This window comes from Fistularia commersonii, chromosome 30 (genome assembly GCF_037954325.1).
Source record: "Fistularia commersonii isolate RoL2024-O1a breed Wild chromosome 30, RoL_Fcom_v1.0, whole genome shotgun sequence".
NCBI classification, from domain to species: domain Eukaryota; kingdom Metazoa; phylum Chordata; class Actinopteri; order Syngnathiformes; family Fistulariidae; genus Fistularia; species Fistularia commersonii.
In genome coordinates this window covers 10780939-10853027 of record NC_141313.1, presented here as the reverse complement: position 1 = coordinate 10853027, position 72089 = coordinate 10780939, and positions in this window count along the sequence as shown.

Here is a 72089-nt window from a genome sequence, read left to right as displayed (position 1 = left end):
AGCACCAGCACACCTCTCCTCCATTCCTCAGGAATCTTCTCAATCTAAATCTAAAGTCTCCCAGATTGTCCATCAATGAAAAGAAATCAAATCTGCTTCGAAACAAGTCTTAATTAATGCTTTTAATACCATCACTGGATTCTCATTCCCCTCATTCCAAATCCCTAATTTTTCAGAGTCAGCGGAATGGCTAATTTGCTAGAGCCAGACAAAAATTCAACATAGCCGAGTCACTCTTGTTATCCTTTGAATACTTCAAGCTAAAAGTAAACAAAAGGAAATCAAATTTAACCCTCGGACCAAGAAATCAACCCTTCAAGCATCCCAGGACATTCAACAAAAAAATCGGGCAACATTTCAGGGTGCAAACAAAACAAACAATCTCCTGTCACACCAGACTCAAAATGTGCCCAATATTTGTTTGGGGCTATGGCTCCACGCACTATACTCCACTGGAGGTCACCTGCCTGTTTTTGGATGGGGCTGGATTTAGTTGTGATAGGGGTTGAAGGTTAAACACCATGAGATGTCTTTTTTTATCTGAAGCTTGAAACTCTTCCAAGCTTGGGGTTCGAGGGTCAGTAGCAGGCCATCTTTGTCCTCCCACTCCCCTACTGTGGCGGGAAGGTCAGTGAGGGGAACCTATAGTTGAGCATTTCAAGTAGGGTGGAAGGGCATTGCAGGTTTCCATGGTAACTCTGGCAACCAACTTAACCGCTCACTTGCCGCATTGAAAGAGGGAGTTAGCTGCAAAAGATAAGCCAGCTTTGAAAGACCAGCCCTGCCGACCCTTGAGGGTCATTGTCAACCCACCTAAATTCTAAAGGATGTGAGTCGAGTCTGATAACAAATCCTTGGCTGCATCAAAAACAGCTATCCGTACAGCCCTACCTGTCCAACCTTTTTCGGAAGCAGCGTTGCAGTGATCAGCCGGTTGGGTCTGCACGTGAACAGGATCCTCCTTGCTGTATGCAACCTGAAACCTGGTGCCTTACCGAAAATATGACTGAAGCCTTGGTTTCCCTCCATAATCGGAAGATACAGCACTGCTGCTCAGGGCCAGTATTTTCTGGACCAAAAGAAGTCCAAGATAAGCCTCTGGATCTCCTATCCGAAGCATACTGGCGGTGTTAGTGCAATAAGCTTGCGCAAAGAGTCAAGGCAATGAGGCTGTTGATGACCAGCACCTTTCCCCAAAACCACAGCCGAGGCAGTAGCCGCCTCCTCTTTTACAGCCGTGCACTTCCTTGGTCTTTTACTCCAACTTGGTTTCTTCCCCGCAAGGCCTCAGTCCCTGGACACAACCCTGGCACCTTAATGCTGTCTCTCTCCCAGCTGAGGCCAGCAGGTATGTTGGACCATGTCTGGCCTCTCCGAGTGTTCAGAAACACCTTCGGGAGCTCACCTGCTCCTTCTGTTTCCAAGGGGTAACATCCCGCTCCACGTCGGGAACAGGGCACACTCTGCCCTCTTTGTCCTTATTGATGGGCAAAGAACTCCCACCTCCCGGCTCAAACAGAAAAAAAAAATCACTCAATGGGTCACTAATGTAAACAAAACCAGTACAGGTGAGTAAAAAAGTGGCCCTAAAAAGCGCTTTCAATCTCCTCCTCCCCCTTGCACAGCTGAACCAGAAGAAAGAAAGTCATAAAGAAAGGAAGAATGTCAGAAAGAGAAGTTAACGGAACATAAAGGTCTGAAAATGAATCAACAATCATACACAAGCCATTTTGTAAAAATGAATGGTTTATTTTGTTTCCAGTCCTGCCGGAAACAGAAAAAGACCACAAGTGAAGGACTTCTTGTCGTTTTTAAAGTTCCAACCAAGTAGGAGGGGGACAGCGAACATGCATCCATCTCCCGGGCTGTCAGCTCTACTCTTACCGGTGACACGTATCTGCATCTCCCTCAGCGCACCCTTCCATCTGGGGATCTGTGCAGCTAATCTCTGGTTGGACCGGCCATAAACATCAGCCCGAGGAGCGATTCTGGTCTCATCTTTGGACATCTGTCTGTTCCCGCAGACCCGGTGAGATATTTGTGCAGAAATACTGCCGAGAGAGCGAGACGCCGAGCCGAGCCAAGAGCTGAGCCGAGCCGAAGCCGCCTGCCAGGAGATCAAGGCAGGGTGTAAAATTGCTCTGAAACATTTGGACTGAACATGAACAGGAGTGATATCGCCCATGGCGAATCATTTACTGCCACCCCCAGCTCCTACCCACTCATCTGTCCCTTATCATTCCCCTCTGCTGAGGCTGTCCTCTGTTGTTCTGGAGAGTAAAAAGAAAACACTCCCTGGGGCCTATCAACATGCATTTCATGTGGTTCCATCAGCCCCTTTTAACTCCTTATAATTAGCAGGCGCCATGTGAATGGTTTTGATAATGCTCTATTGAAGTAAAGAATAATAAAAATGTTAGCAGATGGAAACGCTTCTTTATGCTTTCATACCAAATGCTGGATGGATTCCCTTTTAAAGTTGTGATCGGTAGTTCTCCGCCATCGAGAGGGTATCATTCATAGAACTTTGAAAATAAACAAATGAAAGAGATTATCTGCTGGATTAGAGAGAGATGGACTTGGCTTAGTCGGACTTCTTACGAAGGCAGGTCGGAGCTGACCTACCGCCAGGAGAATGAAATCGCCGCAACCGCGGAATGACAAAGTACATCTTGGTTGTTATTTCGGTACAAAGGTCATCTTCACGACGTCAACGCAATTCAGAAACATGGATCACTTCTGCTCAGATGTACAGTATAGAGCTTTGTATGAAGCAAATCAACCCCCACAAACGACGTTGAAACTGCTCTGATAATCATATTTAGATCATTTTTATACAAGAATCCAACAAACACAAAGTACCTGGGCTGTTTCTGTGCATTTTTTTTAAGTACAGGGTTGTTTTCCTCAAGATGACGGTGGCCAAACAATTTCGTTGACGTCCCTTTTCTTCACGACGAATATGAGATAAACATGGTTCTTTGGTGCCTCATAAATGACGAGGCGTGTGCGATTTTCGCTGACGAGACCAGAATGGACGTGAATGTTAACAGATAATCCGTCAGGTGTTCAAGATGCATCCAACGGGGGGCTTCAGAATCAGAAAAAAACATTTGTCGTCCCCAAGGGGCAACTGGGGGTCACATGGGGAAGCGAAATCAAATTGTCAACATCAATAAATATATGGGTGAATCTATACATAATGTAGGTCTAATAAATAACTGTGGAGAATTGTGCAAATTTTACCCTTGGTGGTCAGAAACCAGCAGAAGATTCATGGACGTATTTTAAATATAATCCAGCAGAAATAGAATTAATTCACTGTAAAGGGAAACTGTGGCCACAAAGTAGGGTGAAAGAATCCCGCCAACCTCCAGCGGCAACTGCAGGCTCTCCACACCCGGGATTCCTCCAAGGTAGGTTACAAGTCCTGCTAACATTTCCTACGCATACAGTGTTTCTCTAACATTAGCTCGGGTCAATGTCATAGTTTCCCCTTGCTCTGGTGCAAATGGGTCGCTAGCTCGCTTCAGCCTAAAGTTAGCTTGGCTACGCTAATGTCCAAAGGCTTAAGTACAGAGTGGTTTCATAAACTACAGGACTGTCTCAGAAAATTAGAATATTGTGATTAAGTTCTTTATCTTCTGTAATGCAATTAAAAAACACAAAAATGACTTTTTCATGATATTCTAATATTTTGAGGATTTTTGAGTTTTCTTAAGATGTAAGCCATAATCAGCAATATTAAAATAATAAAAGGATTGCAATATTTCAGTTTATTTGTAATGAATCCAGAATGTGTGACATTTTTGTTTTTGTAATTGCATTACAAAGGATAAGAACTCTATCACAACATTCTAATTTTCTGAGACAGTCCTGTATGTATTTTCATTTAGATTTTTGGTTATTAAGACCATTCTGTTTTCTTAACAGGGTAGTATTTGACTATTTTTATTGTATTCAAACATTTTTATGATATGCCTACATTTGATTGTTTTTTATTCACCTCTAACCCTTCTCAGGGAAGCCTACCAACCTGTGTTGTTACAGGTTGGAACACAGATGGAGTAATTGTATCCCTTCTTTGCTTTTCTTCAGTGACCAAAACTCCTGGAGAAAAACCTGGTATCCAAAGAAGAACAGGGCACAGTCCTCTGTCCCAGCAGCAGCTTCGCACAGGTTTCTAATATAAGTCAGATTTTGCTGGAGTTGTACAACTGATGTTTTTTCAACTCAATTTTTACAATTCTCTACATTTTTCTGTGCAGAAAAATGTTTTTCTTGTAGAGAAAAACTAAATGATATGATGTAGAGTCTACAGCAAGGACAGGTACTGTCCAAAACTCTGGTTCTAACCTCATTGTATCAATAAAGACATGACAGGAGCCCATCGTTTAGTAAGGATAGGCTTCTGAAGGCAGAACGAATATGGAATTTGCTCCATCTTGTAAGTGTCCCATACTTTTTGGATCCATGTATTATATGTCGGGGGATCCGGTTTTAACCACCTGATAGTTATAGCTTTTCAAGCTACTGTGAACAATATGTTTAGGAGGTACTTTTCATCCTTTCTGTCTATAGCAGGGGTGTCAAACTCATTTCTCATCGCGGGCCACATACGGCCTAGGTAGATGTCAAGTGGGCCAGACCATTAAAATGATAGCATACTTAGCAATAAATAGCCAAAATATCATGTCTTTCCTCTGTTTTGGTGTAAAGAAGTACAAGGACATTAGGAACATCTCGGAATTTGATGAACAAACCTTTTAAAAAACATATAATGAAAATCCTCATATTTCCTGTAATTCACTATCATCATTCACATGTTTGCACCGTAACTGATCCCACTGATCGTACAAAGGCACAAAACTTTAACAAGTAATTGGTATTGAAAAATATAGTAATGCACTTTAAGATTAAATGAGACTTATAAAGAAAAGGATTTTTATACCATTTACACATGTGCATATAAAATCTAAATTGAATCCCTGCCTACACCCTCCAAACTAAAGAGAGTGCTATTAAACGTGTAAGGAGGAAAGTATTCATCTGTCCTGTAAATGTGTAAACTTCATACATGAAACATGCATACACATACAATACATACTGAAAATGTATGGAGTTGCATGAACAGAATTCCCCCATACTCCTTTGTAGTGAAGCTGGTGACTAACATTAAATTGCACATTTTCGCTGGCAATTAGGTAGCCGGCTTTTACCGCTGCTTCACTGATTTCTCGGCTATGGGTGAAAGTGGACGCTGTTTCCTCAGACCCGCCAGCAATTCGTTGATCTTATCTCTTCTAAGTTGTCCTTGCAAGCTGGCATATTTTTCGCTCTGATGAGTTTCATTGCGATGCCGAATATCATATTCCTTAAATACCGAAACCTGTTGCAAACACACCGGCACAAAGGTTTCCCGTGGCCTCCGTAAATGAATAGGACGTAGTCAATTCTTCTTTGAAAATTCTATACTCTTTATCTACTTTTCTTTATTTTGACAACGACGTTTTGGCTAATGAGGGAGTTGCGAGGAGGTAGAGAACAGGGTGGAAACAACGTCGTAACAAGCAGCAGATGGCGCATTGATAACATCTGCTGATTGGCCTTATCAGTGATGTGGCTTGTCTTCTGCTCTGACCAAAATTGCGTAAAATTCTTGAATTGCATTTAATTGAAAAAAATAAATACTTGTCTTTTATGCATTTTTTCACTTTCAAATTATCCTGCGGGTCTGATCGAACCTCCTTGTGGGCCGATTCTGGCCCGTGGGCCGTATGTTTGGCATCCCTGGTCTATACCCATAGGGGTTGCTGCTAATAATGCTGTTGTAGAGCTTTGTGGAATGTCTTCTTTGCGGGCATCAAAAGCCCCATCCCAAAATAAACTTAGTTTGGGGCAAAGCCAAAATATATGTGTATTGTTGGCAATATCCTTACCGCAATTCCTCCAGCAAGAACTATGTGACGGCCCCATCTTAGCTATTATTTCCGGTGCTCTGAAAACCTAATAATTACTTTCCACTTGAATGCTCTCCAGGAGTTTGAATTTGTGGTCCGGTGAGCCTCAATAGACGTCTCTTCCCAGGTGTCCATTGGTATGTCAATGTTCATTTCTGCCTCCCATCTCTGTCTTATCTGTCGGGACTTATGTATATTCGTAGATGAACATATATAATATAGCGTACCGATTATCTTCTATTCCCTATTGCTTATTATTGCTATTAGGAACCTTTCTATAGAAGTGGGTCTTCTGAGTTTTTCCCACTCCTTGGGCGTTGTCAGGAAAGATCTTCAATGTAGATATCAAAAAAAGTCTGTCTTCAGAGATTAAATTCCTTTGTCAGCTGTTCAAATGTTTTAAGATTGTCGTCCTTGATCGGTTGATGCAAATAGAATAGACCATATTCTGACCATTTTCTAAGACCAGTATCTAAATTGTTAGAGGTGAAGGTCTTCATAAGTCCTATATTTGTCAGGGATGAAAGTAGTTTTGGTAGTTGATAGGCTGGCTGTTATTTTATTCCAAATTTTCAGCGTGGTTTTCTCAATGTTAAGCCATCGTGTGGATGGATCTTTCTGAATCCATGCAATCATCAGCTTCATTTGTGCAGCCTAGAAAAAGAAAATTTTACAATCATTCTCGTGAGATGGAGGTCTCAAACTCCCAAACCTGAAATATCAACTCTAATTCTAGGGCGCTGATTTTGCCAGATAAATTTTGATAATAAGTTATTGACGTGATCACACGTCGGTTTAGCAATTTCCACTTGTAACATCGGAAAGAAATAAAGCAATCTGGGCCAAACATTCATACTTTCGAGTTGATCCAGTAAGGAGAGTGGGAGCAGGGACCATCTTTCAAGATCACTAGTAATATGCTGGATTATTTTATTGTAGTTACAATATAGAGGTTATGTAGCGATGGGGGAATACAGATGCCTACATATTGAATGCCTTCTTTGGGCCATCTAAATCTACTCTGTAGCTCAAATGTTTCTGAGATCATTTACATCTATAGCCTCTGTTTTATCTACATTTACCTCATATCCAGAATAGTACCCATATTACCCGAGATATGAGCTCCTTTTTATTTGGGATTGTTGAGCTGGGTACTGTTGAATATAGTGAAACATCATCTGCGTACAGCAAAACTTTGTGTTCTCCTTGATTTGTCATAATTCCTTTTCTATTGTTGTTGTCTCTAATAGCTCGGCCAGCGGCTAAATACTGATAGCAAACAGCAGGGGTGATGAGGAGCAGCTTTGTCTGGATCCCTGTTGTAGCGTAAATCTCTCCGATATGTATCCATTAACCTTAACGGCTGCTTGTGGGAATAAATAAAGTGTTTGAACCCAATTTCTGAAATTTGGACCAAATCTAAATCGTTTTAGAGTTTGAAAAAAAATAATGCCATGATTCCCGATCAAATGTTTTTTTTGTGCATCCATAGATACAGTTATCGACTCTGATATCATATCTTTTGATGAGATATTACATTTAATAGGCATCGTAAATTATCTGCATAAGACCCTCCAGTGATAAAGCCTGTTAGATTAGGATGTATGATTCCGGTAGTTATCTTATTTATCCTCCCAGCTAGAATTGCAGTTAGTATACTCAAATCTTTGTTTAGTAATGATATTGGCCCATAAGACTGGCATTCAGTGGCGTAAAGACCCAACTGAATCCTGAATCCTATTATTCATAGAGCGTCTTTACCCTTCATGAATTACAACTATCGTTGCTTCAGTCCAAGATGGTGCCATAGTTTTAGAAGGCATCTGTATGCATTTAGTAACAAAGGAGCTAGTAGGTCTTTGAAGGTTTTATAAAATTCATTGACCTATCCATCTGGACCTGGACTTTTGTTATTAGTGAGTGATGAAGTAACTTTCTTAATATCCCAATTTGCTTATCTTTGTCAGTTCAGTTAGTTTTATGCTTTTTAAGTACTCCCGGAGTTCTGCATCAACACTATATGTGTCTGCATTCTTAGACGATAATTTGTAAAACCCTGCAAACGCCTCGACTATTTCGTTTGGTTTTGTGGTAATATTTACTCGTGATTTTATTTTCTTTCTGATGTTGGAGGAATGTTGCCTTCTCAGTCTGAATGCGAACAGTTTGCTTGCCCTGTTTCCATATTCACAATAGTCAGGAAATCTTCCCTCAGTTTTATCCAATAGTAAGCTGTTTAGTTGTCTACGAGTTGTATTTAAATAATTTGTCACTTTAATTGTTGCAGATTGTTTATGTTCTAACTCTTTTTATTTTTATTCTATTATATGATTTAGCATAGTCCCACAGTATCAGGGGATTGATTTCTGATGAGGTATTAGTATCTCGATCCTTTTTTAATTCTTCTGTGAAGAATGAGATCAATTCTTGATCATCAAGAAGAGATTAATCAAGCCTCCATTGTTTAGTTGTTGGTCTTTGTGCCATTTCCCATTTCAAAATACAGATGCATGATCAGAAATAGTGATCTGTTTTCCTATTATCTGTCATCCTATATAGATTGGCCTTTGGAGTAAAGAAATAATCTATTGTAGAATATGATGCATGCTGGCTTGAGCAAAAGGTAAAATCCCTTTCTCTTGGGAATGTACTTCTCCATATGTCTACTGTGCCGGTTTTTGGAGTTTTGTATTTAAGCTTTTTACTGGATTCCCGGTAAAGGGGCTTTAGAGGGTGGCTGTCTATCCATTTGCTGGCACATTACACAGTTAAAATCTCCCCCATCCACAGGAAGCCAGTACAGTACGTCAGTACTGTGTTGAAGAGTGTCTTAAAAAATCCAGGCTCATCTTCATTGGGCGCGTAGACATTTATTATAGATATAGATATATCTCAGATATCTCTATCTCTATCATTATGCAACAAGGTTTTTGTGAAATGAATTTATCTATGTATAAGTATGGAGACACCTTTCCTTCTCCCAGAGCGGAGAGAGGAATAGTATACTTTGTCTGCCCATGATTTTAATTTTTAGTGTTCCGCATCAGATAGTTGAGTTTCTTGAAGGAATGCTATCTGGCAGTTAACTTGTCTCAACTGGGGTGATATTTTCTTTTTTTTTATTGGGTTATGAAATCTCTTAACATTGTAGCTTGCGACTTTTAATGTATTCACCAGTCAGGGTTTAGCTATACTTTAATTGTCCAATACTGAGAATATGGGAGGAGAGGCAGGATGGGAAGGCAGATACAGTATATCAGATTTTTTATGTCCTATTTTGAAGATTTTTGGGAGTGGGACCAGACCGGGCAGTGTGGAGTGAACTAATACAATTGTTACCTCTATATCAGCGATTTTTAGCTTTGACAAAAAAAATAAAAATGTACCCAACAATTGAAAATAATCTCGATGTTCTCATGTTTAACACAGGATCCCCGGGGAACAATCAAAAAAATACACAAAACCAACTAATACTATCATAAACAGACATTACCAACAGTATTTGGGACCCAGTCCCAACAAGTGGCAAAAGTGCACAGCCGAGATTGAAATTAACTTTGCTTAAGTGTGATGAGACAGAGATAGAAATGAGATAAAAAGAAAGTAGTCACCATTCAAGCTCCTGCAAAACCATCTTATGAAGTTTCTATCAAATAAAACAGCCCTTTACAGTCACGTAGCTTCTCGTAAGTTCACAAAACTTAACTTAGAAAGACAATTATATCTCCTCTCATAGTTTACAATAGAAATTAGGGTAACAGATAAGTGGGGTGTCGTAACCTATCTGGCTTAAGGAATATATCGGATTAGCTTATGTTAATCGTGGAAAATAGTTTGATCCTTCTACCGTGATTTCACATACGAACCTGGATTGAAACATGACAAATATACGAGAGCATAATAAGATAACTTATAATACAAAAGTCCCATTCATGATTATTACCAGTTCTTTCTATTTCTTATCTTCACCCTGATAGGAGACCCAGAGTCTCGCTGGGTAGAGGAGCCTATAGTAGATATCCTTCCGACCTCGTAGTGGTTTTCATCCATCTGTCAGGCTACACTGGCGGTGCAGTCGGGAAATATAGCAATCTTTTGTCCACCTCTGGTCGACCTCTGCCCGGATAACTTTCGCGTTATCTGCGACATCAAATCTTGTTTCTTGCAGTTCTGTTTTAAGTGCCCTGAAGTCCTCCAACAGTGCACTTTTCAGTTTGTCTCTTTTAATTTAAGAGATCTCCCCTCTCAAGAAGGATAAGATCTCCGCTTTGATATCTTCAGTTTCCATACCTAAGCTTTCGGTCTCGTTTGGAGGAGCTGGTTCGAAACGTCGGGTGCGGCGCTACACTGCTTCGCTATTCTCGCGGCCCCTTTAGCTTTACATTTATATTTATGTTGTTGGAGCTTTCCCGCCATTCAAATCAACACTATACTCGAGTCAAGTATTTGGCCGGTTTTCATATATGTAGCTGTTTTATGAAATAAATATTACTGGCTCTGCGGGAGCTCTGTAAAGTGCAAACTACTCCATGTCCCGCTCAACAGCACTTCCTATGATGTCCGAATTTATGTACATCTTAATTCCACTGGCAGAGAAGGCCCCGCTGAGCATGTGTTCCTCATCCATGGATCATATTTTGGCCTTTTTTCTATTCTCTGTACTTTAGTAAATTCTCAGAAATAAAGTAGCGGTTGCCAAAGTAAGAATGTTTAGGTTTGGAGTAATGATTCCACTGTTACCACTTCAGATCAGAAGGTATTTGAGCATTCCTTTACTGTTGTAATTATTGGTGAAAATAACCGATCGACAAGTCTGCTGAGCTTATAGATCTGCTGTTTTCACAACTTTTGTGTGACACACTTGTGTGGTGAAGTACGACATCACTTCATCAAAGAAAAGTTCATTTATGAAAATAAAAGGGTTTCTGCCCCACGGCAATCTCCCATTCTAATTGACCAAAATTAATTTGTTCAAAGAATTTCCCTTTTTTTTTTAAAGTAAAACCGACTTAAATGAGACTAAAACCTTTAAACTTTTTCTTGACGTGAACTGGACTAAAATGATCACATATAGAAATGACTATAAATAGGACTAAAACTAATGAGCGTTTTAGTCTAAAAGACCGGCTGCCGAAAACAACACTGCGCATCGCGATGAGGAACATCGAGATGAAGGGCTGAGGCGGCGCCAAGAACTTACAGGTGCAATCAGAGATAGAGATTAAGCTCGAAATTAAGGATTTATCAATTTAACCATTTGATTCATAATATAAACCACTGCATCTTCACCCTTTCCATCTCTAGAAAAAAAAGCAGTAGGATAATTCGCATATAGACACAAACGCTGATTCACGGGTTCACATCTCAATGTGTTTGTCTTATTTACCTTCATTTTCTCGCTATGCTATCTCTCGGGGATTATTCACAACGTTTGTCACACCGGCCTTGAGAATGAAAATTTCAGATTTTTCGGGATTTGAACATTATTTGAAGGATTTGAACATCCTTGTCTTTGGAATCACTTCTTCTTCTTTTCCTTTCTGCTTTTCCCTTCAGGGGTCTCTACAGCAAATCAACCTTCTCCATCGAACCCTATTCTCTGTATCCTCCTCTCTCACACCAACTACCTTCATATCCTCTCTCACTACATCCATAAATCTTTTCTATGGTCTTCCTCTAGACCAGGGGTCTCAAACTCGCGGCCTGCGGACCAATTGCGGCCCGCTTAACAATATTTTGTGGCCCCCTGCCTGAAATCACATCTTTGTGTTAGTGCACCCGTGCGTTTTTTTCTCACATGTATCTGGGGGTTTCTTACAGTGGGTTTCAAAAAAAAAAAAAAAAAAAAAACGGCAAGGAAAAAATGAAAAAGTTACTTTGCAATGTATTTTTGCTTCAAATATGAAAACAATTTTTTTTAAAATGAAAAAACGTCTAGTGACATTGTTAAAAAGATGTTTTTTTATTTCTATAAAAAACACAAAAATGGGCAAAATTAAAAAGATTGAATTAATTACCAAAATAGCCATCATTAGCCTTGTAAACATAATACCTCCTCTTATACATACTACCAATCAATTTTGTAATAAATTCTAGTAGCAAATTTTTCCACAGTAGGATTTTCTCTTTTAACGCAACACTATTATTTTTATCATTTATTATTTTATTTTTTTGGAATTTCATCGATTGTTTTTTAATATTCATTTTCAATATTTATTTATCATGTATTTTTTAGAGGAACAGTTCATTACATATAAAGATTTTTATCATTTACCCGTTTACCTTCTTTATATTATGTTAGGTTATATATGTTATATATGTTAGGTGTCTGAAACAACATGTTACTCACACTTTCCCAGGCTATTTGAATGACAATATTCTTACATTTATAATCATTTGAAGAACCGTAATGCTTTATTATTGATGGTCTGAGTTTCAACTGATGGACATGTGCTGATGTCCGGCTAGCTTTAATTTATCAAAATAGGTCAGGAATATTCTGCCACGGATTCATATTACTTTTACACTTATTACCATTGTTCTGTTATCTAAAAAAAAAAGAAAACACATGGAGCCTTTTACCATCATTGCACTCTTTCTGTGATCACTGTATTTTGGTGCATTTTGTCCCTCTTTCTCTATTTTTGCTGTAAACTACTCTGTGGGACGCAAGTGTAGACATAGAGACGTGAGACTTTCATTTGGGTCAGTTGTTGTCATTAACCAATCTACATTTCACACATTTCATGTCAAGATGAACCAAGACAGGGAATCAAAGACGATGAAAAATAATAATTCCACTCCCTTTTCTGATCATAACCACTGCGCCCCTGTCGCTAGCTTATTCAGCGAGCAGATTTGAGCAAGTGAACATCTTCAAACATCTGGGGTGTTTTTTTTTTCAATTTACCCCACTTCCTGCTTTTAACGGTGGGTGTTATCGTCACATCGTAGAACCTTCAATATCACATCTCTGTTCGGAAGCAGGTCCGCCGCACGCGCTCCCATCTGCATGTGAACTGCAGGGATGTGCTCTATATTCTGAAGGTGAGAAGCGAGGTAAGTCAAACGAATTGAATACAATTCTCTTCTACAATTTGGAAAGTGCTGCTGGCTGCTTGCATGGCTGATTTCCCCCGGCATACTGGAGGACTCACAGCTTCAGACAATGTTCAATTATGGTTTGAAAGAAAACTCATAAAAGATGCAACGGGAGAAAAAAAGGGACGCAAACAATTCGAGAGTCTGCTGTGAAATTCTGTTCGGGTTTCTTGACAAATGGCTGCAGGATTGCGCCAGCAGACAGGACACGGACTGACAACAATGTGGCTTATTTTTTTTTATGAATAAACTCCAATCAAATAGTCACCACTTCTGAAAGAGCACTCACAGCTCTGCCCCCCAGAAAGTAAAATGGTAAACCGAATTTATACGCATTTTTATCTCACTTATGTGGTCTGTCAACCACTCAAAGCACTTTATGACAAACTCAATACTGCGTGTGCATGCAAACACACACACAGACACACACACACACTCATTGCATCCATCCATGGAGAGGCATCATTTAGAGGCTCAGTGCTTTGCTCAAGAACACTTCATTATTTCTATGAACCTGCACATTTTTGATGTCTTGTCTCTCGATCCATCGCAGCCTCCTGACTAACAGGTCAAAGAGCGAGACTGATCAACACCTGTATTAAATGTAAGGAAACATAGGTGAGTGATCTCAGCTGGAAGCACTTTGAAAACAACAAGTATTCTTTCCACATAGCTCTTTAACCTCAAAGACATGAGCAACTGGTTATTGTTCCAAAAAGGGGGGCACCATCTGTTCATTTGCCCGTTCAGAACCATATTAAATAGCAAAGACAGCGCTACAATTATCCCGACTATATATATATGTATAATTTGTTATCATTTTTGTTTCTAGATTCCAAGCGAGGAGGAGGTGTGTCTCTGCGTGATCCACTCATAAGAAATGTATTTCCTCCAGCAGCTGCTCAGGCAGGATCCACCCTGACAGCAATTATTGTAGGTTTGAGAACCCAAAGTCACTTCAAAAGAGGAAACTATTAGAAATGTCCCTCTACTGCACACTTGTGTAAACGTTTGAATTTCTGTTCTTGTGGACAGTTCCTATGTGAGCTAACTCCTAATATCACAGGCTACATGTCTACGAGTGCCTGTTGGCTCAATGTCAGGAATCAACACAACATTCCTGGATGGTGTTAGTTTGTAAGCCAAACACCAGGGCGGCCTCTAAAAGGGGTGCTTGAAACTCCACAAGTGGAGTGCCTGTAGGAAGCTAATTTTTCGCTCTTCATAATGCTCATCACTCCTGACCGAACTCCGAAGCGGCAGCAGCATTCAAGAGTGGAGTAAGTGATTTATCTTTTTTCCAGCTCTTATCACCGCTCCCCCACAGCAAACCATTTGCATGGCCGCTTCGCTATGACCTGGTGTTCTCAATGAAAGCACCTGCACGCACAGGCCTGACCCGAGTTAAAACGTACCCGTCACTAAATTGGGCAGCTGGGCTCTGATGGGGACTTCTCTGTGTTCTCAACCAACCCCCTGCAAGTCCCCTAGATGCAGGTTAGAGCAGAATAGAAAGCAAACAAATGAATTATTTCTTATTTCTTCTTTTTTGTACTTTGATGGAATGCACTTTACATACAAATGTATTACTATTATTAGTAACTTCATTATAAACTCACAATATCTTTACAAATGCATCCACTGCATCCACAGCACTTTGTCGCAGAGCCTCTGAACATATTGCTTTGAGGGCCTCGACCAGTTAGCATTCATTAACACGGCCTTTTCATCCTGACATTCTGGAAAGGTCTGTTGTCACCTCTCCGACAGAAAGCTCCTGGACTGCAGAGGAGCTGAATACCTGTTCAGAAAAACAAACCATTTACCAGGTTGCCATGTTTTTCCCTGCAGATTGTCATCATGCAAGGAACCAAGATAAGATGTTCCTTACCTGATACAGGTTGTAACATCATTAAGATTAAAATTATGTGGAGTTTTTCATCCATTTCCAATCCTGTTATTCCGTTTGCCTGTATTTAGTCCAGCGAGAGACCTGGTTCACCCTGAATGGTGGCGAGCTGACCACGGGTTGGGATCTCATTAAAACCAAAATCCACCCAGGAAGGCGAACTATCAGCTGCCGGGTGTAAATCCAGAACCCGACACGTGCTCTGCCCTTCAGATGAATGGGTAAAACTGAGATGACTGTTTGTTTACATGCATGAGATTCCAGTCATTGTGAGGTACATTTCAAAAAGAAGGCCTTGGAATCAGAGCTGATGTAACAGCAGAGTGGTGCCATGCAACGAGCAAAATGTGTGAGTTCAAGTTTTTGCTTGTTGGTCTTTAGTCAATTTCCCTATGCCTCGCCTTATCAAAGGACCACAGAAAAAGCTGGATTTGACACACTGTGATGCAGCCTGAGATTTCTGTGGCCGTGCTTGGTTGTGATGCGGCACCGCACTATATCCATTGACAGCACATTATCACACTTTGTCACTGATACCATTCATTTGCTCGGGCCCAACTCCAGTCATGTTTCTGAAGGTTGGCGTGACAGTAGGTTTGTTTTTGTCCTCGGGCCATGCAGATAGACAAACATTTGTCCAGTGCCAAATGGGCAGGCTATTTTACATTGCAGAGAAACAGCAGCCTTTATTGCTCCCTCTTAGATTACCTAGAGACCTAGAAAAAGCGTATGACAGGGTGCCTGGAGAGGAGCTCTGGTATTGTATGAGGGAATCTGGAGTGGCAGAGAAGTATGTAAGACTGGTGCAGGACATGTATGCTAGCTGTGAGACAGTGGTGCAGTGTGCTGTCAGGGTAACATAGAAGCTCAAGGTGGAGGAGGGACTTCATCAGGGATCAGCTCTGAGCCCCTCTTTGTTTGCAGTGGTGATGGACAGGCTGACAGATGAGGTTAGACAGGAATCTCCATGGACCATGATGGTTGCAGATGACATTGTGATCTGTAGTGAGAGCAGAGAACAGGTTGAGGAAAATCTAGAGAGGTGGAGGTATGCTCTGGAAAGGAGAGGAATGAAAGTTAGTTGTTGGAATGGGTGGAGAAAAGTGTCAGGGGTGCTATATGATCGAAGACTATCAGCCAGAATGATGGAAAAGTGTACAAGACAGTGATGAGACCAATGATGCTGTATGGCCTAGAAACAGTTACAATGAAGAAAAGACAGAAGGGAGAGATGGAGGTCGCAGAGATGAAGATGTTGAGGTTCTCTTTGGGAGTGACCAGGATGGATAGGATCAGGAATGAGTCCATCAGAGGGACAGCACATGTTAGATGTTTTGGGGAGAAGGTCAGAGAAGCCAGACTGAGATGGTTGGGTCATGTAAAGAGGAGGGATAGTGAATATATTGGCAGACGGATGCTGGAATTGGAACTACCAGGCAGGAGGTCTAGAGGAAGACCAAAGAGAAGATTTATGACATCGCAAGAGAGGATATGAAGGTAGTTGGTGTGAGAGAGGAGGATACAGAGAATAGGGTTAGATGGAGAAGGTTGATTCGCTGTGGCGACCCCTGAAGGGAAAAGCCAAAAGGAGAAGAAGAGAGTTTACTCTGAGTGAAAGTTCACTCCAATCAGCTCCATGTCCAGCTTCAGCGCACATACGGCTGATGACCACGATGATCCTGGGAATGGAAAGAGTGCTGTGACTCAGAGGTATTAAGAAAAAATGCCAATTCTAACTCCATTGCAACCAAACAAATATTCTTCTTCTTCTTCTTTTCCTTTGGGCTTTTCCCTTCAGGGGTCTCCACAGAGAATCCACTTTTTCCATCTAACCTGATTCTCTGTATCCTCCTTTCTCACACCAGCAAACTTCACATCCTCTCTCACTATGTCCATAAGTCTTCTAACCAAACAATTATATATCATGGTTCAAATCCAGATTTTGTAGAGATCCACTACCTAACTCAGCAGTCACAGGATATATAGATACATTTATGTGTGTGTGTGTGTGTGTGTGTGTGTGTGTGTGTGTGTGTACTGTATACAATTACACACACACACACACACAAGTATATGAGTAGCAGATTAGCATGGTTGTGGGTCTCCATGTTCTCATCGTGTAAGTGTGGGCTTCATCTGTGTTCCCTAGTTTTCTCCCACAGTACGGAAACAACATGTAAAGTATCGCATATTTTTTCCGGTCTAATTGGAGGAGACCCCTAAGGAAATTCAAGAGTTGGAGTGAGATGTTACTGCTTTGCAGAAAGTACAGACATCCAGACGTGCTGATTGTAACATGTTCCAGCACTGAGAACCTCTTCATAGAGTACTCAAGGGCTATCTTTGATGCCTGGCAGAGGAAAAAATGGCTTAACTGATCCCTGAGTCCCAAAGCTGCCCCACAGCGACATCATAACATCATATTTCAATGAAATCGACTTTTAATATGTCATGCTTTCATTGTTTGTATTTTTCATCATTGTTGAGACGCATTTTGTAATAACAGTGCATTTTGTAATAAACGTCCAAAATGTAATAACGTTTTGATTTCATTTTGTAATAAACTGCCCCAACGCATTTTATAATAAATTTTGCCGCATTGTGTGATAAGTTATTACATTTTGAGCAGATTATTACAAAATGCACTTGCAACTTTTTTATTCTCTATGAAATGTAATAACGTGGAATTTATAGAATATTCTCTATTAATGCAACCTTTGAATGGTGTACTGATAGTAATTGCTAAGTACTGCTACTAGGCTAATACAGTGATACTAATAATAGGCCTAGCTTTTACAAATACTTTAAAGTAAAATAAAATACAAATAACAAATAAACTATGCTTTAGAATTGTTATTACATAATGCACCATGTTATTACATTTCCTCGAGAATAAAAAAGTTGCAAGTGCATTTTGTAATAATCTTCTCAATATGCTATAACTTATTACATAATGCGGCAAAATTTATCACAAAATGCGTTGGGGCAGTTTATTACAAAATGCGGCAGTTTATTACAAAATGCGGCTTTATTACAAAATGAAATGAAAAAGTTATTACATTTTGGACGTTTATTACAAAATGCACCGTTATTACAAAATGCTCTGTTATTACAAAATGCAGCTCAACAATCCTGCAGCAGGAGGCCAATCCCAGGCCAAGAGGTGGGGTCAACCCTGTACTGGTCACCAGTCAGTCACACACGAAGGAAAAACAGGCTGCCGTTCACTCCCTTAGTGTTCAGTTTGCCTACTGTTTGCTGTTGACTGTGTGAGGAAGTGGGAAAACTTCCAGAAGAAAAGTCCCATTTGGAATTGGACCAGAATCTTATTAGAGTGAAGCAGGAGAGCTCATTGTGTCATCTTGCAAGCTTGATGATAATGAATGACACGGCTAGTTAAAGAAACAGAAATCTAGCGAAAAAAAAACGTGAGACCGTGAATTTCAATAAGATTTAGCTGAGAAACAATGTGTTTAAAGAAGCCTTCAGAATGATATTATGGAATATAATGCACAGGATGGAGTCTCTGAGCAGAGGAGGCAATGTTTCAGTTTAAACACTGGGGGGACATAATCTGTCATTGTGATTATTTCTGTCCTGTTTTTCAGCATGTGACTTAATGCTGCACACAACCATGGTGAATCGAAAGAAAGCTGACGTAATGATTTGTCATGTTCCAAGCGCTAACCTTGATCAAAAAGAGCTCAAATGTAATAGGCCCAAAGAAAAGTTAATAACTTAAACGAAAGGCTGTTCTTTCCAAGGACAGATATGACAGGCCAGGAGGCAAGAGATACAAATTCATAACTGCGATTGAGTTCGGGTCTAGAGTTTGACGATAAGGTTAAACCCAAACGGCGACGCCGCTGCTCCATGGCTGCTCCCATGGAGGAGAGTATTGTCGTTGAGTTCCCCAAATTCAGTGTCTCCCCCGAATACACACTGGACGAGAAACGTCCAATTGAACAGAGAGGACTTGCTGTGTATCAACCAATGCATTCACCACCGCGGTAAATGAAGTCTCCTGGCAATAAACATCTAACTCTGAGGAAGAATAGTTGCTGCCAAATGGCTTCTCTCTCTCCAATAATTTACTGTCACATCTCCAAGACTGGTCCACACATTTCAAAGAAGTTTGTAAACGTGAAAACATCACACAATTTGACATTAGACATCTGAAAACTGAACCTGTGCTGTGCTGAAAGTTTTTGTTTATATATTTGACAAATTTCCTCTAAAGAATTTTGTCTGTCACTTGATTCATGTCCAATTGAAGTTTATCTGCAGAAGTTTATCTTTGTTGGAAAAGGGATTTTAATTTGAAATTTGTCTGGTGATGACTTCACATGATGTTTGGTCACCTCCTTGTTTGTTCGTCCTGATGCTGCTGAGAAGGATGGTGGACAAGCTAGCACGCTTTAAGGAATCCATCGCCTGCAAAGCATTGTTGAGACAATGCTGCGAGCCCCCTATTTTGATGCTGGAGATAGTCAAAGGTCATGAATATATAGTGAAGTTGTTAAAAATCGTAATTTAAGACTGTAATTGCTGCTGTTTGAGGGGGACAAATAAATGTGAATTTGTTTGTAGAAAATGACTGAATGTAGGTATCATTTATTTTCACTATCATGCCATCTCATGATAACATTCATCTTCCTGAGGCTTTGGTCTAACTTGGTGTTGGTTCTGTGTTTGGACACCCTGCACCAGACACTGCAGAAGCCGTGAACTCAAAAGTTTGATTTTCCTGTTTAGAAGATATTCAGCTGTAGTGTCTTCATTGCGCCTCCCATTTTTGGGCCTATTTTGTTTAAGCTTAGACAGCAGTCTTCACCGACCATGATGTTCGCAGATGACATTGTGATCTGTATTGAGAGCAAGGAACAGGCGGCGGATCATCTGAAGAGATGGAGGTATGAACTGGAAAGGAGAGGGATGAAAGTTAGCTGCTGCGAGACAGAAGACATACGCAAAGGAGACGGACCTGAGAGGGACAGTGAGGCTCCACGGAGTGGAGGTGAAGAAGGTGGAGGACTTACTGTACTGAGGGTTAAAAAACCAGAGCAACAGAGTGGGTGGAGAAGAGGTGAAGAAAGGTTTGCAAGCAGATTGAAACTGCGAGAGAAAAACCGTCATTGCCAAAAGTAGTAAACTAGTAGCGCACTTGCAAAGTGAGCACATCACTTTGCAAGTGCGTGCGCATCCATGTGTTTGTAGGCAGTGTGTCCTCGACTACAGCATCCATGGGGAGTCTTTACTCTTCTAATTACTTCAGTCCCCTGAGTGTGTGTGCTAATTAACTCTAAAATATACATCACAGTTTCCCAACATCTCTTTAATTAAAAGTTGATGAGAGTTTTTCAGCAATTAAATGACAGAAATGCTACACGTGTCTTTATGTTCCAAGAGAAAGTGCAGCCCTGTCTCTCTAGCTAAACATGAAAAGGAACCGTTTTGAGAGGAAAAATAAAAATTAGATAAATAAACAAAGAATTACAAGTTTAAGTGCAGGGTCAGGGTTTCAGCTGTCAGATGTGCATTCGTGATATTCTTATGGGAAAACCTCACGCTGAGCTTTTCAAAAATAAAAATTATCAGGGAAGAAGTATCCAGAAAGCTTTAATTTAGGCCTGTTGACCATGAGGTCAGAGCTCCATCCATCAATTCCAGCTCAGGCCGGCACACACTCTGCTATGAAATGCTGACATGTGGCAGTTTAATGCTGCAAATCATGTTGTCCCTCTGAAATGTACGTTGTATGACCTTTCTGGTCACCTGAAATTGGCCTTTCTGTGGGGAGTCTCCAGGTCATCCCCATGTCTGTGTAGGGCTCCTCCAGTTTCTCCAGGTTCTTCCAACAGTCCAAATGTCAAAATGAAAGTCAGGTTACACAGCAACAACATCAGATTGTCAACAAAACAATTATGATTCATGTCAGATAATGATGTTCATATGCCAGGTCTGAAAGTTGTGCATAAGAAAGACCTTTATTGTCACATTCAGTGATACATACAAACACAACAGCAGTGAAATAACCCATCATGGATGAACCATGATTAGCAGGCAGGGGGTTCAGCGCCTTACTCAACAACACTTCAACAGGCTAGGTGAAACGGATAATTGAACCACTAATCTTCGGCACATAGGACAACCGCTCTCTGAGCTCCTGTGCCCTAAAAATCAGCCTGAATTGGAAGAGGTTTGGATTACAGGGCAGGATGAGGCTTAACTACATTGGAATTCAGTTTCAGCTCTCTGCTGGTAAAAAATAAATAAGTTAATAGGAATAATGGAGCAGTTCCTAAACCAGACATTAGTTTTACATTACATTTACATTACAGTCATTTGGCAGATGCTTTTATCCAAAGTGACTTACAAGAAGTGCAATTCAGTCGCTGAAGATCCGAAGTACCAGTAGTCAGAAGTCAGACGTGACCATTTACATACATACATTCATTTCATACTTTTTTTTTTTTTGGTGGGGGGGGTTGAGGGCTAAGTGTGATTAGCAGGGTACTACTTGGTGAAGAGGTATGTTTTCAGCTCACGGCGAAAGAAGGGCAGCCACCCTGCTGTCCTGACATTTTTCGGGAGCTCGTTCCGCCACTGAGGAGCCAAGACCGAGAAGAGCCGAGACCGGTTCGATCGGCAGCCGGGGGCTCTGAGCGATGGGGTGGACGGTCACCCAGAGGTGGCAGATCGGAGGGGACGGATGGCTTGACCATATCCTGGAGATAAGACGGGGGTGTCCCATTCACTGCCTGGTAGGCGAGCAGCAGGGACTTGAACTTGATGCGGGTGGCTACAGGGAGCCAGAGTAGGGACATGAGAAGGGGAGTTGTGTGGCAGAACTTGGGACGGTTGAACACCAGGCGGGCTGCCGCTGTCTGAATAAGCTCCAGAGGCCAGATGGTCACCGCTGGGGCACTGGCAGAGGGAGTTGCGGTTGTCCAGACGAGAGATGACTAGATTCTGGATGAATATCAGCGCTGTATTCTCTGTTAGGAATCTACGGATCTTCCTGATGTAGGAAGATGGGATGTGACCCCAAAGTCATTAGGCCATTGAAAGGGACGGTATGGCGACAGCCAGCCCAAAGCCAAAGCTGTGCTGCCAAACCCGGTATGCAGGACAGATCATAGGCCTTGATGCTTACGGTTTCCATTAGCGGTTCATTTGTGCTCCTCATTATTTTGATAGTTTGTTTTCAGAGGGCCTTCTATCACATTCAGTCAGAGCTGAGTTGGATAGATTGTAGTCTATGAAATTAAATGTCAATGAATTTCTTTCCCCTTATCTGTCACGGCAAAACTTTTTTCACTATGATGCAGTTTTTAATATACCGGTAATCTCTTAACTCCATCTCAATCCATTTACACCAAGTTGCTAGTTTCTGTAAATGCTGAGAGATACAAAATGGCAGGGCTAGAAATGCATATCTGGTTGAAAACACATAATTCACAGATGATAATCAGCCAGTTGGTAGCGAGATATTTTGCATACGGGCATCCAAGTGGCATCGACCAATTGCGCTGGTAATGTGTGCTGTAACTCAAAATCAACCCACATCCCTTGTTTCTAACCTTGTTTGTGGACCACAGCCCTGGTCTGACACATCCCACTCCCATCAACCTGTCGGGCACGCAGTAGGTCTGGTCCTGATTGATGACCTGCCCCATGGCTTCTCACCTACTTCTTAAAGGCTTTGTAGAGGATTATATGGTTGGTGCAGAAGACAAACACAGGCGGCGCTTTTCTTTTTTTTCTTTCCATTTTCCTTTCCTGTGACTACATTAACACCCCACTCGTCCATGCAGAACTATCAAGACAACCGAAGGCTGCTGTTCCCCTCAGTGAGCCCAATCTCTGGAATCTATCACTCTTATCTCTTCGCCTCTTACCACTGTAACGTTGATGTATGTTATTTGATTGGCTCAGGTCTACACGGTCTGGCCCATCCAAGAAAAAAACAACCACTTCAATTTCCCCAGCATGACTTGCAGTCGTTGCCTCTATTCATTTAACCGCAGGCTATCGCCTAAATTGTACAGGGGCTTCACCCCCTGTTGAGAAAAAAAATATCTCAGCAGGAGTGACAACGTTCATTCATTAACTACAGACAAAAACAATCACATCTAGGAACCACAGCACAATTTGAGTTTGTTTTCAAGTATCACGTCGCTGTGTGTCAACTTTTAATCTGCAGCTTTGTCTTCCCCAAAGTACCTAGATAAGAGTCCATTAGAGGTGGAGGGTGTTTGGAGATGGAGGTCACAGAAAGGCAGAAAAGCCATATTGATATATTCATTAGAACCACAATTTGGAAGGAATGTTTCCTGAATCGAAACCCAATAAAACATCACTAAATGTTTCTTTTAACAGCTTCCCACAATGAACAAATGGGAAAGCCTTACTGATAGCTTTCAGCTAAAACCGCTAGCTTAAATCACTTTGTCGACACTCACCGGTATCTTCCCTCCTCTGAATAACTACCAAACAGCCAAACATTACCTCAAACTCACAGGTGACTGACTTCTTATTTTATGATACATTGTTTGCTTGCTGAGATGTGACTATAACCTGTGAATTATGTGAACCCAGAGAAACCACTTTGCTAACTGGTTCAGTTCTCACCCTAAGGGTACTCCCAAACTGTTCCTAACAGGGTCCATACTTTGAATATGTAGAACTGACATTTTAGTCCAATAAGAGAATATTTTCTAAATCTAATTCTACCTGACGCTATTAAAAGGCAGTTTTAGTAGAGGCAAAATATATACCAACTTAGTTGGCACACTCCTGAAATACCACTTTGTCCATTTTGAAGACCTTCCCTGAGCTTAAGCCACAAACATGGGTCAACCCAAAGTAATCCTCTTGTTCTTACGACAACTTCAGCCACGAACATGTAATCTCACTATTTTATCAGACCGTAAGTCACAGTCACTCTTCAGTTATTTTCCTCTCAAGTGATGCTCTTTCTTTTCAGAACTAGCATTCTCTGAGGGGCTATTGGAACTAAAAAACATGTCAAATCAACAGTAACCGGTGCGCCCACAGTGCCAGTACCTCGGAGAGGTCAAGAACTCAGCTTTGGTGAGGAAAGCTCCACCTGTTTTTGGCTAGTCTGCAACCTGTTTTACATCAGCCTCCCTGGACACACTCTCACCCACACATTCCACACCCTCATTCATGATCGATGGGACTCCACTGCACAGGACAATGATTTCACACTGTATCAGTACAATGCACAGGCAATACGGGATCACACCCAACTTTTGCCTCCGACCAGTCCTCAAGCTGAGCTGGAGTGCATGAAGGAGAGCGTTTCAATACCCAGCATCATTTATCATCGCAGGGAATTCAAATCAACCTGAAATTACTTAGAGGTCCATGGAGTATTTCTTTCTCATAGATTCCCGCCTCATATATACAAGGGAGTTCAGGAGAACGTCGGGACACACTATCACTGCTGTGTGGTCATTCATCATAAGTATATTTTTCTCCCCATCTGAATTTTTCATACGAGAAAATGTCTGAAATGCCAATGTATTAGTGCAGATGACCAGTTGCAAATACAATTTGCAGAATTACAGATTTAGACATCACTTATCCCGAAGATTGAGAGTCAACAGTAACCAAACAACAACCTACAGTGTAATGTAGGTTGTTGTTTTTTTTTTCATATTCCAGGCGTTTGTCGTTTTCATATTCACGTCAAACTAGGAAGACAAGTGAAGAGGGTGATGTGAATCCAACAGTTTCCCATTTTTTTGTTTTTGTTTTTTTTCTTTACAGATGAACAGATGTATCTACTTACCTTCAGTAGATTGCCAGTAGGCAGGCTCAGACCTGGAAAATAATGTCATCAGTTAAATGCTATTCCATCGACTAGCCTGGCCATGTTATGTTTTTAGTCCCAGAACAGGGTCCTGCAAAGTTCTGTTTTCTCTTATAGAAAACCAAGGCTTTGATGCTCTAAAATGAGCCTCAGGATAAAAACAAATTTCTACCGAGTCACCATGGTTTGTCAGGCATTCAGTGTCTTTGGGTTGCTACTCATGTTTTCAAAGGTTTTAACCTGTTTACGCCACAGCTTGCTGTTTTGTCATGAATGGAATATCAATGCTATTCAAGGATAACAATCTTCTTTTTTTTTGGAACCAAACATTAACGTCCCCATGGGGATTAAATAAGGATAATTTATTGTTCTTATCATTTAAACAAATGCCTTGATATCGGATAAAACATACAAAAGATAGATTGACAATATGTCAATGTGAAATCATCTACAGCAGGTTTCAAACTTGTCACGGCGGGTAACTTGTGAAGTATTTTTCTCCCCAAGTACCACCATTATGACCAGACCTTAGTGCTGTAGCGATATTGCATGTTCACATTTTCAAGAGGCCGGTACACGTCAATCCTAGATTGCCAAGAAATCTGTAACTAATTTCCTGATTTACTAATTTGCACTGAACATTGGTCAAATTGAAATCAACTCAGTGCTTTAGCTGGCAAGTTCTGGTTAATGATAAGAGGAATGTTGGCAAAGCACTTTTCATATTAAGACAAGTATCACAAAATTGAGAAGACATTTAAGTGTATATGAGCTGTATCAAATAAAATGCAAAACGCGTTTTGCTTGGGGATCAAATGCACCGTCCAGTCTCAATATATTGTAGCAGCCGGGGTTCAGCACAGCAACAATCAGAGTCAAGGATAAATATCTCTTTAGAAGATGACTTTAAATTAACAGAAAACAAACTGTGGAAACCCAGGTGGTGTCTCAGTGCTAACCGTTAGCCAGAGGGTACGCTCCCCCGCTATGGTAACTAACAGCGCAGGTTTGTGTCACATATCGAACACATTTTGCAATCATTCAACCATGGAGCTCTCTGAAATAGAACTAAGAGAAGCTCCCAACAGCCATCATCATTATCATTCGCAAAGGATTCTGGGGTTCTGCTGGCCCATTGTTGGAAAGCTCCTGTTTTTGATGCAAATTATCGCATTGATTATAGTTCCCTTGTTGACAAACAGAAAAAGGTCTTGAGCAGGGGTGTCAACACAAATACACAGTGGGCCAAAATTCAAAATTGGGAGAAAGTCGTAGGCCAACATTGATATTTATTGAAAAAAATCTTCCTCCAGATATAACAATGAACCTTTTCATATGGACCCAAACAAGTTTTGCTTAAAAACTAAATATGGAACAAGTTTAGCTTAATACTGTACAATATATAACTTCATATTGCGCTCATGCAAAATCCTGTTTTCTGGCTTAGTAGCAGGGTGCCAGTATTAGCATAAGGTTGCTATGACTACTGTCAATGGAGTAGAGGGCGTTTCTAGGTCCTGCTACGATTTTTGTGCCAAACCACCAGCAGAAAATTTGGGGATTTGTAGAATTAGTGGTACATGCACTGTAGACTATCCTGGCGTGCCAGCTCTAATAGTCATACGGTATGGCTTAGCGGGCCATGTATAATTACAGTGCGGGCCAAATTTGGCCCGCGGGCCAGAGTTTGACACATTTGGTCAAACTCTGTGACACAGTCAGTCACACAGTATTTTGCAGACTACCTTACAGTACATATTATTCAGTGAGTGACAGGGAATAAAATCTACTTTGCGAATACAGGTATTGCAAAAACATACAAAAGATAACACATAAAACATTGAAATATGATGTTATTATTGTGTGCTTCACACCAGCTGGTCCTCCAGGGGATTTGGTCAATATATGCTGCTCCTATGGATCTTCCACTCACAGCCTTGACTTCTGAGCTGCTGAAGGTTTGCAATTGAATAGGATCACAGACATGTGCTGCACAAATAGTGAGTTGATGTGAAGATGCTGTGTTCATTTAAAGGCATGCATGAGACACAGTAGCGCAACTACCTTTTAATATCCACAGCTAACTATTTACACATAGTTGTTTTCTTAAATGACTTGTTTTAAATTTTCAGGAAGCTGCTTTCACTGACTGTAAGCAAGCCACTGCTCGAAGTGTAGCATCAAATATTATGAGCAGCCAAACTAAACCTTAGGGGATAATAGAAACTGGCAAGAGGAAATGCAAGTGGTAAATAAAAGCACATATCTATACTGCTGGATGTCCAGCCTATGAAAAACTTCCTCTGTTCGCATGCTTGAGCTAAAAGCAGAAACCCTGGATGCATACTTTGAATTGAGAGCAGGGTTGACTGCAAGGATGCTAGTCTGATGCTAGACTCACAGTTCACTAAGTATATTGAATAATAGTAATAATAATAATGATAATAATAATACTTTATTAATCCCCATGTGGATATTTGTTCTCTGCAATTTACCCATCATGCGTGAACCATGTGCAGTAGGCATGCTGTCCACCAGCGCAAGGGGAGCTGGTAATCGAACCAGGAATATTTTTTTCCAAAACAAAGAAGAGACGTTCTCCTTGAATAGCGTTGATATTCCATCCATCATCTCTTTAGTTCCAAAGACGATTGCTCTGCCTCCTGCGCCACGCCGCCCCCAGGACTCCTGGATGAGGGGCAGGACGACTTTGAGCAGATTGCCAGTATTTGCACTCTGCTGTCATTTCAAGGGCAGGACAGAAGATACAGAACTGTCTCTTTTTTTTCCATATAGTTTGAAATTGTGACAAGAGGGCTTTTTCAGGCTAGTCGTATGTGTCTTAAAATGGAAAGGCAGGGGGGCGGCGCGGCGCAGGAGGAAGAGCGTCTTTGGAACCGAACATTCCTGATTGGATTCCTGGCTCCTCCTAGTGTGTGGAAGTGTTGTTGAACAAGACACTGAACCCCAAACTGGTCCCCTAGCGCTGACGGTTGACTTCCTCTTGCTCATGGTTCATCCATGATGAGTTAATTGCAGAGAACGAATTTCCCCACGCAGGATTAATATATTATTTTATTATCATCATTAAAGAAAGAAATAATGGATGTAAGAGGCACCGATACAATGGCTTAGAGAAAAGGGGCTCTCACAAAGCCAGAACAATTTATTCCTGTAAAAAGTCTTTGGTTCGACATGTGTTCGAAATTGAAATACACCCGTGTTCATGTGACTGCTTAGAACTGAACCAAACTTACATTTTTTTTAATCGGAAAAACCTGTAAACGGTCAGGGCTCAATAAGAGCCTGCCAGGTCAGGTAGACATACTGTACGCTCTCTTACACGTTTCTGTCTGCAAGCAGTCATGCATGACTGGGCTGGAGGAATAGTATTACATATGGACTAAGAAACCTATATCCACACGTTTCATACCTGCATCATAACAGCATGTTATGTCACTCTCAGAGAGCAAAAAGAAAGCCCACATATAATGATAAAACTAAAGCATGGTGACAAAAAAATCATCATCAAAGCTACTTCAAAATTTAACTGATTCATAATTACAGCACAGCAGCAACATTAGAGGATGATGAAAATAAAAATAAATGTCAATTCCAGGAGGAGGGCTAAGAAAACACCATATGTATCAATTCCAAATAGTCAATATACAGCACAGAGATACCTTTTAATTTTAAAAGGTCTGAAAATTGTATTGTCAAACATTTGACAGAAAATAATATTTTCACATTATTCTCAGAAAGACAAAATGTAGAAGACTCAGTTTCATCCAGTTTCATCCAACAGCACATCAAATACAGGGTTAGCATTAGCCTTCTCTCGCCCAAGCAGACTAATAAGGTAAAATTGTCACTGAGGTCAAAGTGTTTCCAAACATTTACTAAGCACTTCTTTCGATCACAGACGTTGTCTGGAATGATGTTCGAGTTGCAAATCTTCTTCGAGGTGGATACAGGGATGTCCTATCCACCAAAATCTAGTGGCTTTGCAACAAATAGGCATACAACTGCAAATAGCCCTTGCACATTTGTGTCTGTTATCGTGCTGCTACCACAGCTTTCCATATACCTTCATTGCTGGTGTGAGGCCATCTAACAGTGTGAGGCCAAGTGCCCACCGAAGTATGAGCATATAATGTCGCCTCATGCTTGACCGTTGCAAGGCAACTGGCTGCAAATACACTTGTTGATCTTTAACTTTCAGTGAACATGTATTTTGCAGTTGCAAGGGACTCCAGTGACCAGCCTCATTTACAACCATTCATACGAGCCCTGGTATCTTGGACAGCACCGCCATCGGTACACTCGAGGGAATCCAGGTATTCAAACTGCCCCCATCTTATTGATATCCTGGCTGCCAATTGTGATGGTTCAATCTTTCAGCATTCCACACCCCATGTATTGATGATATTACAGAGACGGTTTTCAACGACATCTTAAAGATGTGACTGAGCAGTGGGGACTGATCAGTAGTTGGCGCACTCTTGCACCCTTAAATTTCCAAATGGGCAGTGTTGTGCTGCTAGTCTAGGCTTGGGGTACGGTAGTGCATCGTCCTTGACAATCAGGTCTGAGCACAGTGATCTAATCCTTTTAGATAACCTTCCGTCCATCATCAGCATCATTATATAGCAATTGCACAGAACTGACAATGACATCAGAGGTTCCACATTTAAAGGGAATGGATTGGATTTGGCCATTGTTCCCGACAGATATGCACATACAAAGACTTCACAGGTGTTTCTATTGCCATCATGACAGCTGCAGTCGCAACATCCTGCACAAGGGGCGGTACAGCTGTGGGGTCTGCACTGACCTTGCAGGGGAGGAGCTGTTTTGTCATATACGGCGGAGGCAGTAATAGGCTATATCTGTACCCAAGATAGTGAGAAAGAAAGGTGTGATGTCACAAGGAGGAAAAGAAAAGCTGTGATGTCACAGTTCTTTTACAATCCCCAGAAAGGTACCAAAACTAGCGTCATCAAGATGCATAAAAGGGACTAAAAAACACAATCTTTGTAACACCTGTTACTGATGTATGCTGGGAGTCATCACCTTTCAGGAAGGAAGTATGACGGAAACAAACACACCTGAGAAGGCATACATGACCAATTTGAAGGTAAATGCAGTGAAAAAGCTTATGACCATCAACTTGCTGTGCAGTAGGAATAGCGCGCTCAAGGCGAAGTTGCATGAGTTGGGGAAGAAGAATCCCAGTGACGCTACATGGCAAGAGGAGATTGCCAAACTCATGGTGACATTGAACTATGCGGTGCAGCGGCTGGAAGCACAGCGGCAGGAGGTCGAAAAAACCCTTCATGCTCAGAGGCTTGGGGAGCGCCAGGTTAGGGAGGTGTCCACTCAGCCCCGGAAGAACTGGTGCCTTCAGCTGGCCACGTTTGGCTACTATTACCAAGAGGAGGTGCCGGCTATACCAATCTATTCTAACCTCCCTCAGCAGGACCCTTCGTGGCGCTTGTGTGTTCACCATCCCTGCCGACAGGGAACCCCACCAGGTACTCTGGTAGCCCTAGCAAAAACATGTGATGAAGCGAAAGAGTAATTAATAAAGTGAAGATATTCAAGGCAGGGATTTAGAGATGAACAGTTGATCTTACTCAAGAGAGGCGATGATCACATGTGTATATCCCACAGAGGGCGTAGGCTGAGATATCCCATTTGCGCTAAAACAAAAATGTGAATGGCCATGTGTGCGGTTGAGTTGTGATGCTGTCAGAATGGAAAGAAAAGGCACCCGCACAAACAACTGCAGTGAGCCTAGAGAATGCCCATCTACCGGATATAAGAATTAGTACAAAGGTCAGACTAGTCTACAGTCTACAACAGAGCACTTTTATATTGGTTTACATTAAGATGTGTAGCATCACAATGCGTACTGTCAACCACAGTTTGCGGTGATTAAACCTAATAAAACCTAACTGAGCTATAAACAAATAGAGACCATTTTCTAGAACACCCTATACATTGTAAAGATTAGAAGTACCAAAATGAACAATGGCGTTTTTTTTTATGAAAGTTTTTTTTATAAAAGTGAACTGGTACCGAGGGAAAAAAAAATCAGGACCGTAGTTTAGTGTACAAAGTGATCGGGATTTTTTTTCATAGACAACGATAGTACCTCAAGCTGTACGCAAATCGTCAACTCTTACGTGCTATCATGTTCAACCCTTCGTGGGTCAGATTTGTGGGGGTTTCTGATGGTGGTTACTTCACTGCACGTATAGAAACCTGTGCTTCTTCCAGGGGGCACCGTGGCTCGAGGAATTAGAGAGGCCATCTTGGATCCAAACTGCCAAGTTTCAACTCTCCTGGCCTGCTGAAGCCTTCACCGCTCCCCTGGAGCTGCAGCTGCTCAGTGTTCATCCATGACAGTTCAATGCAGTAGTAGAATTGTACTGATGTTGTGAAAGTGACAAAAAAAACAAGGCTTTCTACTTCTTCTTGCTGACAGACAATTGGATGCTCTGCTCCACAGTTGATGATTTGAAACATGGCAGCTGTATGCAAAACAAGCAGAGAATATTTACCCTGCTAAGATGTAAAAAGACCACTCATTGACTTCATTGTATAGTGACGTGACTCGGCAACTCATTTGAAAGCAGAACCTGTTCAGAATTAAAATCATCTTTGATGTATTATGAGCTCAGCACCCAGGGAGGGAATGACTGATGATGACACCAAGTTGTGATTACAGTAATCTAAATAGTACATGCTCCTGAAGACGCTCACCTGACAGATCTTCAACAAAGCTACCCTGAGGCCAAATCATCGGCACTTGTATTTTACATTAAGAAAATGTTTCTGTGAAAACACACCATGATGCATCGGGGTGTAGAAGGTGAGAAGGGAAATATCCTCAAACAACTAAATGAGGTTTAGTTGCCATGATAAGACACACTCGACCTGGATGAATGAGACCCTTCAGACGCAAGTGAATTATCATCTCACCTGTTCGTTTTTACAACATACATCTTTTTATTATGTAAATATTAAGATATCTAACCAAATGTCTGTTGATAGTATGAGACAAGAATGTATCCGGGAGCTTCTGGAACTCTTAGGACTTGAAAAGATGATTTGGAATTTTGTCCAAAACCAGTCACATATTTGACTTTACTGAAATTGTAAGTCTGAGCCCGTGGTGCTTGTACATGACACCTGTCCAGGCATTTCAACCCATCCCTCGTGGCTACTTAGAGGTATTTGAACCTCGGTTTCATTAATGTAATTTCCCTGCCAAAAGATTAATACGAGATCATCTTAACTTTACCTCTTCAATTTGCTGATGTTATAACCTGCTTGGGTCGGAGAAGGCAAGAGGAGGAAAGTAACTTCTGGGGAAATTATGGAATATTAAATGTGGCAGACAGTGGACAGTGTTGCTGACACAAAGGAAGAGGAGGTGCGCGGGGCATCGGAGGAGGGGATAGTCTTCGTGAAAAGGGGAGATCAAGCTGGCCAGCCAGTGTTAAGACAATTATTTCCTGGGAACTCACCGAAGCCCACGTGGTGCCATTCATACTCAATAAAGATGTGTCGGGATCAACCGTTTCATCGAGATGTATTATCCCTAATAAGCGGCTACGTGTTTTGTATTTACAATGCCAAAGCAAATGGGAAAGGATGTGACTTCTTGAAGCGATGTTTCATATTTTCTCTTTGCAATTAATATTTCAGTTTGAAACACCGAGGGCTGATGTTGAAGAAAGTTACGCACAGCTTCAATCCAATGCAATTGTATATTTTAGGGTGTTTACTGACCCCTGATTATGAATACACACAGCCCTGTATGAGAAGAGAGGCTACTTTCTAGCAGATTCATAATCCTTCTGAGCACCAACAGTTCTCAACTTCATAGCCAAGATTTAATGGGAACTAAACCTTTGTGCAATTATCAAGAAAAATAACCATTCACCATTACCGGAAATCATTTGCATGAGCTGATCCCACTTCTAACATCACAGGTCTACATGTGTACACTATCAAAATTCAGTAGATGTTTACAGATCTTGTTCCAATAGGCCATTCTCATATTAGTGTCTGTAAAAGTTTTCCAAAGATTGTGTAATGAAGCAACAGAGCCCTCAATTGGGAATCAGTCATCATGCCTGCGGGGGGACTGTCTGTGTTGATTGCTTTAGCTTCAGGAAGCTGCGTTGTATTGATCTGCAACAAATTAGACAGATTTCAAGGTCAGTAAGAATGTAAACTGCTCTTTGAGCAGAGCTACTGTGACAATAACCTTGGCGCATGTTGAGATTATACCTACAGCAAAAAAAAAAGCTGTCATTTATTTTGGCGCATCAGAATCATTGGAATCACTCTTTAGAAATGTGTTTATGAGATCTTTTTTTCATTCATGTGAAATCATGCAATGAGGACAGTTTAACCCTTGTGCGATCTTAACATTGTGTTTACCCCCCTTGTCCTACGGGTCATTTTTGACCCGTAAGACAATCTTTGTACCCTAGTGGTGTACAGCCCACATGGAAACATAAACAAAAAAGAAGTATCACTTTTTCTAATTATGGGGTCTCTTTAGGAAAAGTCATAAAATTTCAAGTTGAAAAAAAAAAATAGGTGTTTTTTCGACAGCTAAACATGGTAGTGGGTCACTTTTGACCCGCAAGACAACACAAGGGTTAACAACATAATTGTGTGTATGGTTACATTGAGGTTTCATATGTGCAAATGGGAAAAGACATGCCTGAAGAATGGAGGGACAGTCTGTCGATTATTTAACTACTGCTTTGACGTCCTCGCTCTTTCCACACACCTGCTTTCAATCAACAGACTAAACTCACCTAAACCTGAACACAAATATCGCAGCAGTATCGAGACGTCTGCCTTGGACTCGCCCACTTTCCAGATTGTCATAGCCGTCTCTCTCCGTTCCCTGAAATATAAGACTTTCCAGCGTCTCTTCTGCCTGGTCTCCTGATTTCCCCTCGTCAGTTTGATCATTTGGCCTTTTGGCTCGCCGGGTAAGTCTCTGTTTAAAATTCTTCTTTCGGTTGCTCCCGTCAGGGGATCGCCGCAGTGAATCAGCTTCCTCCATCTAAACATATTATCTGTATCTTCTCTCACAGCAACTAACTTCATGTTTTCTTTCACTCAATCCATTTAAAAAAAACAATCTCTTTGGTCTTCCTCCAGGCCGATTGTCTGTCTGTTCCAACCACAGCGTCCTTCTACCAATACATTCACCACCAAATCCTCCCCGTCTGTTCTTTTATCCCTGAAACAGTTAACATGTGCCGTCCCCCCTTGGACCCATCTTTGTTCCAAACCGCCCAGCATTCCTGGTCTCGCCACTGTCCTGTAAGCTTTTCCTTTCATTCTGGCTGATTCACTCTTATTCTGCTCTTCTCCAACCTGCTTGCACTTGTTTCTCCAACCTCTCCCTTGCTCTGGACTGTCTGTTTTTATGGTCATTCCACTCTGGGAGACAAACAGAATCAGTTTCCAGATGCACGGTAGACGGCCGTGAAATGAGTGGGGTCTTTCGTGATGTGGACAGCCCTCCTCCTGAATCTGAATCGGCGGTGGAGCGCAACTCCCAACGATCCTTTGTGTTGCTTTAACCTCCTCCTCTGTTACACAGTGATGCTGAAGCATCTGTAAAAGGTGGCCAGGACTGAGCCGCCAGTCTATCCCTCCTCAGTCTCCCGAGGAAGTAGAGGCGCTGGTTAGCTTTCCTGACCGGGGAAGTGTGCTTACTCCAGATGAGGTGAACGTCCCAGTACATGTAGCTGGAGATCACTTCCACAGCTGCTCGACCAATGTGCAGGGGACGGGGTTGGTGGCTCCCTCTCCTGAAGTCCACAATCATAATCTTGGTTTGCCGAATGTCGATGCAGAGGTTTTTTTTTCTCTGCACCAGCTTTCCGGGTGCTCGGGCTCCCGTTTGTTGAAAAGTCTGAAGACAACAGTGCTGGTAGGAAGCATTAACTATGTGACAGTTGGAGTTTTGGGGGGAGCAGTCGTGTGTCAGCAGAGTGACAGGAGGGGTGTCTTTACACCTCCCTGAGGAGAGCTAGTGCTGAGGGTGATTGGGAGGGGACTATGTTGTGGATCAGCCTATGGTTTGTTAGTCGGGAAGTTTCAGAGGAAGAGTTTGACCTTAAGTACTTAAACCTCTCCACTCCCTGCAACCTTCTTGGTCACAAACCTATGTTCTGTCTTGCTGCAGCAAACCTTCATTCCTTCTTTCTGGGACAAATCTCCACCCGCTCCCTCCTCTCCCCACCGATTGCAAGGTCCTCTACAACCATCATGGTCCATTGAGATCCTTGTCTAACCATCTGTCACCCTACCCTTCAAAATTCCATCACAATGGCACCAAGAATGGGCTCAGAGCTGGCCCCTGATGTACCCCCATCTTTAACTTCTCCATCACCATACCTCACCACTGCGTAACCACGCATACGTGATCTGCACTAGTCTGTCATACTTCTATTACTCCAGAGCTCTTTGTACAGCGCCATCATCCCACAGTGGCGAAGCAATAGAGATTTACAAAGCCAACTCCCTCGGACCCTCTCTACCAACACACTTATGGCAAATATATACAAATACTTTCGGAAGGATCTTTATCTAGTTACTCTGCTTATAACCTCTGCTGAAGATAAGTTTGTTTCCAACCGAGTGATTACCAACTTTCAGTCTGCCCTTGGATGTAAATGGTGCCGCCCACTCTTGGAAGAAGCCCTATGCCTCTCACTGACTTCTCAGCCCGATCGAATTTATCGTCTGCGTTCTACCACTCGATGTTCTCCGGTCTTAATGGCAGACAACATGCCTGTTCCCTCCAAACATGTGTATCAGCCTCCCTACCTGCTTCAGTGAGATCAAAATGTCAACAAATATAAAATACCTCACTAATTCTAGCCAGGATTTCATCCTTTTAACACTGATTTCCAGTTCACTTGTAAATCTCTGACTGATCTCTTGACAAACGTATGTCCCAAACTCTGTTGCCTGCATTCGTACATCCACCACTTGGTAAAGCTCACATTACCTCTGCTATGTTTGCCATGACCTTTTGGTGCTCTGAGTACACACTCACCAGCTTAAAATCCCAAAATGCCCGACCTCCAACACCCTACACCGCCATTGTTGCATATGTTAGCAGATGCTAACTTACGCAAGACCACCAGGACTAAGTGTGGAAGCTGGGCGTTAGCTTTTGCAGCTACTGCACACTCCCTGTACTTCAATAATACATGATTATTATTGGAGAGGTCAGGGACAAAGACATTCAAGGCTTACTCTGCCCACCCTTGGTACCACAAGTTCTTTTAAAGCTCTCCTCTCCCATATACCCTTATACTATCTTGTGACTGTAATCCCCAGCACTTCCCATTTTCATTCTGCTGACTGTGACCTCCTCTGCCTGACTTTGCTGTGAAATGCAACCCTTCTCCATCACACAGTGCTGGTGGCCTTCTTCATTTCACTTTTATTTTTTCCCCTCTCCTCTCTGGCAGGGAGCTTATCTGAGAAGCTCAGCTGCCGGTCCACCGTCCGCAGAGAGCTCAGGACAACAACAACAAATGGCAAATAGAGCTAGACTTTGGCCTGGCCTTATCAATTTTAAGTACCGAGACTCTATCAACTATTTACCATAGCCTCAGCAAGAAAGGTTATTCTTCAGCCCTAATAAGCCATAACTACGATGCCTCTAAGTTTTTGTGACTTGAGAGGCTGAGGTTATAATGCACTACAGTTGAAAAATAAAATCCATGTTTTTCCAAAATGTCAAGTTTTTCTATAGAGCGAGAAATTAACCAATGCATTTTGGAAACTACAGTCCTGCCCTCTGCCAGATCCAATACGGCCCATAGTGCTGTTTGGATCGACGCTGTGTCAGGAGGTTAAAAATCACAGAACCGCATGGGGTCAAAACATTTCTCAGATGACCAAAGCAGAGTATGTGCAGTGAGTCCTATTTTTCCCCAGCATTCTCTCGGATTCATAGATCCCCTCCCCTTTTTGTCATTATCTGTTTCCAAAAGACTAAAAGGGCAGAAGGTGACATTTGCAGCTAAGGTTATCAAAGGCAAAAAAGGGCACACAACAAGGTCTGTGTATTGTCTGGGCTCGCTGAGCGTTGATTTCTGTAAAAATCTTAACCGGGTGGAATTTTCAAACATACTGATGCACTGTGTGCATCAAATATAATGTGACCTTGTGGTACAAGGGAAGCGTTAACCATGACCTGAAACATGATCTCCATCTAACTGGAGAATCTATCACAGACAATCCTTCAACTCCACAAGTCTAGAATTTTTCTCTTTATCTCTCAAACGAAGATGTCAGATTATGTTCCAATTTATGTGCTGAATTTTGAAATTACACCAGTATTCTATGGCACTAAGGCTCACTTTGGAAACCTTTCTGCTTCCTGGGAGGATATCTTAGCTGCAAAGGGGGTTAAAACAGATCTGTTCTTGCATTTAGTGTTGATAATGTCCTGTCACACCGAGACGGTTAATTCTTAAATACATTTTTAGAGTTATGATATTTAGAAGTCAGTCGTACAAAGGATTCAGCAGTGATGGCTGTATTACTCAAACACAGGCCAATGGCAATGGAAGGGTTCTTGTGCATTAAGATTTTGGTTGAACAGATATGACAGGGATTTTTCTTTCAACCACTCTCAATTTACATAAATAAAATACTGGTGATTTTGTTTGTAAACACCATGTGGTCTTATAGCACTTTACATTAGGTGTCTTTCACACACTGAGGGCGACAGAGCTACCATGCAAGGCACTAGCCAGGCCATCGGGGGGCAACTCAGGTGTAGCTGCATGACCAAGAACATGTTGGCATGCAGACAGCTAGCGATCAAACCACCTAAAATTTGGGTGGAGGAATAGCAGCTGAGCCATTTTTATAGCCTGAGACCTCTGCTGGCAGTTTTGAAGCAACAGAAAATGTATGCCGTTGTACACAAATCAGTAGGTGCAGCTTTAAATCAAACCTCAAGCCTGCTGAATGCAATTTTCCTGGTTGGATTCCCGGCTCCTCGTAGTGTGTCGAACTGTTGTTGAGCAAGACACTGAACTCCTAACTGGTCCGCAGGGTGCTGGTGGACAGCAGCCTGCTGCCCGTGGTTCATCCACGATGGGTCAATTGCAGAGAACGAATTTCCCCGCAAGGTCTATTCAGTGGGGCTGGACAAGAGGGTCCACTGGGTTGTTGAACCTCTGATGCAGGTGGAGCAGTGTGGTTTTCATACTGGTTGAGGAACAGTGGACCAGCTCTATACCTTCGGCAGGGTCCTCGATTAGGCTTGGGGGTTGGGATTTTGCCCAACCAGTCTACATGTGTTTTGTGAACCTGGAGAAGGCATTCTATCGGGCAATCCTGTGGGGGGTGCTCTGGGAGTATGGGGTATCGAACCCCGTCGTACGGGCTGTTCAGTCCCTGTATAATAGCGTCGGAGCTTCCCGGTTGTAAGTCGGACCCGTTTTAGGTGAGAGTCGGACTCCGCCGGTTCTTTTCATAACGTCTATGGACAGAATTTCTAGGCGCAGCCAGGGCGTCAAGGGGATCTGGTTTGGTGGCTGCAGAATCGAGTCTCTGTTTTTTGCAGATGATGTTGTTCTGTTGGGGAAGAGGTCCTGCCCCAAGTGGAGGAGTTCAAGTATCTCGGGATCTTGTTCACGAGTGAAGTAAGGATGGAGCAGGAGATTGATAGGCGGATCAGTGCATCGTTTGCAGAGATGCGGACTCTGTAGCGGTCCGTCGTGGTGAAGAGGAAGCTGAGCCAAAAGGCAAAGCTCTCAATTTACTGATCGATCTACGTTCCCACCCTCACGAGTTCCCACAAAAGAACAAGATTGCAGATACAAGTGGCCGAAATGAGTTTCCTCCTGAGGGGAGGAACCCTATCTCACCCTATCTCCCGAAGAGATAGGGTGAGAAGTTGGGTCATCCGGGGGGAGCTCGGAGTAGAGCATAGAGAGGAGTCAGATGAGTTGGCTCAGGCATCTGGTCAGGATGCCTCAGACACCTCCAGGAGGTGTTCCAGGCATGTACATCTGGGAGGAGACCACGGGGAAGACCCAGGACACGCTGGAGAGACTATACTTCAAGGGTGGCCTGGGAACGTCTTTGGGTCCTCCCAGAAGCGCTGTACCATGTGGGGGGGGGTCTGGGCTTCACCGCCCCGGCTGCTTCCCCCGCGACCCGACTCTGGATAAGCTGGAGAAGATGGATGGATGGATGAATTTCTCCACGAGGGATTAATAAAGGATCATTCTTATAATTAGCTCCTTCTGTCTCACTGGAGTGAAGATTGTCACCATCTTGATTGCCTCATGATAGCGACTGGTCACTGTTCCTGCAGGACTTCCTTTCAGATAATAACTTTCTCTACCTTCATCATTTACATTCTGCTATTGGAAACACAACAGTCTCCAGGAACTGAGATTTTCAGAAATGAATCTGTCACATATTGTACTTAAATTAGCAATTGTTAGCATTGCTATACCTGCAGTTGCTGACTTGTTTAAAAGGTCATAGCATTAAATACAGTTTGTTTCCTTTATATTGTGGTCTTTGTTACCATGTATGTCTACAACAGTCCCTCTTGTCCCATATTTCTGTATCAAGTTTTTTTTCCTTTCTAAAGGTCCCAAACAATACAAATTAGTTTTCAATAAGGCAATGTGATATAGCATATTGACAAAAGGAATGAGACTATGAATCGCATAACTTTATTTTCCATGCAGTTCAAAAGAGCTCTCCTGAGGTTTGGTTTTCTTTTGATGTTTTAGGCTGTGGAAAGACATTGCATCACTCAACTAGGAAAATGCTTGACTCTTTTAGTTTTGAATATGTTGCAAACCGATACTTTGCCCCTCCTTCTGGAAAATCCAACCAAGGATCTCAATTTCAAACGCAACATTTGCGAAAAGCCTGTTAAAACTAGAAGCTTGCTTTAAAGATGGCATTTCAACTTGGGTTTGTAAGTCAAGAGTTTATTGGTCAGAAGACAAAAGTGATTCTGAATCGAGGTTGTGTTCTTTATGTCCTCAGGAACACATAGAGGCAAAACTACAACTGAGAGGTAGTAAACAACTTTTTCAAACCCTGTTCTTGGTTAAACTATCAGATAGGATGTGTATACAAGTTGCGGACATGGGGAGGTGAAGGTTTACAAGCCCCCAGTGACTTTGTTTGAGAGGATTAAAACATGAATGTGGCATCAAGCCCGGTTTTTGGAAGGAGGAGGAAAACCTGCAGACTCTCAGCAACTTGGATACACAGAGAAATCAAAGCCTTTTAGAAGAAGGTTGCATGGGATACCACATAGATTTTTACTGAATATAATCTACTTCATGAGTGGTGCCACAAAACTCGGAGAGGGATGTTGGAAGATTGACGTAAACATTGACAATACATATGGTTGTCTGGAGACGGTATAAATTACTATTTGAAATCAAAGCAACAAGTCAGGATATAGCATAGGTTGCGGGGTGATGGATAACATAGTGAATGGAAAAGTTCTTCCCTAAATCCACCGGCAAATGATGGTGAGAATTGCCAGTGAAGGCTCTATGAGACAAAAGTACCGGTACACAGAATGACGGCCAGAAAATGAATGTTTTGGTTTTGTGATGACAATTCTACACTCGTATTCATGCACTTCCTCTTTGCCATTGACTCAATATTTGAACTTTTTCAGTCAGTGTGGCTTTGCTTTTTTTTTTTTTTTCCTACTTGGGCCTTCTTAAACAAGTCCAAACATTGCTATCTCTGAGGGGTGATTTAGCTCAACAAATCTTTGGCATTGCAGAAGCTTCTTCCCCTTCCAGTCACCGTGCCTACAGCTGTGGGCATAGTCACCTATGAGCTTCTGCCTCTGCTCCATTTTCCACTGATCCATACCTGACGAGGTCTTCCAACTTTCCTTGTGAAATGATTAGAATATGGATTCCTCGCTGTATTGTTCAAACATCGATGAACTTTGGACATCTTTCAAATCAGAGGCACATATCAGGATACTCAATCCTGGAACAATTGACTTCATCACTGCTTTAGCCTCACGGTGTCTCCTGTGCAGACCTTAAATTGAATGGATCAGGTCAGAGTATGTGCTTTCTTTGGACCCTTTTCTCCAATCATATTGAAAATCTTGAATTCTTTCCATATTGGCAGCCATACAGGCAAGTTCGTCAGCGGTTCAACCATATTGGAAAGAGAGCCAACGTTTGACTTGACAAATTGTTCATGCTTTCATAACTTTGTGAGGAATTGGACATTTTGAATGGAGTTGTGAACATTTATCTTCAACACTTGACTCCTCAGACATCCTCTGGTTGTTGTTTGCAACATTTCCTGATTGGAAACACTGGCATTCCACTCCTCTGGTTACTGTTACTTGCTCAACTGATTCTAACACTGTCATCAAATATTAAATTGAAACATCTTTTGTTCACATTGAGTTGTTCCGTCTATGGAGTTTGTGGTTTGTACGATTGAAGGCGCTCTATGTAATGGCTTTTTTGCAAGGGATTATAAATGCTCTACACACTGCCTTCAACTGAACCAGTCTCAGAAGTCGTAGTCTCTGAGACGAGATCTCTGCCATTTCCAGTGTGTGTGTGTGTGTGTGTGTGTGTGTGTGTGAGACAATCACACGAAGCTCGTTCACGACGCCTCTGTCTGAACATCTGGAGGAGACAACCAGCTTTCTGACAGTGGGTGTGTGTTGTAGCTGTGCACCCCCACAGCCACTCAAAGGTAATCCTGTTTTACCATTGCCACTCTTAGCATGATAAGTAACCCCGTGGCGCCACACTCGGACGCATAAGTGGAGTTTTCAGTTTTTAAATGCATCTAATCAGGAATACAGGGACACCAGTAAATATTTTTAATATGCATGCTGCATTGGCTTTTCTGACAACTGAGTTACACACCTCGATCTACACAAGAAATTCACATCCAAGCTGAATGCAAGTGGGAATATTCCTTCCCTCTCTAGCAGCTAACAAGATGACAGTCTCACTTTGTGTCGTGCACCTCCAACTGCAGACATCTTGCACAAAACTCACATCTACATTTTCAATCATGCATTCATCTGAAGCTGTCCCATCCATCTTTGTTGCTATTTCCATATATCATTTGATCAGCCAGAAATACATGAATACATATGAGCATGCACACTGTAGAAGCCATCCTGACAAACACAATGGCACACTTCTGTGATGTCACACTTGACTTGCGTTTTAGACTTTTTTTTATTAATATTCACTGCAGTTTGTAATTTTAATGAGACACCAACAACAAATAAAATTATCAATCACATGGCCATCATTCCCCAAGGGAGTATCCCGAGTGATCCATAAAGTTCTAACCTATCCTATATCGATGATGCCCTTGGATCTCATGACCTGCCATATCCTTTACCAACTTTCCCTCTATGTGAATCAATCTTATCGGCAGTCCCTTCATAGTCCATGAAGCAGGATGGGAGTGGACATTGACACGAGTTGATTTGCAGACATTTCTTGTGTCGTGGACAAATGCTTTCCAAGGACATGATTGTCTTTTCGATGCAAGTTGATTAACCAGTCAAGGTGATGAAAACTATGAAGCAAAAACAGTTAATTACTAACGTTCAGTTGTCACAATCAATTCAATTATGATATAACCCCCCCCTTTCTTTCTCTCAAGGATGCATCTCCATGCTTCCTGATAGTGATAAATACTTTCCAGATACCTGAAACCGGGTTTTCAGTGGGTTGAAATAATTCAGTGTGGTAGAAACTGGCATTGACTCAGTTGTTTAGTATTCACAGCAGCCACTCGTTCAACTGTGCTTGGCATCCAGGTTTCTTTGCAGCCTTTCAGGGATGCGAGCAACACTTCGTAGTTCATGTCTGCTCAGCATATCACAGCGAACAATCAGTCAAACTGCGTCGTTTGAGAAAATGTTTTTTTTTATCTAAACCTGCAATTTGCACTAATTTGCGTTCCATTTTGTGACAACTCGATCTGAGTCTCGGTTGCTTGTTGAGAGGCCATTTGTGAAGCTGTTGGAGAACACTGAGTGCACAATAAAACAGTCATTTCATGACAGCCGTGGTAAATCCTCATATTTGAACTGGTCGCTGATTACGGCACAAATTAGCTCCAGAACCCAGGCTTTTTGAATACATATTTTGTGTGTAGCAGAGGTGTCACGAATGTGAGGATTTGTCGCACAATAGTAGTTTTTCAGGAAAATCTGCAGAAATCAAAAATGTACTGTGATACCTAGAGACAGAATAACCACGATTGCAACATTTTCTCTTGGGTTCCCACCGCCAGTAAGAAACATCCCATCGGATTACGAATACTACTAATAATGAGACAGGTTTAGTGAACTGAATGACGTGCTGCCAAAAGATTCGATGTCTGTTTTGTAGATTTATTGCAAGGAAAAGATAAAGTCAAGAAGACGCTTCTGGTTTGACTATGCAACCAATTGCAGCTAACAATTCGTTCATTGCTACATGTGGCACAAAACTGGTGCCGCTCTGTTTCTAGGGGACTTTGTAATCGAATGTGGCTGGGAAATCCAAACCTGTTGCTGAATTTCTGTCACATGTCTTTGTGTGTCCTGTGCACCTCAGAGTGGATTTCTTGACTATGGCTGCCGACCAGCTCAGTGACCTGGATGTCCTCTCCCTTAGCTCAACGTGCACAGGAATTAGACCAGAGTGGTTTGGATGCAGTGGTTCAGGAAGGTAGTCCTGCCCTCCTCTGTGACGTTTCCAATGGCCGCCCTCGCCGTTCTAGTGCCCTGGCGCCGTCAAGTCTTCGATTCAATTCACTCCCTCTCGCACCCTGAAGTTCCGGTGTCCATGAAGTTCCCCGGTTCCACGTTTGTCAGGCCTGGCCTTCACTAGCGGTGCGCAGCTGCATGTGTGGCTTGCTGACCTGCTAAGGTTCACCAGCACAAGAGGACGCCCCTTGAACCATTTCCAATTCTGGCAAGGCGTTTCAAGCCTGTTTATGTAGACCTGGTGGTCCGTCTACCTTCTTTAATGATAAAATGAAGACAAAATCACACATTTTTGTGGGAAGGTAATCTACTGTAAAGAAATCGAAACAATTCGTCTTGCAGATGAATTAATGTTGCGGAAACTAAAATGACGGCCATAAGTTTGGTCTCAAACACTACTTAGATCTCCTTGTGAGGACACCTCGCTCTTCCTGGGCATAAAAATGTCACAACCGTTTAATAAATAGCAGGATCTCCTTAACCCGCCGAATATCTAAACTAAAGATGCATTTTTGCAGGCAATTTGAATTTTGAGAGTGATTCAATAATACATTTGCATATTTGGCTCAATTGAACAAACACAAAATTAACCACTATGTTGATAAATGACTAGACATGCAGAGCTCAGGAGTTCACTCAAACTCAATATTATTATACCTTTTCCACTTTCTACAGATTATCCATCCACCTTCCCCTGCTTATACGGAGTCGGGTTGCAGGGGCAGCAGCTGGAGCAGTGAGGCCCAGACCTCCCTCTCCCCCACCACATGGTCCACCTCCTCTGGGGGACCCCAAGATGTTCCCAGGCCAGCCTGGAGACCTAGTCTCTCCAGCATGTCCTGGGTCCATGGTCTCCTCCGAGATGGACATGACTGGAATACCTCCTGTTGGAGGCGTCCAGGAGGCATCCTGACCAGATGCCGCAACCACCTCATCTGGCTCCTCTCTAAAAAGCAGAGACTCGATCCTGCAGCCACCAAACCTAATCTCTTTGACGCCCCGGCTGCGCCTAGAAATTCTGTCCGCAAGAGTTATGAACAGAATCGGTGACAAAGGGCGGCCCTGGGGGAGTCCAACTCTCATCAGAAACGGGTCCGGCAATGCGGACCAAGCTCCGACTCGACTAATACAGGGAACGAACAGTCTGTATCACGGGGTTTGATACCCCATACTCCCGGAGCGACCCCCATAGGATTGCCCGCGGGACACGATCGAATGCCTTCTCCAGGTCAACAAAACACATATAGACTAGTTGGGCAAACTTCCATGCCTCCTTGAAGATCCTGCCAAGGGTATAGAGCTGGTCCACTGTTCCAAGACCAGGATGAAAACCACACTGCTCCTCTGGATCTGAGGTTCAACAGCCCGGGTGACCCTCTTCTCCAGCACTGCTGAATAGACCTTACCAGGGAGAGGGAGGAGTTGTAGTTGGAGCACACCCCTTTTTAAAAAGATTGATCACCACCCCGGTCTGCCAGTCTGGCGGCACTGTCCCTGACATCCACTCATCGCGGCAGAGGCATGTCAGCCAGGACAGCCCTAACGGCATCTAGAGCCTTGAGGAACTCAGGGGGCCCTGCTACTGAGGAGCTTTTCGACTGCTTCAGCAACTTCAACCCCGGAAATAGGTGTGTCTTCTCCAGAGTCCCTTGGCTGTGCTTCCTCCCTGGAAGGTGTTTCAACATTGTTGAGCAGGTCTCCGAAGTATTCCTGCCAGAGAGGTGGCATCCATGTTCCAAAAGCCAGCCCCTGCAGCTGAGGATCGGACCACCAAGGTCCCCCACTCCGGCTACCACCCGGTGACCCGCATCCAGCCAAGAGAAAACTGGGTCTTCTTCATGGAAGGTCTTCTGAGCCACATGTTGTCCGATCTTGTGTGCTTCTCACCAACAGCCATTCCCTTGGGATGGATGAGAAAAAGCAGAAAGAGAGATAATTCAACCGAGAACATTACGATCGGAAGAGAAACATTTGTTCACTTTTTTGCTTCACAGTGTCTTTTGTATTGTGCCGTGTTGCTGGCGAGACTGGGCGGCGGAACTCCAGGATCCTGTCAGAGTGATGTGCGACACTAACATGCACCGTTAGTTGTCGTAACGGGGATTCACCCTCAGCCTAACGGTTAGCGCTGAGAAAGACGCTCCTGGGTTTCCCTTGTTCATTGTCTGTGAACAAAAATCAGCTCATAATGAGCAAAATCATGAGAGCAAGCTATCCTTGACTCCTGTTGTGACTTTGCTAAGCCCCAGCTTACCACAATACATCAGGGTCATCATATGACCCCTGAGGTTCTCTTGTTTCAGCAATATTTCAGTCACGGGATGATTTTATCTTCAGTACTGTGTGCTATATACACTTTTGATTACATACTGCTATGTATATATTACATGGTAATATAAAATCAAGTACTAGAAGAACTCAATAGAGAGACCAAATGTAATGATATTTGTTGCGTTTAGGTTTGCAGCTTCTTTGTTTTACATGTGTTGGAAGGAATACACAAGTTTTATTGTTTGAATTGTCTTTTATTTTCTTCTTCACAGCTCCGGGAATCAACATCGGTTAGCCATGGGACATATACGATACAGAGTGAGGGAAAACTCCCGCCAGCACTGCTATACAAAAAAAAATAATTGACGTAAAAACTAACGGTGAATTAGCTGAACTGTCGCAAAAACTAAAACAAGTCCCAAACCTTTTTATAAAAAGTGTCATACATTTCCTGAGAGCAAATACAAATACAACATATCTTAATATGTACACGAAAATGTAAACTCAAATAAAAATAATGAGATCACCTATCTCAACAATATTATATTTAACTATGATCCTGTTCACTGATCAGATGTGAGGAAAACAAAAAGGACTTTTCCAATATTGAAAGACAATTCCGATGGGTGTTGCTGCCATGAGGATTCCTTCTAACCAAATTCAAACCACACGGAAAATGTTGAATTTTACCCAACAGGTTGGGAAACAATTGTTGCCCCTAGTTTATTATAGCGAGTAACGAATGTTGGGGTTTAAGTTGATGCTTGTTATCTGTGTGATTTTGGGGTTGCTGGGAATTTTGTGCGCAAGGCATTCCTGTTTTTTATTACCTGGAATCTGGCCGGAACAGTTGTATTTTAGGCTTGTGTGAGGCCAACAACAGCTTTTGCTTATTAAATGGGCATTTTACCATCAACTGGGTATTTTCTTGACTAAAACTCATATATATTTATAAATTTAGCTCTATTTTGTTATTCTTCTTTTCATCTCCTATTTTGAAGAAGGATGAACCGAACCACGAGATTGGTAAAATGCGTTAATTGTGTCTCTGGTGTCTGAATGTGGGATGAGAAGCTGGTTGTGTGAAGCACATCTGTAAACAGTAAAATCAAAATTCAAGTGACTGATAAGTTTAATTCCATCATCAGATGTGACATAAATAACTAGCTGGGTCTTTTAAAAGGTTCATCGCTGCATTCTGACTGGCACATGAAGATTAGGATTCACTTTTATTTACCTGGCTTTTGTGTGGGTTTTGGGGTTTTCATTCTTTAAAAAAAAAGTTAATTTTCATTCAATTTTATTCCAAGTTCAAAATTATATCAATATAACCCTCCTGAGAATTTTACTTCTTTCCGGTCATACTTTGCACAAACTGTGTGAAACAATTGATTTTCTGAGACTGGAAGGACAGATTTGAGCAAACAGCTCCCAGGTAATGATTTGTGGACAGGGGAAAAAAAAAAAAAAAAAAAAAAATTGAAAAAAAAAAAAATTTGAAAAACAAATAAATAAACTCCCTTCTACCCCTTGGAGGCTCAAACTTCTGTCCTGGTTGACTCATCTATAAAATAGATTCCTGTCATGGTACGTGTTATCCAGAGATTTGAAGGTCACATTATTTTAGACAGATTCTCGCGTGTGTCCTCTCCTTCATATAATTTCCCAACTGTGTGTGACATTGATTTTTTATTTTTTTTTCCAAGTCAATTAATCATGAGAAGAATGTTTTGTTTCGGAAGTGCATCACTAAATGTGACCTGGCTGATAGCAGGGAAAAGTAAGTTTGTAGAGTTAAATAGTGTCTGAGGTGGATGATATCACACTCATAGACTGTAAGAACTCCAAAACCTAGTAAGGAAAACCAACAGCTTATAGATATAGTTTGAAGTGTACGCTCAAATCAGCATTTCATACATGTTTCACAAACACATATACAGCATCGATATTAAAAATATATTTGCGCTTTCAGCATAGAACTGATACAACACAGGCTGATCATCGTTGATTGTGAATGTATATACATTTTAAGAAAGACAAAGGTCAAACAATAACCTGTGGAACTGCCTTTTATTTACTTTTAATGGAAAGACTCATCAACAACTTGCTAATCAGGTCGACCGTTCATCTTGTTCTTTGTGTATCCTATTAATACCTGGTAAAGACCAAGCCATCTGAAATACATTGGCCTATTGTTATGTTTCTTTTAAGGGCAAGTCTATAGGAGGCCACCTAAATCCAGTTTCCTCAGCATTTGGAGGTCAAAATGATTGATCAAGGTTCATATGATTGGAACTGCTGTGGCGCTGAGTGGGAATGATTTGGCTGAAAACCACCAAGCAGCTTCAACATTATCCTGCAGACACGGGGTCCTGACACTATTCTGATTCTGAGCAGGCATATATCAGGGTTGGACACAGGAAGTGAGGTCAGCTGAAAGGCCGCAGTAGGTTGCTGTGGTTTGTTAGGCTCCACACCTTACTTTATTTCTAGCGTTTTCTTCTCTTCTACTTTGCACAAAAAAATGCTCCAACTCAAAGACACTCCTGAATCCCAGTCAAGACTCCAACAGGTACAAAGAAGGAGACATTTTTGCTTGTGGCTTCTGATTGTAGCGCCTGTTCAAGACCTTTGTTTGGCAAGTAATTAATCAGCTTCTCTTGGATTCTCCACTTCTCTGGGAAAAACACCAAGGCTGACTTACATTGGACATGGATGTTTAGTTACCCATCCCATCTTCCGCCAAAAGGAGTATTACAATGAAAAAGATGGCAGACAAGCACAGCCTCTACAGTTCTTGCTGTTGTTATGTGGAGAATTACAACTGAACCCTGGTGCAGTGCCCAGCCACGTTGTGGAGCTGGACACGACTAGAAAGAATGTTGCTCCGGCGTGGAAGCACCAGAGGGACCAAGACGGCGGACACGTTCCAAACAGAGTCACTGCTTGTTGATTCTGCTCTTCTCGGGATGATTGCCGGACGGGAGGGATATTCATGCTCTGTCGGAGTGTCTGCGGCTACTTCTGCCTACGGTGGTGCTGGTATATGTTCTTCTTTTTTCAGTTATTTTGGAAAAATGTAAAAGACACCCATATCATTAATATATATCTATTAGACTGTGTCTTTAGTCGTCCCAGAATTGGGTCGCGCCTCCTGGGACGATCGAGTTGAGGAGGCTTGTTAGCTTAAGAGCGCTAGGTATGCTGAGATGGCAGCAGGTGTAGGCAAGGTTGCCGTGGTTTTGTGGCAGTCTGTCATTGCCTTTACTGAGCAGGGCATTTGCGGACGGAGCCTGAAACTTGCAGTCAGCAACATGTCACTGGCAGCACAATGAGCAAGTTAGTGGTTAAAGAGGAACCATGGTGGCTCGGGAGGTAGCTAAGGTACAGGACTGTAAAGTTCTTTATCTTCTGTGATGCAATTACAAAAACAAAAATGTCGTACATTCTCATTACAAATCAACTGAAATATTGCAAGCCTTTTATAATTTTAATATTGCTGATTATGGCTTACATCTTAAGAAAACTCAAAAATCCTATCTCAAAATGTTAGAATATCATGAAAAAGTAATTCTTGGTTTTTTTTTTATTGCATTTAATTGCATTCTAATTTTCTGAGACAGTCCTGTAGGTAGGTGCTGCGATGCAGCATGGAGGGGGATGTTTCCAGGTTGCTGAATTTCCCTCTAAGCCTTCTTGAGGTGTTTTGGGCCGAACTTAACAAAACATCGCTGAAAGAGGGCGCTCACTTGAAAACCTCAATAACATGCTTCAGACTGCTGCTGGTGACGGTATATTCTTTTTTGGGTTGTTAGCTTGCTGGTAAGTTTGCCTTTTATTTGCTGTAGTGCCTTGTTAGCTTCTTTTCAATCTGAATTTGGCTTCTAGATGTGGATTTTGGCACAAGGGAAAGTCAATGAGTGCATATACAAAAATTTTTGGAACAGTTGGTCATTTAGACGAATCAATGAATCAGGAACACTGACGCGCATCAGCATAAACATCTTCATCATAGATAATCTGACACCTCGGGATACCTGGAAGTTAATATTTACTGACGACTTTTCAATTTCACTGATGTCGGCGAGCGAGATACTCCTGAGAAGGAGCAAGACAGGAAAAGGGCCTCCAGCTCGCTGATGTCTTTATTTCTGGGAACACACAGCAACCTGGGAGCCTGAGGCTTATTACAAAACACAGGCTTTAATTAAGTCAGATTTTTTTCTTAACTCAATTTTTATCTAATTTTTCTATATGATACGTACATCTGCAATATATAATGAGATGACATGATAATAAGTAAATATGTAGGAAAGAGTAACACAAAAATCGGGGTGGGGGGGTAAAGTAAAAGACATGACAGGTGTCTTAATAAATATGTATTTTACTCCATCTGGTAAATGTCCCATACTTTTTGGCTCCACATATTTGGGGGGGATCCAGTTTTAACCATCTGATAGTTATGCATTTTTATGCTGCTGTGAGCAATATTTTTAGGAGGTATTTTTCATTCTTTCTGTCTGTGCCCATATGGGTTGGCTCTAATAATGCAGTTAATGCAGGGCTTCGTGTAACGTCCCGTTTGAAAACCGCTTTAAGGGCGTCAAAGATCTCCTTCCAAAATAGACTTTGTTTAGGAGAAAGCCAGAATATGTGTGTGGTTGGCTGTGTCTTTATCAAAATTGCTCCAGCAAGAACACCAACATGTCGGCCCCATCTCAACGGTTATTTCCGGTGTTCTGAAAAACCTTATAATTACTTTTTACTTGAATTCTCTCCAGGAGTTTGGATTTGTGGTCCGGTTTGCCTCAATCCATATCTCTATCCCTGCTTTACTCAATGTTAAGCCATCGTGTGGATGGATCATTCTGAATCCATACAATCATTGTCTTCATTTGTGCAGCCCAGAAATAATATTTCGGGTTTGGAAATTTAAGACCTCTATCTGACGTGAGAGATTGTAAAGTTTTAAAAGTTATTCTAGGGTGCTTATTTTGCAAGACAAATTTTGATAGTTTATTAAGGTTGATGTAGGATTTTCTACAGGATACATGTGGAATAAATAAAGCAATCCAGGCAGGACATTCATGTGGATACTTTCTAGTCGATCCAGTAGGGAGAGCGGGAGCAGAGACCATTTTTCCAGATCACTAGTAATATGCTGGATTATTTTATTGTAGTTTACGTTATAGAGGCTATGTAGAGATTGGTAATACAGATGCCTAAATATTAAATGCCTTCATTGGGCTACCTGAATATACTTTGCACCTTAACTGTTTCTGAAACCAGATCATTCACATCTATAGCCTCTGTCTTTTCTAGATTTACCTTATATGCAGAATAATGGCCATAACTGGATATGAGCTCGTTTCGATATGGAATTGTTGACCTGAGCTCTGTTAAATATAATACATCATCTGCGCACAACAGAATTTTGTAATTTATTATAACGTCACCCTCTTAAAATAATCGCCTAAGTCATTTTTTTCCAAAAATGTTTTTTCCTCATGATGCTGACCACCTCTGGCAAAATTGCCTACATCCTCAGTTAAACAGATTGTGCCATTTTACCCCTTTAGTAGAAATTGCCTATGTCAAGAGTGTGTCAAGTGGTTCAGTTTTTTGTGTTTCCTGAAAAATCTGAAAAAATGACTCAGGAGATTATTTTAAGAGGATGACGATAATTCTTTTTATATAATTGTTGTCTTGAGTCATAGAAATAAAGGAGTTGTGCCCGTTTATACCTTACTATGGCATTAGAAGTACCTTAAAATCTGATCGAACACAAAGCAGGACAAATATAAGCAAAGCTAAAATTGACTGGTTTTAAAATTCTTGCTACTTTGTTCTGAACAATACTTTTTGTGCAAAAAAAGCTGAACTTGTGGCGGACATTAGGGTTTCCGTCACGGGTGTTTCTGGTACAATTTGTATCCTTTGTCAATTTAGTCTTGAAGGAATTAAGTTTGAACTTGCCTTCGTCTCTGGTGTCTTTTCTCATCCTGCCACACCCTTTCACCTTTTCACTATAAATACCAGAGCATTGAATATGCTTTCAAAATACATTACAGAAATGTAGGTAAATGTGCGTGCGTGCGTGCGTGCGTGTGTGCGTGCGTGCGTGCGTGTGTGTGTGCATGCAAGATAAAACTTTATATCCCTGAATAGCTTTGTTGTGCCAGATGGCTATAAAATTAAAGCGATAGATACTACTATATACTCTATATACTTTGGCAGACATCAGATTTATATTTGATATAATAAATCATGTTACACACACACACACATATATATATACATATATATTAGATTGGCAGTGTCAGGATTTTCCTTTTCAAGTAGCGGCAAATATAGGTAGGTCTTGTCAGACTATTGGATTTTAATAGAGTTATGTATTTGAGTGAGTAATTTGTTTGGATTATAATTTTAGGTTTTTGGTTGGTGCATAGGCATTGTGAGATGATCAGGTAATGTCCGGATTCATGTACACATTTGCAGGAGTTAATTAAGAATAAGCATTGCTGACTTTGCACACAAAGCAAAAAGACCTGAGCCTAAAATAAACGATAAAATACAAGCTGCCTAAGCCTGTGGTACGTATTGGTCCCTTCAAACATTACTCCAAAACATAAAAATAGCATTTTTTGTTTTTTTTTCCAAGGTGACTTGACTCCCCCACAATGATCAGAACTCCCACAACACTGACTATGACACCATGAAATTGATTAGTGGCAAGGGCTTCAGACAGATACTGGGAGTGTTGAGAGTGTACTGCAATCTCCCTGCAGGAAATGTAATCGGGGTATTTTTGTGTTTGTTTCTGGGCCAAGCAGCCCCAAAGTGAGATCCATCCAAAAGAAGAAACACAGAAGGTTTCAAGATATCTAGTAGTCCGTTGTATTTGTGGCCCCTGGACTTTTTGGTCCTCCTCTATTCTCTGAATGAAAGGTTTATTTTACTCTCTCAAACCTGTTTTAGAAACCACACGATTAAGACGGCAATAAATCCGTATCCTATCCCGACCTTGAACATCACGGATCCAAGGTCTCAAGATTCTACTTTATACCCGATAATCTTGGATGAAATCCCAGGTCTTGGGACTGGATTATTTTTCTGTAATATAAACACACTGAAAGATTCCCCTGCCATTTAAATCTTCCTCTCACCCTCCAGAACCGTCAGCCTTGTTTCGATCCATCGGTTTGACCTTTTTGGGTGAGATTAATTCACTGGTCTCATCAGAATAGTTTTACATTTCGACTTCCTTTTGTGATATCGGGAGAACAGATGTAACTCTAATTTACACAGAAACGGTCACACGTTGAATGGAATTATTGTAAACATGATAATGATTCCTTGAGCTCCTGCTGCGCTTCCAGGCGGGAATCAAAATAGCAGAAACAAAATGCTTTTGGATGTCAATAATGGTCATGAAATTAGACAAAAGGAGAAATAATCAGCTGAGCGGCGAGAATCACGAGGTGTCAGCATCGATAACATGCTCATATGTTCTCAATCTTCAGTTCCAGCACTGGGGGCACGATGCTTTTATGAAGACTGAACATTTTGAAGATTGTCGGTTCATTGAATGAGATCGTGCCGCCTCGGGGGGGATCATGTAGCAGAAACGCAACATGTTCTTAAATCGTAACGAAACACCGCATTCTCATAGATTACGTTTTCTGTAAAACCACTAAAACATTAGTGACAGCTGAGTGTGCGACTCCAACACAAATATGAGTGAGTCATTCAACGACTGGGGGAAAGGTCAGCCTGTTCCTGCTTTGTCTCAGAACGCAAAACGTCCCGATTTGGTGCGAAGACAACGAGCTGTTTGTCTGAAAGTGATAACCGGGAAACAATTGTCACCACTGTATTTTGATGCGTCCTTGGCAAGGAATCATCCGTGACTTTGGAGGGAGAGAGAAGGGAACATAACAAGTTGGTTTGTAGAAGGGAGAGTCTGAAAATGTTATGCTTTTTTTTTTTTTTTTATTTTATTATCACTACTACTTGTTCTTTTTCTGCACACGACTGTCTTCTTCCGAGCACGGTTGCTTTCCGCCGTTTGGAACCGCAAATGTGTTTTGCGATCAATATTCAAAATATCTGTGAAGGTTTCTGTCATTCAGGTCATGGTGAAAGTTTCACTCTTCAAATGAAGAAATTCAAGTCCCGTTGCAACAACAAGAATGTTCAAAATACTTACTAGAATACCAACTTATCCCTCTGTCCATCCTTTGTCTACCTTATCCTACTCACGGGGTCACGGGGGGTGCTGGTCTATCCCAGATGCTATCGGGCGAGAGGTTGGGTTCGCCTTGGACAGGTCGCCAAGTAATTCCACATATAGAGACAGACAACTATTCACTCTTTCGATCGCGCATTTGGGCAATTCACTGGTGCGAAAGCTCTACACAAGCTGAGCGCATTTACCATACTGGACCTGCCTGTGTCCTTTCAAAGTGGTTAAATGTGGATGGATGGGGAGCAGGATGGAAGGAAGGTGATTTCTTTTGTCCCATCCGGGGTTTCAAACAGCAGTGAAATGCATCTATTGCGTTGAACACTCGTTGCAGACACTCGGCACCACGTGGAGCAGTTAGGGGTTCGCTGCTTTGCTCAACAACACTTCAACAGGCCAATAGTGTTAGTACCGGTTGGTCATTGGGGAAAAAAAGCTGCCCTCTCGCTGTAACTCAAAGGTGAGGTTCGTGGCTGATAATGAAAACAGAAAGAAAGAAAGAGAATCACTCAGAAGTGAATTGGACTTAAATACAAGGACAACGGCTGGAGTCAGTCATACTTGGATGCATCTTCCGAACCACTGTCCTCTTCCACTTGGTAGTTTGCGTGTGTGGTCACAATAGGAAAATCACCCAGCGGCTTTTGTATTGCAGTGTACCCATGTACAGGACTGTCTCAGAAAATTAGAATATTGTTGTAAAGTTCTTTATCTTCTGTAATGCAATTAAAACAAAACAAAATTTAAAATAAAATGTATTTATAAAATAAAATAATTTAATTAAAATAAAACAAAAATTACTTTTTCATGATATTCTAAGATTTTGAGATAGGATTTTTGAATTTTCTTGATGTAAGGCATAATCAGCAATATTAAAATGATAAAAGGCTGGCAATATTTCAGCTGCTTTGTTATGAATCCAGAATGTATGTCATTTTTTTTTTTTGTAATTGTATTACAGAAGATAAAGAACTTTATCGCAATATTCTTATTTTCTGAGACAGTCCTGTATATTTCATGTCATATTTTTTTTATTAACTATACTCTATGTCACTGGTCCCTCCATCCCTTTAACCTGGAGCAAGACACCGAACCCCTTGTTGCCTAATTGTGATGTGCATGGTTGAATGGAATCTCACAAGTAATTTAGATACCCTAAATAAGTTAGTGGGAATGAGGAGGAAACTTTGTTGAGCCATTGTAAAAAGCAAAAAAATGATTAAAGGGAGACAGGTGAGTAAAAATACAGATGACAAAACATGTACTCTCAATTCAGGGAAGAAATCTGGTAGAAGAATTACTGTACAAATTCAACATCCACTCCACTTCCAACCATGATTTGTTTCTCCAACGGCGCCTTCAAACATGCACATCATCCAGCAGCTGTAACCGATTTACAAAGTTACAAAATGCCGTGAAATAGTGCCTCACTTTGATGGATGAATCAGGTTGGTAAAAAAAAAACAAAAAAAAAAAAAAACAGCATTCAGCCGGACGAGCCTGCACTTGATTGATTTACAAATTGCACCAAAGCTCAGAAAAACCACTTAAAAAAAAAACAATGCTTCATTCTCTCCTTTGAACCGACAGATTAACCTGCAGCTCTGGTCCGTCAGATGTGCAATGAGCCAAATGTTGCAGGTTATTTGTTTTTTTTTTTCTTTGGTTATCAGCAGGGGAAACGAATGCAGGTATTTAGTTATAGTATTTAGTTATAAAGGTGCCTATGATTTATTTATAAAAACAGATTCTTGAAATACTTCTCTGCTGTGGCTTGGATGATAACATTTGAGGAAATGCCAGATGGTCGGGTTTTCCTGATTATTAATACAATAACGTTCGTGTTCGTACTGTCCATCAGTGGATGTTATTTCTTCGCCAGAGACCACGCAGGTAAATGTCACGGCAACTTGCACGTTTAGCATTTTGTATTTGTTTTTTAGCATTTTGTATTTGTTTTTTGGAAACAAGTCAATGATGTCTCTCTAGATTTTCAGATTCTGTCAACAAATTGTAATTCTGGCTGTTCTCTGCTTGCAAAGTGGAATTTGAAAATCTAGTATACATGAGTATACAAGGAGACTGAGTGTTTCGTGCCATGTTGGCAAAATAATTATCCTCAACCAGTGATGATAATCATGAAGGTAGGCTCACAAAATATATATTTCTTCAAATCCTATTTTGTTTTTTAATTTTCCCGTGTGCAGAATTAAGGTGGATAAACATAACTGTCTTTGTCAAATAAGGGCACTTGAGAATAATGTTCCTTTTTGGTATTGGAGACATTAGACTATTTAACATATTGCCCTAAAACATGACATCAATAAAATATCACAACAAATTATTTATTGGTGCTGCCGTCAACCAGAAAGCCATTAGAGCACATTTAATTGATTATGACAATCATCAGGGTTATGCATTTGTTTAAAAAATATTTATTTATTTATGTTACCCTTGATCAATATTATTAGAATTATCAGACTCGGTGAAGATTTTCATTAGACCTCAAATAAATCCTCTGAGGGCGACCTTTGCTAATCACATGAATTGATGGTTTCGAAATTTGGGCTTATTTCGGGCTCCTTTTGCTTCTGCGTGGATAGTTTTATGTCATTTTGCATCTTGGCTTTGCAGCATTTCATTGATGTTTGCGTTTCACTTTTTATGTTCATTTTCCTTTTTGTTTTCGTTGGATCATGGTGGTTTATGTCTTTGCTTCAGCCACATCCAAGTTCAACAGTTTGTGTTTTCTTTTCTCCTCTCTTTAGTATGTGACCATATTCTTGGTTGGTTTGCCTGGTTTTTATTGGTACTAAGATATATTCCTACTTTAGGCAGCATCTTCCATCTGCTGCAGGCTCGTCATCACTTGGTTTCCAACAGGCATCATTTTCTCATCCGGTCTCCAGATTGTTGAAATTACAATACATTTTTGCGCACAAATGCATGTCTTGCATCAACATTTAACTTGTGGTTACGTTGATTCATTGTTGTCACGTTGTTGTCTTAATGTTGCCAAAAAGCATCTTCTTTTGGCCACCATGCACAGAGGCAGGTTGTGGATCTGGAATATTTTTTTCCATTCGGAATTGAAAGCTTCTATTTGAGCCATTCGTGTGACGTGTGAACCACAAGAAGTTTCCCAGCTTTTATTCTGATCGGGCGCCTTCTGTGTGGAGTTTTATGTTTATCTCCAGGTTCCCCTGCTTTCAGCTGGACATTGTGTTTACGTAAAATGTTTTTTTTTTCATCAATCAATAAGTCTTCATTTTCTAGCAGTGGGAAAAGAAAAAAAAGCTCAAATTGTTTTACAAAATAAAAACAAGTCAAGCAGAAATAAAACTGAACATCTCAACTCATCGCTCAGTCACACACACACGCACACACACACACACACACATGCATTAGGCATGCATACACACTGGGAGGAAAAAAAAAAACTGAAGTGCCAACTTACAATCAAAAATTTACATTTAGGGAACACCAGAGACTGAATAAAATCAATTAAATAAAGCTAAAAGAAGCAATTAAATACAATATGAATTTAATAGAAGTGGATAGCAACTCACAGCATGAAGGAACCTTGTTCGATTCCCATAGGGAGGGTCTTTCTGTGGGGAGTTTTGCAAGGTTTCCCATGTCTGTGTGGGTTTTCTCCAATTTCTACCGCAGTCCAAAACATTGCAGAAGGTTAATTGGGAAAGTCATTGCCATCAAGTTTGTATTAGAGAGTGAATGGTTCTTTGTCTCTACAGGACTGTCTCAGAAAATTAGAATACTATGATGAAGTTCATTATCTTCTGTAATGCAATTACAAAAACAAAAATGTCAGACATTCTGGATTCATTACAAATCAATTGAAATATTGCAAGCCTTTTATTATTTTAATATTGCTGATTATGGCTTACATCTTAAGAAAACTCAAAAATCCTATCTCAAAATATTAGAATATCATTATTATTTTTTTAAATTGCATTACAGAAGATAAAGAACTTGATCACAATATCACAAACTGTTGGATAAGAGATAGATGGATGGATGAATTGAATAAATACATATTTATATAGATGTAAAATGTCATAGCATATTTACAGTTGGTTCTTTGAAAATCTAATTCCGTTAATGTTTTTGAAAGAGTCAATGTTGACGATGAAATGCAAATTAACTGCAAATCAGATCATATGTGAAAACATACACTACACATGTTGCCTTAATAACACTGATGTTGATGGTGAAATTAGCAGTATGTATAATGTATAGATATAAACCTTGGTGGAGTGTATTTCATTTGTCATTATTAGTAATGATGAATGGCGTTCAAATAATTCGAGATAGGTCGAGAGGAGGTCTAATAGATGGAGGGGAAAAAGACAGGAAGGTAGTTGGTGTGAGAGGAGAGGATTGGATTGAAGCAGGTGATTGGCTGTGTGTTAGATGAAGGCAGGTATCTATCGATTCAGAAAAATAAGAAGCCAATCCATTTTTTTCTTAAATTTTACATTATATTTAATGTCAGCAGCATCCACACACAAGGATTGATACTGAGGATATGTTTGCATGTCAGATATAATTTCATAAGCAAAAGGAAATATCTGTTTCAAAAGTTTTGCTGAGTAAATTAAAGCTTCAGTCAGAGAAAAATCTGCTGATTTCAGAGTTTTGTGTCAGACGCGGAGTTTTCTTCTTCCTATCATCATTATGATTTGATGGGTAACATTTTTTCATGGCCGTTTAAGACATATTGGATTGTTCACTTCCAGAAGAAGGGTGACTGAAAAGATTGAGGAATAATCAAAAAAAAACAACTTATCAGTCCCCACACATTTCTTCTTCTTCATGAGCAATTATTGCGATCCTTTTCATTTTTGAAAATGTCATCCAAATATAGAACATCTAAGCGAGAAAATGCTGGTCAACTCTCCTCATGTAAAGGCTAACAGAAGAAGTGAAGTGAAGAAACGGGCGAGGTGTTGATACACACCTGCCTCCTTGATTCACAAGTCAAAGGATCGCCGATTGTTTTGAGCCGCCATTTTACTCCATCCAGAAAACACCGAAAATAAAGTACATTTCTTATGCTCCGTATCAACCGCAGGAGAACCGCATAAACTGCACTTGTAAATAAACCATACAAAATCATTTCTTTCCACATTTAAACTGGAAAAATGGGCATTACAAAAGTCACACATGTTAATTATTCAAGTATTTACCGTCATTCAACCAAGAGAAAAAGAAAGGGAGAGCGGAGCCAATATTTTATGAGGCTAAACTAATCAATCAAAATGATCAAGCCATCAAAATAAAGAGCTGGGACTAATCATCGATATAGCCAATTAATTTGCCTCTAATATGACCTAATCAACCACCTGCCCTACCATGCCACAGATGATTTGCTTGAGTATTTGTACCAGGGTGGGGGTTTTCAGTTGCCCTTCAATGAAGACTTTGCTGGAATAAGCTTCTGTGACTTTTTATTTTCCACAAACCTTCAGTATTTTTATCTCACACATTACTGATGTTGGGGCAAAGGAGTCAATGAATGTTAAACCATGCTTCTCATGTGAACTGCATGATTTAGGAGAGGATCAAATAGGAGAGAGCATTATTTATCCCTAGGAAGTCTCCCTTAGGGAAACTGGGATTTGCCTATGGGAGATAGACTATCTAATTGTGTATGGACTATCCAAGATTCTCTAACTCAGGGAGGCAGAAAGGCTCAGGTGCATCGAGTATAAATATAAAAAAGCATATAAATTTGACACAACCTGGGAAAATGTACAGATATGCAGACATTGTGTACAGTGTCTTGAGATATGGCTTAAAATAAAGACATAGCTGAGGGAGAGAGGGTGTGCAAATGGTAGAGTGATGTGCAAATTGTCAGTTACAGATGTTATATACATTGCAGTGCAACTGGTCATCCGATTGAACAAATGTAAATACACTATTGACATAGCACAGCCACATGTGAGCTGTTTATGTGCTACAGTTCCAGTTTCTTGTCCTGATTTAGAGCAGTCCCTGCTCTGGGCTAGAAACTGTTCTCGAGCCTGCTTGTGTGGCTGTGTAGGGCTTTATACTGTCTACTTGATGGCAGCAAGTCAAACAAGTGATGGCACGGACGCACGGCGTCCTTGCAGATAGTGATCGCTTTCCTGAGGCAGCTCTTTGCGATGAGGTCATGGCATCTGGCACTGTTGGTTAGACCGTAGCCAGATACGTTGAATCACCAGTCCAGTAACACCTTGAGCGGAAAAGCAAACCATACAACACAAACACCAAACAAATGTGTTAAGCAGATATAACTTATTATTATTGCTATCTATTTAATCTAATGTTTTTTAATTGTTATGCAAATATTTGTCTAGCAGGTCACTGGATTAACCTGATATGAGAATGGTACAGTCATGGACATAAACGTCACTAAACAAGCACCTCAGATGTCATCATCAACGTCTTCACCATTTTCACTGTCTCGGATGTCGGTTGCAAGACAAGCTTGCTTACACGCCTGAAAGACGCTGATCTCGTAGATGTCCTCATCAGACCGGTGGCGTGCTGTCGTGACACAGGTGACGAGGCTGAGTCTGACCAAGACTCCAAGCTCGGTACACTGCTGGAGCGCTGATGGGAGATGGCGCTGAGGCTGGTTTTAAAGGAGTTTCACGTCAAGGTGGCAGAAGTCCGGTTTCACAGCCATATCTTTTCAACTGTTGGCTTGGCAACTGATCTTGAAACTGTGAAAACCATCAGTGACGTGCCCAATCCAGGAGATATCAAAGGTATGCGGCATCTTCTGGATCTCGCCAACTTGGGCTCAGCTGCTGTCTCATGCATGGCTAGGGTAGCAATATGTGACAGAACTGATGACCCCTTTCTTCACCTGTCCAGGATGAATGCTCACAAGTCCACTTTGAGTAAGCTAGATTATTGACACTGTTTTGCAATTGGCCCCTGTGAGAGATCTACACATGGAGGCTTTATAATCAGATTTGCAGGCAGCGTATTTGCACAAAACAACATCGGACAAACAATTTTTTGTCAAAGCAATTATGGCAAATATTTGTCTCGCACCGACATATTTGTTTTCATCATGTCTGTTTTGGATTGTAAATAAGTAAGTTATTCTAAAGTCGTGGTTCATACCAGCATATCACACCAAACCTGTTTTTTTTTAGTATATATATCTTGTTAACTTGGTTTCCTCCAGCCTTTCACCAGTGAGTCAATTCTGCTGCTGAGCAAAGAGTATTTACAGTTCATTAATGAGGCAGCTGGGGACAGGATGCTGAGATGGGGAGCTCATGGGGCAGAAAAAACGTTTGAAGAAAATGAGCAGAGTGGCAGCGTTACAAAATGTACATCTTAGAGGGGACATGTTGGGGAGGAGGACATGGTTGGTTGGTTGGCGGAATCGTGTCTGAACTGAAGTTCATCAGTTATCTCAGTTACAGCACCGTCATTATGCAGTCATTTGTGATATTTAATAATCTGCTGACCCGCAAATGGAGCCTCAGGGCGGCACTGGACGGTGTCTCCCTGAGCCGGTCCCAAGCCTGGATTAATGCAGAGGGATGTGTCGGGAAGAGCATCCGGCGTCAAACTTTTGCCAAAACCAAACATGCGAATCAACCATAATAACCAGACCATACCGGATCGGTCGAGGCCCAGGTTAACGACGACCACCATTGGTACCGATGACTTACAGGGAACCAATGGAAACTGGGCGACTGTCAAAGACGGAGAGGAGGAAGGGGTGTTCAGAAGCGGAGAGAGCAGAGGAAAGGAAAGAGTCTGGGACTGAGAGTAGGGACTTTGAATATTGGGACTATGACAGGAAAAGGTAGAGGGTTGGTCGACATGATGCAGAGAAGGAAGTTGGATATACCGTGTGTCCAGAAGACCAGGTGGAAAGGTAGTTGGGCTCGAAGCTGAGGAGCAGGCTTTAAATTTGTACTATCATGGTACTGACAAGAAGAGAAATGGAGGAGGAGTTATCCTGAAGGAGGAGTTTGTTAGGAACGTTCTGGAGGTGAAAAGAATATCAGATAGACTTAGGAGTCTGAAACTGGAAATTGAAGGTGTGATGCTCATGTTATTAATGGCTATGTCTTGCAGGTGGGATGTGAGTTTGAGGAGAAGGAGTAGTTCTGGAATGAGCTAGATGAAGTGATGCAGAATATCCCCAGAGATGAGAGAGTGGTAATTGGCGCAGACTTCAATGGACATTTTGGTGAAAGCAATAGAGAGCATGAAGAAGTGATGGGTAGATTTGGTATACAGGATTGGAACGCAGAGGGACGGATGGTGGTAGCAAAAAGAATGGAAATGGCTGTCGTGAACACTTTTTTCCCAGAAAAGACAGGAACATAGGTTAAGTTATAAAAGCGGAAGTAGGATTGGACAACTACAACTAGTGCTATCAGGGATACAGGTAGGAGAGTACTTGGTGTGTCATCTGGAAGGAAAGTTGATAAGGAGACTTGGTGGTGGAATGAGGAAGTGCAGGAATATATACAGAGAAAGCCATTAGCAAATCAGTAGGATTCTGAGAGGACTGAAGAGAACCGACAAGAGTACAGGGAGATAAGACGTAAGGTAAAGATAGAGGTAGCAAAGGCAAAACAAAGGATGTACGATGACCTGTATGCTCGGTTGGACAGTGAGGAGGGAGAGACCGATCTATACAGGTTGGTGAAACAGATACATGGAGGTGGAAAGGACAGGTCAACAGGTACAACAGGTGTGGGTGATTAAGAGGGAAATGTATTGACAGATGCTAGAAGAGTGAAGTACTTTGAAGTACTTTGATGAATGTAGAAAATGAAAGAAAGGCAAGGCTAGAAGAGGTCACTGTTGTAGACCACAAAGTAGCACAGATTAGTAAAAGTGAAGCGAGGAAGGCAGTGAAGAGGATGAAGAGTGGAAAGGCAGTTTGTACTTGTGATATACCTGTGGAGGTGTGGAAGTGTCTGGGAGAGGCAGCGGTAGAGTTTTGGACTCGATTATTCAACAGGATCTTGGAGAGACAGAAGATGCCTGAAAAATGGAGACGAAGTGTGATAGTTCGTATTTTTAAAAATAAGGGAGATGTGCAGAATTGTGGCAACTATAGAGGGATAAAGTGGACCGAGCATGCAATGAAGTTATGGGAAAGAGTGGTGGAAACTAGACTGAGAGCAGAAGTCGCCATTTGTGAACAACAGTATGGCTTCATGCCTAGAAAGAGCACTGCAGATGCAATATTTGCTTTGAGAATGCTAGTAGAGAAATACAGAGAAGGTCAGAGGGAGCTGCATTGTGTTTTTGTGGACCTAGAAAAAGCATATGACACGGTGCGAAGAGAGGAGCTCTGGTATTGTATGAGGAAATCTGGATTGGCAGAGAAGTATGTTAGACTGGTGCAGGACATGTATGCTAGCTGTGAGACAGTGGTGCTGACAGATGAGGTTAGACAAAAATCTCCATGGACTATGATGTTTGCAGATGACATTGTGATCTGTAATGAGAGCAGAGACCAGGTAGAGGAAAATCTAGAGAGATGGAGGTATGCACTGGAAAGGAGAGGAATGAAGGTTAGTTGCAGTAAGACACTCGGCTGGAACGGTGAGGCTACGGGGAATGGAGATCAAGAAGTTGGAGGATTTCAGGGACTTGCGGTCAACAGTCCAGAGCAACGGATAGTGTAGAAAAGAGGTGAAGAGACGGGTTCAAGAAGGTTGGAAATGGTGGAGAAACATGTCAGGGGTACTATGTGATAGAAGAATATTAGCCTGAATGAAAGGCATACAAGACAATTGTTAGAAAAGATAGGAGGCAGAGCTAGAGGTCGCAGAGACGAAGATGCTAAGGTTGTCTTTGTGAGTGACCAGGATGGATAGGATCAGGAATGAGTCTATCAGAGCAATAGCACATGTTAGATGTTTTGGAGAGAAGGTCAGAGAAGCCAGACTGAGGTAGGATAGTGAAGTGGTAGACAAACGCTGGAATTGGAGCTGCCAGGCAGGAGGTCTAGAGGAACACCAAAGAGAATATTTATAGATATAGTGAGAAAGGTTATGAAGGTAGTTGGTATGAGAGAGAAGGATTCAGAGAATAGGGTTGGACGGAGAAAGTTGATTCGCTGTGGTGACCCCTGAAGGGAAAAGCTGAAAGGAGAAGAAGAAGAAGAGAAATCTGCTGACCCTCAGCGCCACTATTCTTCATTTCTATAATTTCCCATCGACATGCTCTTAAACAGAATTGGCCTCTTCTCCAACAGATAAGCAGAAATGTAAAACATTCATTTTGATAAGATTCTACTTTTTATATTTGTATTGACAATGAACATATTGAAAGATATGGCAAAGGGCGCGGCATGGCACAGCTGTTTATAGCAGTCGTCCTTGGAACAGAGCATTCCTGGTTCGTATTCTGGCTCCTCCTTACCTTTCAAAGGGTTTTTGAGCAAGGCACTGAACCGTTACGTTCTCCCCTGGTGCTGCTCAGTGGCCTCTTTCTGCTCAGCGGTCGAATTTAGCTGATGCTGTGCTGTATGAATGTGACCAAAGCGATTTCTATATTCTATTTCTATTCTATAAACAAAGATTAAGCTTGGCATTGTTTGACTTGTAAACATAGATTTTAAGTATTGAATTCTTTTCAGAAGTTACTTGATTGTTTTTTTAAAACCACGTGGAAAATAAATCCACAAAGAAAAAGTCAAGAAATCAAAAATAAGGGACATTATTGAAAAGGTATCTACTACTTGTTCATTCATAAGAAAACATTTGCAAAATTCTATGATTTGATGAAGAAGAAAGACTTAGAACACAACAACAGCGAAACTTGACCACCGCATTTAACCCCTCATGGATGAATCTCAATGGAAGACAGCTACTGTACAGCGCCAGGGGTTAAGAGTCTTGCTCAACGACACAAAACTTCAACAGGCTAGGAAAAGCCGGGGGTCAAACCGGGAGTATTAGGTTCTAAGGTCTACTTTAACCCCCTGAGCCACGCCAAACCCCTAAAATTCAGATTCAGCACAGGATACATTCCTTTGAAAAGCACGAGGAGCCCATATGTTTCTGCATCGATATCATTCAACATTGTTTTCTGATATGTTCACAAGCAGAATAAAAGCAGATAAAATGTGTTCTGTTTTAATGACAGGTTCCAATGTGTGTGTGTGTGTTTTCTTACGGTTGCAGTTATCACAGCAATCAATGTGAACATGTTATCATTTATTCAACAGTAATTTGATCTACTGGCTGACTAGCAGGACATGTTAAAGCCACAGAGGACAATAAAGAGCGGATGATGGGGACGGGGTCAACCTAGATAAGTAACTAACAAGTTCCAGGTGCTCTGGGCCAGACCTTTTTTACGCTTGATGGCTGCTATTCATCAGCATAATTACAGAAGCCTCAGGTGAAGTGAGTATAGTATCTGTTCTGTGTGAGTTTTTGTGTAAATGAGCTTATCAGGGATGAAGCCGCAACCACACCGTGATCTTTCAGGCGATGGGCATCTTTACAAATCACCTGACCAGTCGGTCGCTTTTCCCAAGATGTTCTTGGCCTGACAGTGCACATCGCAAAACTCTTGGCTGAGTACATGTGCTGCTGAAACACCAAAATGCGAGATAGGGGGAGATTTAGGATTGATAAGTGATGATAACTGATGAAAAGAAGAAAGGAAGGAAGAGGAGGGTTTAAACTTGTTGGGTGATTCGCTTATTGGTTGAGGAAAGGCTGAATATGTGTCCCTGCTGTCATTTGCAACAATGTCTGTAATATTTATAGGAGTTTAAAAAAAAAACAGATTTGGGACCCTTAAAAGTCAAAATGAGATTTCATGTGTTTCAGTGTAAGCCAGAACTCCCTTAACTTTATCCAGCCATGAATGTTTTAACATAAATTACAGCAATATTGGGGATATAGATGCAAAGCTATGGATGATCTGATAAGTAGGTCACCCAAAAAAAGACAGTAGCAGCCAAAATGAAAGTATGTCTCTAAAAACACAGAAGTTCACAGGCCAGGACTGAATTAATAAAGAAAGACATGGTGGGTAAAAATAAACCTTGTTCAGTCAACGTTTTTCTTCCGTCATGTATGCTTGTCTGAAAGCGAAATGTTTCGTAGGCGGCACATTTTGACTGAGCATTCCTCAGTGTTTCATGCATGAATAACACACCTGGAAAACATGAATCTTTTCCTGATGCTGTTGAGAGACCGGTGCTGTTTCTTCCTTGAGGCCTCTCTGGAGTTTTCTCTGTGTTATGCTGCAGAGTTGTATGTCCTGACCTGAAGGCCACATCCTGTACAGGAGTCCAGTTTTAACACTGCAGCTAAACCATGGCTTTTGATTGGGAAATAGCTTAATTGTACTTTTTATCAGTGAATGGGTGCATACATCCCAAAACTGCTCTCGCATTTTCCCCCAGATCAGGGGTGTCAAACTCAAATACAAAGTGGGCCAAAATTCAAAACTGGGACATCAACAAGTCATCAACATTGATATTTATTGAAAAAAATCTTCCTCCAGATATAACAATGAACCTTATATGGAGCCAAACAAGTTTTGCTTAAAACTAAATATGGAACAAGCATAGCGTAATACCATACAATATATAACTTCATATTGCACACATGCAAAATCCTGTTTTCTGCCCTAAGTAGCAGGGTACCAGTATTAGCATAAGGTCGCTATGACTACTGTACACAGAGGAGAGGGGGTTTATGGGTCCTGTTGTGATTTTAGTGTCAAAACAGCTGCGGAAAATTCTGGGATTTGTAGTGGTACATGCACTGTAGATTATACCGGCTGCCAGCTCTAATAGTCATTCGGTATGACCTTGCGGGCCAAATATTATTTCTGTTCGGGCCCAATTTGGCCCGCGGGCCAGAGTTTAACACCTACGCCCAAGATCATTCAAAATATCGTCAAAACGGTCTTGCGGCATTGAGGTGGCTTCCTCGCATCATACCTGCACAGTTTCGACTGCAGGAGTTTCACAACAGACCCATGGTGTATACGTTGGAGCCAGAGTGAGGAAGATATGATCCAATAACTCAAGATGCATAGTTGGAGGTGCGTTATAAGCTATGAGTATGATTGTGTAGACCTCCTCAAGCGTGTTACTCTCTCTTGCAGGGAAATCCTTTTTTTTTTGTCTATGTATTGAGTCTGTTTCTGAAGGTTTTCAGATCTGTATGATTTTAGTCCCCTGTAATGATTGTCTCTCTGTCTGCATGCGCTATCAGCTAGTTGTTGACAGCATCGTGGAGCATTTCCATGTTCACCCTGGACTTAGCCTCAAGTAAGTTAGTCAACAATGAAAAAAAAAAAAAAAACAAATAAGATGCTTTCATATTGGCCAACAATACCAGGATGATGTAGGACACTTTTGCTGCTTGATTGCTTAAATCTTAGTTTGCATTATTTGAACCCAACCCAGACTTTTGTCACTTTTCCAAGAAAAAAAACACTGCTTTCGTCGTTAATTCACATTCGGCCTTATTAATTATGTTATTTCCACTTTGAAATTGATTATCTAACATGCCTAAATAAACCAGTCCAACCGTGATTGTTTCAATATGCTGACAGATATTTTACAATTACCTTACACGTAATGCTGTCTCAATGCCAGCAGATGTCAGGATTGGCAGAGAGTTGGAACATAGGAACTTTCCCTCAAATGCACGGCTAAAGGCCTGCACTTGAATATGTGTTTCCTGCCAAACAACCCCTGGATGGCAGTGTTTGCTTCAATCAAATGAGAATTAATATCTCTGTTGAAGAGAACATTTACTCCAACAAATGTAGACGAAATGACCACGACCAGGTGTCTTAAAATATGAAATAGGTTGTCATAAGTAGTATGGTGGACAGAGCATCAGTACATATTGATCAATGCCCAATTTTATGCACATCATTCTTGGAGCTGGAATGCTTTTAAAGGCCACTGAATGAAAATATCCATCGATATGAGATGGTACGTCTCATTCATAGACTGCATAGCACGTCGAAAACATGACATTGTTGAGAACATCTTTTTCCCTTAACCTTCTCCAAGCAGATGTTGCAGATTTGCGACAGCCAAATATCAGATTTTTCTTGCAACTACAACTTAATTTGAGCCTGAGAGGGTTAATAACAATGACTTGGGGCACTTTGAATCTCTCAGCACCCATCAATTTTTATTTTTTTTTTTTTGTGAGTTCTTTACTATTTTTCTTCATTTCAGACCACATTTCTCTGTTTCTGTGCCCCGAGACAGAGACTGAAACAGACCAACAAAACCAAAGAAATCAAACTCTGGACTCAGGGGTCATTCTGCAGGATTGTTTTGCTACGACCGACTGGGATGTGTTCTGCACACAGCCGCTCAGGAGGACTCTTCTGTCAGAATACAGGAGTACGCTGAGTATGTGACTAGGTACATCAGCACTAGTGCTGACAGTACTGTGCCCACCATACAAGTCAGGAAGTTCCCCAACCAGAGGCCTTGGCTGAACAGTCCGGTACGCAACATGATGCGTGCCAGCTCTCGTGCATTTAGGTCCGGCAACGAGACGGAGTAAAAAGTTGCTTCGTACAGATTGAAGAAGGCCATCAGAACAGCCAAGAGACAGTACAGAAAGAAGCTGGATGGCTTCAACTCCACTGCTGACCCTTGGCGGATGTGGCAAGGCCTGCAGCACATCACGGACTAAATCGACAGCCTGCCGGATGACCTCAGCATACTCTACGCCTGCTTCGACAACCCAAGCCACAACGCAGTGGTTCGTCACACACACAATGGGACCTCTGACCCTCTTCTCTCCCAACAGTAACATCAGAACAGGTATGCTGAGAGGGATCAATTCGCACAGGGGCTGGCTGATGTTCTCACTGTCATCTGCAACCTCTCCCTCAGCCAGAGCACCATCGAGCTGCCGGGGTGAGCAGCTTCTGATACCTGGGTGTTCGCATAAACAACAACACCACACCCACACCAACACCCACAACACCACGCAGGTGGAGGCCTCGTGGAGGCAGAGGAAGTTTGGCTTGTCACCTAAGATCCTCAACAACTTCTACAGCTGCATACGGCATACAGCAGCATCACTGCTCTGGACCGCAGACGCCTGCGGCGAGTGGTATAGACAGCAGAGAGGATCACCAGAACCCCACTGCCTTCTCTGCATAGCATCTATCACCACAGAGTCCACAGAAGAGCAGCCTTCATTGCCAAGGACTACGCCCACCCTCAACATGGACTGTTCACACTCCTACCCTCCGGCCAGAGCTCCAGGAGTGTGAAATATAAAATGACATGACTAAAGAACTCATTCTACTCGACTGCCTAAACAGCTGTACTTTACATACAGTACTGCACATATAACTACTGCCATTTAAACCGCACTCATCCTGCCACCTGCACTTTGAGTTGCACGCCAAACTGCACTCCATGTTTTAGTTGCACTGCCGTACTGTTCATATTTATCGTGTTTACACTACCTTTTTATTGTCAATAAATAGCCAAATGCACTGCGTGCAGGGAAACAGGTTTCGAAACCGTACATATGGCATTAAACACTTTGAATCCTGAAACTTTCTGGTCTCACTGAAAAAAATATATAGTGTAATGATCAAGGAATCTATCATTCTGCAAATGCAAATCACAGCACTCCACAAGAGATGTGTGCCTACAGTGCGTTTGCTTGTGTACATGCTGATTAAGATCATCGATCTGCAGGAAAATATCACACTGCCTCGTGGAGGACTCTTTATCCATACAGATATTGAAGTTACCAGTTTTGATTATACTGCTGTAGAGTTCTGAGGCCTTGTGTTCAAATGCCTGGAGCTCATTGAGGGACATGCTGAATTCCTTGGAGTTGTAGCCGGGGGGGGGAGGCTGCTAAATCATCCTGCAGAATGGGAAAGCTTCAGCTTTTTGGGGGGGTTTGGTGACGTCTGGAGCAGCTCCTCGAGGGGAGGCTAGGCTGCTATCATGATGATGAGTCTGCTGATTGTCAGCACCTGTTTCCCACTCTGAAACCCTTTAATTATGTTCACCTGTTCCCCAATCAGGGGTATGAATATATATGTATGTTGTGCTTTTTTTTTTTTTGGAGCTGCCAGGCCTAGCAGCTCCAGAGAAGTCTAAAGAGAAAATTTATGGATGTACTGAGGGAGGATATGAAGGTAGTTTGTGTGAGAACGGAGGATACAGAGACTCGGGTTAGATGGACACGGTTGATTCGACTGAAGAAAATGTTCAAGCCCAACTCAGGGCAGCTCAGTGCAGGCGGGGCTTGGGAGGTGATGATGGACCTGCATGAGCAGTTGGATGTCCCAGCATATATACTTAGCACCTGGCCACAGCTGGATATGTTACCGTGGTCCGGGGTAGCCAGGATAGCCTATTTGGTTGAACTAAGCATTCCCTGGGAGGATGGAGTTGAAGTGGCTTGTGAGTGTGAGAGCTTGGTATGCTGAGCCAGCAGTTGATCTAGAGTAGCAGGGTTAGAGGGCTTGTGTGTTTCCTGTAGAAGTGGGCAACCATGGCTTTTTGGCAAAGTCTGTCATTGCCTAACTGAGTTGGGCATTTGTGGTCTGAAACACGCAGTCAGCAATATGTGACAGCAGAATGAACAAGTTAGTGGTTGTGGTTAAGGAGGAAGCATTGTAGCTAAGGTAGAGTTGTCTGCTTGTAGCTCAGCTAATGGGCCATGGAGGGCAGTGAGAATTCCACTTTTAAGCCTTCTTGAGGTGTCGTGGGCCGAACTTAACCAAACGTCTGTGAAAGACGGTGTCCACTTGAAAACCCCAATGACCTGCTGCAGACAGCTGTTGGTGCAGTATTGTTTGAGTTGTTAGCTAGCAAGTAAATTGTCTTGTTTGTTGTAGTGCTTGTTAGCTTCTTTATCATTGAAGTTTGTTGTCAGATTTGTTTTACCTTGGATTTTGCCACAAGGGATGATGTCCTGTGTGTTAATGAATTGAAGTAATGCTTCTGGATTTTAACAGAGTAAGACCCAAGCTTTGTAAGAATGTATTTTAAATGTATCCGCTATTCGGGGAGTAAACATCGTTCCAATTTTGATGAGCATAAAGGGATTCCTAATGGAACCTGAAGTCAACCCAAAAGGGGATATCCATGCTAGGTCTTGTGAAGTTAGAGGCCAAACTGCACATGATCTCAGACCTTCAACAACCCTAAGTGGAGTAAAGTTTGGTCTCAAGATGTGGTTGGATTTTGCCTTCGTTCTAGCTCGTAGAGCCATTAAACAGTTCTTCTGATGTCTTTAAACATCTGCTTTAAGAGTAGCTCTTGAAAATAAAAGCACTCAGCCTTTTGAGTAAAGGCATGACTCTTTTTCTCAGCTTTGTCAGTTCTCAGTCATCCATATCCTGGTAAATCCCTGTCCTCTTTTTGCAGTAACTGATCTTGAATTTCTTTCCTTGAAAATGGCTCACCTTCCAGGAAGCTTGATCAGCTTGAATGGCCCTTGGCGAGCTTTCTGTATAGAACTCCCAGGGTTGGGGGCTGGTTTAAGTCGTAAAGCCTTGTTAGGTTGCACGGAAGACTTGTTTTCCGAAAGTAGGTTTGTTGGGTTTCTGTTAAATGGGGAGTCATTACAGGGGAGGGAAATTTGAATAGCGACAGCTCAGATTCATATTGTACAGGACCGTCTCAGAAAAGTAGAAAATTTAAAAAAACAAATGTCATACATTCTGGATTCCTCGCAAATCAACTGAAATATTGCAAGCCTTTTATTCTAATATTGCTGATTATGGCTTACATCTTAAGAAAACTCAAATCCTATCAAATATTAGAATATCATGAAAAAGTAATTTTTGTTTTTTGATTGCATTACAGAAGATAAAGAACTTTATCACAATATTCTAATTTTCTGAGACTGTCCTGTATGTAACCAAGAAGAGAAACTTGTTGAACCAAT